General features: G+C 44.8%; 1 protein-coding gene across 1 annotated transcript; it reads left to right on the top strand.

The window, feature by feature from the left end:
* Nucleotides 1-16,796: 16,796 nt before the first annotated feature.
* Nucleotides 16,797-47,629, top strand: LOC308044774 (adhesion G-protein coupled receptor V1-like; the record flags this gene model as incomplete). The annotated part of the gene is given in 26 exon segments (XM_080351640.1): nucleotides 16,797-16,801; nucleotides 20,212-20,261; nucleotides 22,634-22,757; nucleotides 23,895-24,033; nucleotides 24,153-24,338; nucleotides 24,653-24,885; nucleotides 25,378-25,526; nucleotides 25,617-25,815; nucleotides 26,322-26,439; nucleotides 26,443-26,541; nucleotides 27,698-27,937; nucleotides 28,601-28,750; nucleotides 29,597-30,070; nucleotides 30,844-30,987; nucleotides 32,232-32,375; nucleotides 32,379-32,403; nucleotides 32,791-32,926; nucleotides 34,538-35,385; nucleotides 36,345-36,462; nucleotides 37,358-37,529; nucleotides 39,719-39,961; nucleotides 42,038-42,445; nucleotides 44,172-44,356; nucleotides 45,527-45,777; nucleotides 45,948-46,086; nucleotides 47,419-47,629. Coding segments are annotated over 26 exon segments (5,190 nt in total).
* Between the last annotated feature and the right edge of the window lie 24,460 nt (nucleotides 47,630-72,089).

Genomic DNA, 72,089 nt, shown 5'->3' with positions numbered 1-72,089 from the left:
ACTCTGTCCAATGGGGTTTGTGACACACACACTCTCCAATGGAGTTTGTGACACACACGCTGTCCAGGGGCGTTTCTGACACAAACGGCGTCCAGGGGTGTTTATTACACACCCCCTGTCCAATGGGGTTTGTGACACACAGGCTGTCCAATGGCGTTTGTGACACACACCCTGTCCAGGGGTGTTTGTGACACACCCAGTTTCCAGGTGGATTGTGACACACACGCTGTCCAAAGGGGTTTGTGACACACATGCAGTGCAATGGGATTTTTACACACACCCTGTCCAGGGGTGTTTGTGACACGCACAGTTTCCAGGGGGATTGTGACACACACGCTGTCCAATTGGGTTTGTGACACTCATGCTGTGCAATGGGATTTCTTACACACACGCTTTCTAATGGGAATTGTGACACAGACAGTGTTCAATGGGGTTGTGACACACACACTGTTCAATGTGGTTTGTGACACACACCCTGTCCAAGGGGGTTTGTGACACACACAATGTCCAACGGGGTTTGTAACATGCACGCTGTCCAATGGGGTTTATGTCACACACACTGTCCAATGGCGGTTGTGACACACACCCTGTCCAGGGATGTTTGTGACACACTCAGTTTCCAGGTGGATTGTGACACACGTTGTCCAATTGGGTTTGTGACACACACGCTGTGCAATGGGATTTCTTACACACGCGCTGTCTAATGCGAATTGTGACACAGACAGTGTTCAATGGGGTTGTGACACACAAACTGTCCAATGTGGTTTCTGACACACACCCTGTCCAAGGGGGTTTGTGACACACACCCTGTCCAGGAGCATTTGTGAAACATACGGTGTCCAGGGGTGTTTGTGACACACACAGTTTCCACGGGGGGTTGTGACACACACGCTGTCCAATGGGTTTTCTTACACACACGCTGTCCAATAGAGTTTTTGACACACACAGTGTTCAATGGGGTTTGTGACACACAAACTGTCCAAAGGGGTTTGTGACACAAAAGCTATCCAGAGGTGTTTGTGACACAAACACTATCCAAGGGGGATTGTGACACACATGCTGTCCCATGGGGTTTGTGACACACAGGCTGTCCAGGGGGGGTTGTGACACACGCTGTCCAATGGGGTTTGTGACACACACGCTCTCCAATGGGGTTTCTGACACATACTCTGTCCAAGGGTGTGTGTGACAAACACACTGTCCAGGGGGTTTTGTGACACACACTGTCCAATGGGGTTCGTGACACACACGCTGTCCAATGGGTTTTGTGACACACACTCTGTCCAGGGATATTCTGGACACACACAGTTTCCAGCGGGGCTTGTGACACATGTTGTCCAATGGGGTTTGTGACACACACGCTGTCCCAGGGTATTTTGTACACACACAGTTTCCAGGGGGTTTGTGACACACACGCTGTCCAATGGGGTTTGTGACACACGCGCTGTCCAATGGGATTTGTGACACACATCCTGTCCAGAAACGTTTGTGACACAAACGGTGGCCAGGGATGTTTGTGACACACACCCTGTCCAATGGCGTTTGTGACACACACAAAGTGCAATGGGGTTTATGACGCACTCTATCCAGGGGTGTTTGTGATACACACCCTGTACAGGGGCGTTTGTGACACACACGTTGTCTGGGGGTGTTTCTGACACACACCCTGTCCAATGGGGTTTGTGACACAGACGCTGTCCAATGGGGTTTGTGACACACACTCTGTCCAGGGATATTTTGGACATACACAGTTTCCAGGGGGGCTTGTGACACATGCTGTCCAATGGGGTTTTTGAGACACACGTTGTCCAATGGGGTTTGTGACACATACACTGTCCAATAGGGTTTGTGACACACACCCTATCTAGGGGCGTTTGTGACATACACGTTGTCCAGGGGCGTTTGTGACACACACAGTTTCCAGGGGGTTTGTGACACACTCTGTCCAATGGGGTTTGTGACATACACACTCTCCAATGGAGTTTGTGACACACACGCTGTCCAGGGGCGTTTCTGACACAAACGGCGTCCAGGGGTGTTTATTACACACCCCATGTCCAATAGGGCTTGTGACACACAGGCTGTCCAATGGCGTTTGTGACACACACCCTGTCCAGGGGTGTTTGTGACACACCCAGTTTCCAGGTGGATTGTGACACACACGCTGTCCAATTGGGTTTGTGACACTCATGCTGTGCAATGGGATTTCTTACACACACGCTGTCTAATGGGAATTGTGACACAGACAGTGTTCAATGGGGTTGTGACACACACACTGTTCAATGTGGTTTGTGACACACACCCTGTCCAAGGAGGTTTGTGACACACACAATGTCCAACGGGCTTTGTAACATGCACGCTGTCCAATGGGGTTTATGTCACATACACTGTCCAATGGCGGTTGTGACACACACCCTGTCCAGGAGCGTTTGTGACACAAACGGTGTCCAGGGGTGTTTGTGACACACAGGCTGTCCAATGGGGATTGTGACACACAGGCTGTCCAATGGGGTATGTGACACACACGCTGTCCCGGGGTATTTTGTACACACACAGTTTCCAGGGGGTTTGTGACACACACGCTGTCCAATGGGGTTTGTGACACACGCACTGTCCAATGAGGTTTGTCACAAACATCCTGTCCAGAAACGTTTGTGACACAAACGGTGTCCAGGGGTGTTTGTGACACACAACTCGTCCAATGGGGTTTGTGACACACACGCTGTCCAATGTCGTTTTTGAAACACACAAAGTGAAATGGGGTTTATGACACGCACTCTATCCAGGGGTGTTTGTGATACACACCCTGTCCAATGGGGTTCGTGACACACACGCTGTCCAGGGGTGTTTGTGACACACACCCTGTCCAATGGGTTTTGTGACACAGACACTGTCCAATGGGGTTTGTGACACACACACTGTTTAGGGAGGTTTGTGAAACACACACTGTCCAAGAGCTGTTCTGACACACAGGCTGTCCAATGGGGTTTGTGAGACACACGCTGTCCAATGGGGTTTGTGACACAGAGACTGTCCAATGGCATTTCTGACACACACCCTGTCCAGGGGTGTTTGTGACACACCCAGTTTCCAGGTGGATTGTGACACACGCTGTCCAATTGGGTTTGTGACACACACGCTGTGCAATGGGATTTCTTGCACACGCGCTGTCTAATGGGAATTGTGACACAGACAGTGTTCAATGGGGTTGTGACACACAAACTGTCCAATGTGGTTTGTGACACACACCCTGTCCAAGGGGGTTTGTGACACACACCCTGTCCAGGAGCGTTTGTGACACATACGGTGTCCAGGGGTGTTTGCGACACACAGGCTGTCCAATGGGGTTTGTGACACACACGATGTCCAGGGGCGTTTGTGACACACACGTTGTGCAATAGATTTTGTGACACACACACTCTCCAATGGGGTTTGTAACACAAACGCTGTCCAGGGGTCTTTGTGACACACACAGTTTCCACGGGGGGTTGTGACACACACGCTGTCCAATGGGTTTTCTTACACACACGCTGTCCAATAGAGTTTTTGACACACACAGTGTTCAATGGGGTTTGTGACACACTAACTGTCCAAAGGGGTTTGTGACACAAAAGCTATCCAGAGGTGTTTGTGACACAAACACTGTCCAAGGGGGATTGTGACACACATGCTGTCCCATAGGGTTTGTGACACACACGCTGCCCAGGGGGGGTTGTGACACACAGGCTGTCCAATGCGGTTTGTGACAAACATGCTGTGCAATGGGGTTTGTGACACACAGGGTGTCCAATGGGGTTTGTGAGACACATGCTGTCCCACAGGGTTTGTGACACAAACAATGTCCAATGTGGTTTGTGGCATGCACGCTGTCCAGTGGGGTTTTTGTCACACATGCTGTACAATGGGGTTTGTGACACACACCCTGTCCAGGGGCATTTGTGACACACAGGGTGTCCAGGGGTGTTTGTGACAGACACCTTGTGCAATGGGGTTTGTGACACACACAGTGTCCAATGGAGTTTGTCACACACACTCTGTCCAGGAGTGTTTGTGACAGAAACGGCGTTCACAGGTGTTTGCAACACACACACTGTCCAGAGGGGCTTGTGACGCACACACTGTCCAATAGGCTTTGTGAATGACACGGTGTCCAGGGGTGTTTGTGACACACACCCTGTCCAATGGGGTTTGTGACACACACACTCTCCAAAGGGGTATGTGACACACTCCCTCTTTAGGGGCGATTGTAACACAAACGGTGTCCAGGGGTGTTTGTGAAAAACACACTGTACAGGGGTGGTTGCGAAACACGCTGTCCACTGGGGTTTGTGACACACACCCTGTCCAGGGACGTTACTGACACAAATGTTGTACAATGGGGTGTTTGTGACACACACCCTGTCCAATGGGGTTTGTGACACACAGGCTGTCCAATGGGGTTTGTGACACACACAATGTGCAATGGGGTTTGTGACACACACAAACTCCACCACGGTTTGTAACATACACCTTGTCCAGGGACGTTTGTTACACACACACTGTCCAAGGGGGTTTGTGACATAAATACTGTCCAATGAGGTTTGTGACACACACAATTTGCAATGGGGTTTGTGAACACGCATTCTGTCCAGGGGTGTTTGTGACACACACCCTGTCCAATGGTGTTTATGACACACACGCTGTCAAATGGAGTTTGTGACACACGCAGTATACAATGGGCTTTGTGACTCACACGTTGTTCAATGGGGTTTGTGACATGCACACTGTCCAATGGGGTATGTGACAAATACCCTGTCCAGGGGCGTTTGTGACACACACCCTTTCCAATGGGGTTTGTGACACACACGCTGTCCAATGGGGTTTGTGACACATACGCTGTCCAGGCGGGGTTGTGACACACGCTGTCCAATGGGGTTTGTGACACACGCTCTCCAATGGGGTTTGTGACACACACACTGTCTAAGGGTGTTTGTAACACACACACTGTCCAGGGGGTGTTGTGACACACACTGTCCAATGGGATTCGTGACACACACGCTGTCCAATGGGGTTTGTGACACACACGTTGTCCAATGGGGTTTGTGACACACACCTTATCTAGGGGCGTTTGTGACATACACGATGTCCAGTGGTGTTTCTGACACACACAGTTTCCGGGGGGGGTGTGACACACACACTTACAAATGGAGTTTGTTACACACACGCTGTCCAGGGGCATTTGTGACAAAACGGTGTCCAGGGGCGTTTCCGACATAAACGGCGTCCAGGGGTGATTGTTACACACACCCTGTGCAATGGGGTTTGTGAAACAACGGCTGTCCAATGGGTTTGTGACACACACGCTGTCCAATGGCATTTTTACCAAACACGCTGTCCAATGGGTTTTGCGACACACACACACTGTTTAGGGGGGTTTGTAACACACACACTGTCCAAGAGGGGTTGTGACACACAGGCTGTCCAATGCGGTTTGTGACACACACACTGTGCAATGGGGTTTGTGCCACACAGGGTGTCCAATGGGGTTTGTGAGACACACGCTGTCCAATGGCGTTTGTGACACACACCCTGTCCAGGGGTGTTTGTGACACACCCAGTTTCCAGGTGGATTGTGACACACACCCTGTCCAAGGGGGGTTGTGACACACGCAGTGTCCAATGGGCTTTGTGACTCACACGTTGTTCAATGGGGTTTGTGACACACACACTGTCCAGGGGTGTTTGTGACACACACCCTGTCCAATGGGGTTTGTGACACACACAAAGTGCAATGGGGTTTATGACACGCACTCTATCCAGGGGTGTTTGTGATACACACCCTGTACAGGGGCGTTTGTGACACACACGCTGTCCAATGGGGTTTGTGACACACGCACTGTCCAATGGGGTTTGTCACACACATCCTGTCCAGAAACGTTTGTGACACAAACGGTGTCCAGGAGTGTTTGTGACACACAACCCGTCCAATGGGGTTTGTGACACACACGCTGTCCAATGGCGTTCTTGAAATACACAAAGTGAAAAGGGGTTTATGACACGCACTCTGTCCAGGGGTGTTTGTGATACACACCCTGTACAGGGGCGTTTGTGACACACACGCTGTCCAGGGGTGTTTGTGACACACACCCTGTCCAATGGGGTTTGTGACACAGACGCTGTCCAATGGGGTTTGTGACACACACACTGTTTAGGGGGGTTTGTGACATACACACTGTACAAGAGCGGTTCTGACACACACGCTGTGCAATGAGGTTTGTGACACACAGGGCGTCCAGTGGGGTTTGTGAGACACACGCTGTCCAATGGGGTTTGTGACACACAGGCTGCCCAATGGCATTTCTGACACACACCCTGTCCAGGGGCGTTTGTGACACAAACAGTGTCCAGGAGGGGTTGTGACGCATACCTGTAGGTAGTTAGGGTCTGGACGCCGGAAGATCTCGCGCTGTACAGAAAGATAGTAGCCCCTCCCTAGGTAGGTAGGAGTATGTGAGGCAAGCAGATGGACGTGACGTTGCAAACCTAAGGTATATAACGCTGTGTTCCTTGTTAAGAAACGCCATTTGCTTTCCACCACAGTGGCGTCTGTGTGCTGATGGACCGAGCGACCTGGGATGTGGTCGCCGTGCTGTCTCTGAACCAGGTCGTCACTGCCCACTGAGAGGCAACAGGAAGGGAAGAGAACAAAGGGACTGAGAAACAAAGCAAAGTTTAGATCAAAATGAAGAGACTGGAAAGGGAAAACATGCAGCAATGAGCTGGAGGAAGAGGAAAAGAGGGCTGAGGAGCAGGAAAGAGGATGAGAAGACAAAGAAAAGGCAGAGCCAGCTGGACAGGGAAGATACAGCGAGAGGGGATGGGGCTGGGAACAGGCAAGGAAGACAGAAAGACAAACAGGACAGAAAGACATCAAGAAGGAAAAGGGGCAGTAATCTGGACAGAGATGGAGAAAGAAGCAGCAGGGAAAGGGCAGACAGGCAGAAAGACAGAGAGGAAGCAGGAGAGAGAAAGAACAATAAGGGTTGGGGCAGGATAGAGATTGGGAAAAAATCCTGGGGTGGGCAGCAAGAAGAAGAGGGACTAAAAAAGAAGAGGGGCAGGAATAGGCGCAGGGAGCAGGACAGAGGGATACAGTGAGAAATGATGGGGCACGGAGCGGGACAGAGCAACAGACAAGAATGACGACAAAGAGAAACTGCGGATGATGAGAACACAGAGGGGTGGAGACGGAGAGGGAGATACGAGAAACCCTGCACAGAGATTCAGAAGGGTGGGGGAATAGGTGAGGAAGCAGCAGAGGGCCAGAGGGAGAAGAGATGAAGAGGAAGAAGGGCACAGCAGGAAAGAGGAGGGAGCAGGGAGGGACTGGGACACAAAACAGGGTGAAATGTCCCCAAGGGCCCAGGACTCACCGCACTTCCTGCTCTCTGCACTGCCAGGCAAGCTGTGGAGATCAGGCACTTCTGTCTGTGAGAAATGCAGTTGTGATTTGTGCTGAGACGTTTGATGTTTACAGATACAACCAAATGAGGCTCGGGCTCTGAACCTGCAAAAAGGAAAAGGTGGGTAAGTTCTACATAAAAATTTTGAAACTTGTTTATGAGCTTATATTGATAGAGGGAGCTAACATTTTCAGGGTTAACCAACCACATAATAAGGGCCTACTAACGAACTAACACCCAGCGCTGTTTTGCTTATGGTCTAACGAACAAGTGTTTAAGGAATACAATTAAGGAATTGAATTAAACGTTGTTTATCCATAGAAAAAGCCTAAGTTATTTATTTCATTGCTTTACAACAAGTGATTGAATCTGCTATAGAAAAGTTCAACCCCCTCCTCTATAGCAAAGGACAAAAGAAAGTATGGATTTTTGTTGCATCTAATCCATAATGCAAGTACCAATTAAAACGTGTCTGCTGGAGTGGATATCCTGGACACGAACAGGCAGGTTCCTGGTGTTGTGCCCATGGTGATTCATCCACTGTGGCCGTGGGTGTCAGGCCTTGATACAACAGACACAAAACCTTGGGAGAGAGGTGATCACAGTAAAACGCTTAAAGATAATGAGCTAGCACACTTGATTTAGTCTTTATTTAAAAATACACACGGCTGCTGTCTTTTTCCAGTTTAGCTACGATGAGCTCCAATATCTCTATTAATTCTAACTACAACACGTGACAAAAATTAAGGGGGGAAAGCTTTGTTTTTACAACGGTAAATACAGTCTAAATCGTAATTTGGGAAACAGATAAAGGGGTGTAGCAGATGAGGCACAGACTCTCTTTAAGATGCAGAGAGACATTTAATACAAACTCAGGTTTGCATTTGAAACATCGCGGACCTCTGTCCTTGATGTACCGATCCTGTATCAATCCCTCTGTCCCTGATGTACCCACCGCGTATCAATCCCTCTGTCCCTGATGTACCCACCGCGTATCAATCCCTCTGTCCCTCATGTACCAATCCCTCTGTCCCTGATGATTCATGTCCCACACAGTCCTTGCTGCTTGTGTTGTTCCACCAGCGCTTGTTCTCACACTGTGACTCTTGCAATTTCTCACGGGCCTGATGTCACAACCCTGCCACATCTCCCCTTCTTTGTTTAACAATTCCAGCCACAGCAGCGTGTAACTGCACAGCCATTGCACCATTAAAGCTTTTTTCAACCATTCGTTGTGCACAAGAGAAGACACATGGTACACAATCAATAAGTACAGACTCCACATACAAACATTCTAAGCAGCGGGTTAAAGGGCCGTGCTTTGCAATTTTTTTGGCACCCATAACTGTTACAGAATCGCTACTTAATATTCCCTGCATAGTGTTTAACACAGAATAATGAGCTCCCAGTCAACTAAGAATTCTATTTCTCTGTTCTCCAAGTCAGGATCTATATTAATATATTTCTGAGCTGTCGGTTTAAGACGGTGTAAAAACTCAGTGGGAGACTCCTCACAATCCTGTTTAATCTCAGAAGGTTTTGGCATATTTACAGCTTTAGGCGCAGCGTGTCTAATCCCGTATAAAATGCACTGGCGATACCAATGCAGCCTGTGCCCCGATATAAGGATATCAGGATCCCACCCTGGGCTGACCGAGGGACAATTTTGATCTCATGTTCTCTGTGTATTCTACACCAATAGCTGTTCTTCAACAAACCTTTTACTGGTTTGCATTTCTTTCCCTGATTATCCTTTTTCAAAACAAATGGATCTGAAGGGGACAAAGACAATGCATATGTAACATTATGTATTGTGTAATATGCCTTATGTAATAGGCAATATATGATTTAAAATAGATATCTTACTACATATTACATGCAGCACATTACTATACTACAGATCTCAAAGTATACCCACCTAGACCTGTGAAGCATATTAATATTATTTACAGTGGCCACCATTAATTACAATACTCAATCAGATTCTCCCTGGTTGACGCCCTGTTGAACAGCAAACGATCCTTTTCCAATGTCAGAAAACACAGCCTGGGGGGGATTTCTCCCGAATCCTCCTGCCGATTGTCCACTACCTACTTCACAATCACAATAACAGACAATTGGTGAACCCTAAGTACTGGACTATAAAATCCCCCAAGACACAAGTAACAACAATAACAAACCACTAAAGCCAGAAACAATTATACAATTGCTAAGGCACAAACAGCAAAATCATTAAAGGTACCTTTATCAAATTGCTGTTCCCTCGTTTTTCTCTTTAATTTATTGTTTTCTCATTTTCCCCTTTAATTTTTTATTTCTTTCTTTTTTTAAGTTACCCAGTTTACCAAAATGCGCAGACGCGAATGCGCAGACCCAACGCGCTGGTGTCGCCCACGTCTCGCGCAGGCAGCGTGCCAACGCAACCAGACAATGAAAGTGCCTTATCTCATTGATGGGGTTTTACACGCGTCCCGAGCTGGTCCGAGGAGCTGTGGTCCCTTCCAGGAATTCCCCGGTGCCGGCACAAGGTCCCAGAGATTCTGGGATCCACGGGAGGTCAGGCAGATTATCCCATCCTCGTCGCCAGAAATGATACCGAAAAGTCATCAAACAGACTCTTTAACACTGTTTTGAAAGTGTTAAAAAGCAGGCACTTCTATTACAGCGCGCTGGGGGATCGCTCCTCTAATCGAGTGTGCGTTCCGCTTTCCTCTGGTTTTACAGATCGTGGAACTCCTCAAACAGCAAAACATGCCAACCAATGTTACAGACGTCTCGTGCTCTTTCACCAGCGCGTGCAGCAGCAACGAGAAATCTGGAATGAGCGTCTACAGAAACACGTACGTATTTACCCAATTCAGAACAATGCGTTACATCCGCTGGCCGTACTTCATTGGCAGTAACCCCTCCTGGATTAACACCCTCTGTGGATGGCGCGGGTGCCAACTGTTGGCAATCAGGGCAGGACATAAAAACGCTCCTGGCCTGATCCACTGTCATTTGAAGTTGTCGTTTTAACGCCTTTGCACTCTGGTGAAAGAATTTATGTGATCATTTAGCTTGCTCCAAGGCTTTAGGCACAGTGAGCGGCACAGCTCGTGCATCGGCCCTCCTACTGCCTTCCGCAAGTGGTCCTGGAAGGGCCACTGCGAGAGCGGGTGTGCATTGCATAATACCTATGATGTCTATGATTTATTAGAAACCATAGCATTCTCAATTCAGCCATCAAAAGAGGATTATCCTCTTCCTTAAGAAAAGAAGCTTCCAGGCGGTTAAGTATGCCAGCCACATAATATGAGCCAGTTACAACATTCACAGGCTTGTTACAGAACACCTCAAAGCGATCCTAACAGCTGTCAGCTCAAGAACTTGTTTGACTCTTGGTCTCTTTTTCTACCTTGTGTTTGCAGCACTGGGTATCTGAGTTTAGCCATGTATTTACAACTTTATGTGAGCGACCAAAGGCATCAGTAAATAGAGTCTTGTCGCTTACTGGTCGTTGCTGACAGCAGCATGTATCGCGAATTCTCCTTCGTTGTAGGAAGAAATATACCTTCAGGTCTACCCCATACATAGCATATAAACATTCTCTGCCTTTAATTATTGGTTTTGCATACATTTCTTTTATTATCCAAACTGTTTTCATTGGTGTGTGAGCTAGAAAAACCCATACGGCCACAGTCACCTTTCTCCCTCCTTGAGCTCTCCTGACCTGCGGTTCCACCACCGGTGTCTTCTTTCTCGATCCCTCTTGACTGGCAGGTGCGCTCCAACCCTCTTTATCCATCACTCTTCCTCATGGGTTCACCTCCTTCCTTGCTTTTCCTTTGCATGCTGCTACCCCTGAAGAGAAACACACAGAGGACTGAGCTACACCAGCCCAAGGGCACTACAGTCAGACAGGGGCTGAGTCCGGGGCTGACACCTCCCCACACCCCACAGCGCGCCCACCTTGCCTTGGCACCAGCCCCTGGCACAGCCCTTCCCTTCAGCTCTGCCCTCCCTGCAGCACAGCTTCCGCACGTGCCCTGCTCAGGCTGGACCCCAATGTCACGGGTTAGAAATGTCACAGCTCAGTACAAATGCCCACGGTCCTCACCTGCTCTTTGGTACTTGCGGAGGGTCACGTCGCTGTGCCCCAGGGCACTGGCCTGCACGGCCCTGCCCGGCAGCGGGAGCGTCTGGAGCTGCCGGCTGGTTCTCCAGCTTTAGGGTCACCCGCAGCAGCCCGCTCTCCTCAGCTCTGCACACCCAGCCAGTTGCGCCGCCCAGGCAAAGTCAGCTTCACCCTCTGCCCTACACCTCACCTGCAAACAGCCAACTCTTCAGCTGACAACTGCCCAAAACCCACCGACAAACCCTCCAAATCTCAGCCTTTCTCTTTCAGCTGCTGCCTCTAGTGCATCTCACAGACAAGCCTCCAAAATCCCCTCATCCTGCAACAATGCTCCAGCACTCATCGCCTGCGGGAACAACCGCCACAATACCATGCAAACACCAACCAGTTCTGGCACGGAAATATCGCTTTCTCCTCCAGATCCCACCTACACCAACTGCTGACAAACACACGCTGTCCTCACCAAAGCCAAACGCTGCAACAACCAGCGACAACTCAAATGTGCGTGTGCGGCGCAAAACCGCAGGTGTGAGCTAACGCAGAGCTGGGCTTGACAGCTGCACAGTGTGCACCCTGTGGCTTAACGTGGCCAGTCACTGCCATTCCGCCTTCTCCCTGGGAGAAGCGCATGAGCATAGGCTGCTTCAAGGCACGATGCGAACGGTTTGGATCTCCGGGTCTCTGAGGGCGAGAGCGATAAATGTGATCTGTGTGTGGCGCAGGAACTTCCCGTCCACTTGCTCCTCCATTCAGTCAGGTGCTGCAAGAGAGGGACAGAGAAAGAAACAGTTAGGACCGGATTAACAACCTCGTCATCCCTGTCCCCAAACCTGCAGGCGTCCTAGGAGGCCTGATCTAAGTTTGGCTCTTCTCCCGCTCTTTGCTGGAATACTTCACTGCACAAATTTCTGTCATGAACACTCTCTTAACCAGTCTGATGTGTTCATAGGTCCCAGCCCAGCGTCCATTCCTCAACGTACCTCAGCATTTCCCTTTGAAACCAGACCTGAGTGCCATCCCGTCCTGAGCTACCTCAGCATTGCCCCCTGCAGCCTCCCCGACGCCATCTCCTTCCCGAGCTCCCTCAGCCTTTCCCGCCAAAGCCTGCCCGATGTCACCCCCTCCCTGAGGTCCCTCAGCCTTTCCCGCCAAAGCCCCCCCAATGTCACCCCCTCCCTGAGGTCCCTCAGCCTTTCCCGCCAAAGCCCCCTCGATGTCACCCCCTCCCTGAGGTCCCTCAGCCTTTCCCGCCAAAGCCCCCCCGATGTCACCCCCTCCCTGAGGTCCCTCAGCCTTTCCCACCAAAGCCTCCCCGATGTCACCCCCTCCCTGAGGTCCCTCAGCCTTTCCCGCCCAAGCTCCTTCCGCGCCGTCCCGCCCTCAGGCTCCTCCGCCCCTCCCCCCGTTCCCGGCCCCTCCCCGCGGCAGCGCCGCCCCCGCCCCTCGCGCCCCCTGGCACCGCCCCGGCACCGCCCCCTCCCGCTTGCCTTCCTCCCTCTGCCCTGTGGCAACACGGGCTCCCCCCTCCGCCCCACGGCCCCGCCCGAGCCCCGCGCAGCGCTCAGCCCGGGGCTCCCTTCCCTCCCAGCCGCCCGCGTGTTTCCCCCTCGCCCCTTGCTCGGCCCGGGGCCGCGCTGTTGCGGCTGCCTGCCCCTCGCCTTCCTCCTGCCCAAACCAGCCCGTCCCTCCCCCTCCAGCCTCCCCCCTCAGCCGGGACCGGGGCGGCCCCGGCCGGTCTCCCCGGTGTCCGCCCGCCCCTCGCTCACCGCCGGCCTCGCCGCTCCTCGCGCGCTCCTCCCCCCGCCGCACCGGCGGCACGCGTTCCTCCGCCCCCGCACTTACGCAGCGTGGCCCCGCCCATCCGGCGCAGGAGCCAATCCCGTCCGCGCCCGCCACCGGGCCCCGCCCCCCCTCCCGGCCCGGAGCCGCCGGCGGCCGCAGAGCGGCGCTGTCCGCCCGCAGCGCGGCCCCGGCCCCGGCGGGGCAGCGGCAGCGGGGCCGGGAGCGCTCGGGCTGCGCCTGCCCGGGACGGCCCGGGACCGAGGGCTCCGCCGCTGCAGCCCGTTTCGTGCCGCTTGCACCCCCGGCTTACACGGCTGCAGCCTTCCTGCTGCTTTAGCTCACACATCTTTCTTCCTTCTACCTGCACAGCAGTTCACACTCACAAACGTTGCAGAAGAATCTACAAACATTACAAAGATAGACCACGGACCACAGCTTCCTGAGCTTTCGGGTTAAAGTTCCTGTAGATCCCCATGTCTCAATAAAACAGACACCACCAGGAGAGCTGCTGCCTCTGCCGTCTTTGGTCAGAAAGAAGTGACAACACCAGAAAACACATTGGTAGCCGGTGCTTTGACCAGTGAAGGTGGGATCTACAAAAGTCTGATTAAACCAAACAGCCTGAGGTCTTTATCAAGCTGCAGATCTGCCAGGCATGTTGAAATGCCTGAAATTTACTCCTGCAATATTCCACAATGGAACAGCCCTTCATCTCCAATCTCATCTCAAAGTTCCAAACCAGTACATTAAAAGCTGTCACTAGCTATTAGAAGACCACTGCAAGATCGTATTGCTTTTTGAGTTCAATACGAATTTTTCAATAAACCAAAACGCAAGCAGTTTCTGCAGTCTGTTGCTCATCCTCCTGTTCATTCCTTAGCACTGCAGCAATCGGTTTTTATACGACGTGTCAGCAGAGGCGTTTGAAAAACCCCAAACAAAACTTATTCCAGTCCACGGACCCCCTCGCTGCCCCCCCTCACTCTGAGCCCCACGATCAGCACTTGGTGTGGGAGAGGAGCACAGCTCGACATGTTGTATCTGGGATGCTGTATCTATTACGCTGTACCTAGGATGCTGTATCTGGGATGCTGTATATGGGATGCTATATCTGGGATGCTGTACCTGGGATGCTGTACCTGGGATGCTGTATCTGGGATGGCGTATCTAGGATACTGTATCTAGGATGCTGTATTTGGGATGCTGTATCCGGGAAGCTGTATCGGGGATGCTGAATCTGGGATGCTGTATCTGGGAGGCACCCGACCAGGTGCCTTTGTGTGAACATGAAGGAGCCGTCTATACAGAGCTCCCTTGAATCTGTCCGCGTGAGAAATGCAGGACTGGGCAACGTCGTGCAACACGTGGAACCTGGCCAACAAACGGCGCAGCTGTGCACTCACTCCAGCTTAAGCACGAATGGAGCCTGCAAAAAGGCACACTCATGTGGACAGACAATCGTTTGTAGACACACAAGCTTTCACGCACACGGTCGTCCAAGTACAGGGACGTATCTGCACGTACCCTCCAAAAGAATATTCTCTTGCAGCCACGTATGCGTGATGCAGTACGCCAACCATCAACGCACACCTGTTTACTCTCAAGCATGTCATCACGTTTCGCGTACGTCTTTCAGTCCATAGATGGAAGTGGGCGCGCTTGCGGATGTGTGCACGTGTGTGGCCAAGCGTTTGCTTAGTCATCAGTGTGTGAAAAGGTAGGTGCTTTTCTCTAGCTGCGTTCGCTGGCACGAGGTAGTGGGTGCACCTAGCTGGGAGCTTGTGGAATGGTTTCTGCTTGGTTTTCAGTGGGGAATCGTGTGTGTTCACGTGGACAACCAGAAGGCGTAGCAATCAGGTTCCAGCGCAGAAATCGCAAGTTTTCCGATGCACTCTCTTTCTCTCCCTATACCGAGTCGTGTATAGAAACCGCTAAGACTGCGATCGGCAAGTAAGCTACCACGAAGCATGCCGTACGGAGAAAACACCGACAGATCCTCGGTCCACACATTGTTTCTGATACGTGCTTGAACGCAAATACCTTCGTGCTGCTGTGACATAAAAGACAGCCGTCAGAATATGTGATTGCGTGCATAGGTGCAATTGCTTGGTTCCACATTCAGTCCTGGTGTGCGGGGCTTTCAGAACTGGTTCTGTGGAGTCGTCTGCGGAAATGCCGCTGACGCAACACGCACCCTCGATTGTTAACCAAAATATAGGCAGACGCGTTTTACCACGTCGTTCAACGTGCAGAGAGCTACGTCTGTTCCGAAGAGACAAGGGAAACGCGTGTGCACGCACAGAAGAAAAACTCGACCAGGTGCCTTTGTGTGAACGTGAAACAGCCGTCTGTACACTCGCAGACACGGGAATGTGCATCAATGCAGTCACACAGCCACCAGCTTTTGAGCACAGGCTCTGCTGGTTTTCGCACTTTTCAGCCACAATCCCGAAAGCCGCACACAATGCAGTTCATTCGCTAAATGTCGTCTAGGGAAGCATTTCTCCGGTCGATCTACCGCTCAGCTTTCTTTTGGCGTTACTGAGAAATGTCAGCGCAGGGAATCCGTCTCTGTCGAGCACACATCAATCCCTCTTCGGTTTTCCTTTGTTGACTCTGCCTAGATGATTTCCCTGGTCTCTCTTCACCGAGGCAGTCGTGGCTGTGCTGTGTTACACACAGGGACAGGCAACGCACACCAAGTGTCAAGAGACACACTCCGCTGAGCTCAACACTAGCGCAGATGCACATGTGCGACGAAATCAGCACACATGCTTGTGGAGAGAAAGACATGGACTCTCACGCGTGTGGAGCAACGGATAGATACAACAGGAGCCAGGAACACAAACTGACTTCCAGGCACACTGTCCTCACACCAACAGGGACGGCTCTGCAGCTATCCTAGACGTTGATTATCGAACTAGCCACACTGACCTGCCCGAAACTCCCAGACACTTACAGGCAAGACACAATCTCTCCGACAAGCACACAAGTGTTCGCTCTCAGCTGTAGATCAGGGACAAGCTTGCGCAGTGATGCCCTGTTGTTCTTTCGCGTTAAGGCATGATCTGTTTCGTTTCTCTTGTCCATCGGCTGCTGAGCGCCTTTTCTCGGGCCACTGTGAAGCATTTGCCATAGGTGAGAAGTAGCTCGGAGCAGATTCAGTTCTGCCTACGACTGTCTTTGCTCCTTTACTAGTAGAGCTCCCGTGCATCTGTCCGCGTGAGAATTGCAGGACTGGGTAACGTCGTGCAACAAGCAGAACCTTGCCAACAAACGGCGCAGCTGTGCCCTCACTCGCGCTTAAGCACGAATGGAGCCTGCATCAAGGCACACGCATGTGGGCAGACAATTGTTTGTAGACACACATGCTTTCACGCACACGGTCGTCCAAGTACAGGGACGTTTCTGCACGTACCCTCCAAAAGAATATCCTCGTGCAGCCAATATGCGTGATGCAGTAGGCCAACCATCAATGCACACCTGTTTACCCTGAAGCATGTCAGCACGTTTCGCTTACTTCTCTTTGTGCATAGATGGGAGTGGGCGCACTTGCGGATATGTGCATGTGTGTGGCCAGGCGATTGCTTAAGCATCAGTGTGTGAAAATGTAGGTGCTTTTCTCTAGCTGCGTTCGTACACGCGAGGTGGTGGGTGCACATACCTGGGAGCTTGTGGAAAGGTTTCTGCTTGGTTTTCAGTGGGGAATCGTGTGTGTCCACGTGGACAAAAACAATGCGTAGGAACTAGGTTCCAGCGCAGAAAACGCATGTTTTCCGATGCGCTCTCTTTCTCTCCCTATACTGAGTCGTGTATAGAAACCGCTAAGCCTGCGATCGGCAAGTAAACTACCACGAAGCGTGCCGTACGGAGAAAATACCAACACATCCTCGGTCCACACATTGTTTCGGATATGTGCTTGAACTCAAATACCTTCGTGCTGCTGTGACATAAAAGACAGCCGTCAGAATATGTGATTGCGCGCACCTGTGCAATTGCTTGGTTATACATTCAGTCCTGGTGTGCGGAGCTTTCAGAACTGGCTCTGCGGAGTCGTCTGCGGAAATGCCGCTGACGGAACACGCACCCTCGATTGTTAACCAAAATATAGGCAGACGCGTTTTACCACGTCGTTCAGCATGCAGAGAGCTACGTCTGTTCCGAAGAGACAAGGGAAACGTGTGTGCACGCACAGAAGAAAAACCCGACTAGATGCATTTGTGTGAACGTGAAACAGCCGTCTGTACACTCGTAGACACGGGAACGTGCATCAATGCAATCACACAGCCACCAGCTTTTGAGCACAGGCTCTGCTGGTTTTCGCACTTTTCAGGCACAATCCCGAAAGCCGCGCACAAAGCAGTTCATTCGTTAAATGTCGTCTAGGGAAGTATTTCTCCATTCGATCTACCACTCAGCATTCTTTTGGCGTTACTGAGAAATGTCAGCGCAGGGAATCCGTCTCTGTCGTGCACACGTTAATCCCTCTTCGGTTTTCCTTTGTTGACTCTGCCTAGATGATTTCCCTGGTTTCTCTTTGTCGGAACAGCCATGGCTGTGATGCGTTACACACAGGCATAACGAACGCACGTCAATGTCGAGAGACACACTCTGCTGAGGTCAAAAGTAGCACAGATGCACATGTTCGATGAAATGAGCACACATGCTTGTGGAGAGAAAGACATGGACTCACACACGTCTGGAGTGACGAATAGATACAGCAGGCGCCAGGAAAACAGACTGACCTACAGGCACACTGTCCCCACACCAACAGGGACCTCTCTGCAGCTATCCTAGACGTTGATTATCGAACTAGCCACACTGACCTGCGCCAGACTCCCAGACACTTATAGGCAAGACACAATCTCTCCGACAAGCACACAAGTGTTCGCTCTCAGCTGTAGATCAGGAAGAAGCTTGCGCAGTGACCCACTGTTGCTATTTCGCATTAAGGCATGATCTGTTTCGTTTCTCTTGTCCATCGGCTGTGGAAAGCTATTCCTCGCGCACTGTGAAGCATTTGTCAAGGGTGAGAAGTAGCTCGGAGCAGCATTCAGTTCTGCCTACGACTGTCTTTGCTCCTTTACTAGCAGAGCTCCCTTGCATCTGTCTGCGTGAGAAATGCAGGACTGGGCAACGTCTTGCGACACGCGGAGCTTTGCCAAAAGACGGCGCAGCTGTGCACTCACTCCAGCTTAAGCACGAAATGAGACTGCAAAAAGGCACACTCATGTGGCCAGACAATTGTTTGTAGACACACATGCTTTCACGCACACGGTCGTCCAAGTACAGGGACGTATCTGCACGTACCCTCCAAAAGAATAGTCTCGTGCAGCCACGTATGCGTGATGCAGTACGCCAACCATCAACGCACACCTGTTTACTCTCAAGCATGTCATCACGTTTCGCGTACGTCTTTCTGTGCATAGATGGGAGTGGGCGCGATTGCGAATGTGTGCTTGTGTGTGGCCAAGCGTTTGCTTAGTCATCAGTGTGTGAAAAGGTAGGTGCTTTTCTCTAGCTGCGTTCGCGGGCACGAGGTGGTGGGTGCACCTAGCTGGGAGCTTGTGGAATGGTTTCTGCTTGGTTTTCAGTGGGGAATCGTGTGTGTTCACGTGGACAACCAGAAGGCGTAGCAGTCAGGTTCCAGCGCAGAAAAGGCAAGTTTTCCGATGCGCTCTCTTTCTCTCCCTATACCGAGTCGTATATAGAAACCGCTAAGACTGCGATCGGCAAGTAAGCTACCACGAAGCATGCCGTACGGAGAAAATACCAACACATTCTCGTCCACACATTGTTTCTGATACATGCTTGAACGCAAATACCTTCGTGCTGCTGTGGCATAAAAGACGGCCGTCAGAATATGTGATTGCGTGCATAGGTGCAATTGCTTGGTTCTACATTCAGTCCTGGTGTGCGGAGCTTTCAGAACTGGCTCTGCGGAGTCATCTGCGGAAATGCCGCTGACGGAACACGCACCCGCGATTGTTAACCAAAATATAGGCAGACGCGTTTTACCACGTCGTTCAGCATGCAGAGAGCTACGTCTCTTCCGAAGAGACAATGGAAACGCGTGTGCACGCACAGAAGAAAAACCCGACTAGATGCATTTGTGTGAACGTGAAACAGCCGTCTATACACTCTCAGACACGGGAACGTGCATCAATGCAGTCACACAGCCACCAGCTTTTGAGCACAGGCTCTGCTGGTTTTCGCACTTTTCAGGCACAATCCCGAAAGCCGCGCACACTGCAGTTCATTCGCTAAATGTCGTCTAGGGAAGCATTTCTCCGGTCGATCTACCGCTCAGCTTTCTTCTCGTGTTACTGAGAAATGTCAGCGCAGGGAATCCATCTCTGTCGAGCATACGTCAATCCTTCTTCGGTTTTCCTTTGTCTCTGCCTAGATGATTTCCCTGGTCTCTCTTCACCGAGGCAGTCGTGGCTGTGCTGCGTTACACACAGGCACAGCAAACGCACACCAAGTGTCCAGAGACACATTCCGCTGAGCTCAACACTAGCACAGCTGCACATGTGGGACGAAATCATCACACATCCTTGTGGAGAGAAAGACATGGGCTCACACGCGTGTGGAGCGACGGATCGATACAGCAGGTGCTAGGAACACAGACTGACCTACAGGCACACTGTCCCCACACCAACAGGGACCACTCTGCAGCTATCCTAGACGTTGATTATCGAACCAGCCACACTGACCTGCCCGAAACTCCCAGACACTTACAGGCAAGACACAATCTCTCCGACAAGCACACAAGTGTTCGCTCTCAGCTGTAGATCAGGGACAAGCTTGCGCAGTGATGCCCTGTTGCTCTTTCGCGTTAAGGCATGATCTGTTTCGTTTCTCTTGTAGATCGGCTGCTGAGCGCCTCTCCTCGGGTCACTGTGAAGCATTTGCCATAAGTGAGAAGTAGCTCGGAGCAGCATTCAGTTCTACCTACGACTGTCTTTGCTCCTTTACTACCAGAGTTTCCGTGTATCTGTCTGCATGAGAAATGCAGGACTGGGCATCGTCGTGCAACACGCGGAGCTTTGCCAACAAACGGCGCAGCTGTGTACTCACTCCAGCTTAAGCACGAAAGGAACCTGCATCAAGGCACACGCATGTGGACAGACAATCGTTTGTAGATACACCTGCTTTCATGCACACGGTCGTCCAAGTACAGCTGCGGGTTGCGCGGCCCCTCGGGCAGGGTGCTCCCGGTCTCTTGGCCGCAGGCTGGGGCTGGCAGACGGGTTTAGGTGCTTTAGCCTGCTTTTTTGCCAGCGCCGCCTTCTCGGTGCCGTGAAGAAAATCCCGCGCGGTTGTTTCCGCTCACTGCTCAGGAGATTCCGCGTCTGGGGCCATGGACTGAGGAAGAACATTTGCAAGTTGGAGGACGCTACAAGATATTCCCCGTGGAAGCCGGAGAAAAGGCAAATGGGCTGCCAGTGGAGCTGTGTTCCGTGCAGTCTTCAGTTTAGGACGTTCAGTTTGTCCTTCCAGAAAAGGAGCAGTCATTGGTAGGCCTGGGAGAGGCCATTAAGTGCGTGATCAGCATTGAAGCCAGATTGCACTCCACGTTGCTGCTGTCGGTCTTGGCTTTCGGTGGTTTCCCCACGGCTGCCTAGTGTTTGGGAGCGCGGAGGGGGCGTTTTTTCTTCCCCAAGGAGAGGCTGTGCTTAAAAAAGAATTTGTTTCCTCAGAGAAGTGCAAGTCCGTGTGTGTAAGCCAGCCAAAATCGCCAGCCTAGTCAAGTTCCGAGTGTGCGTCTGTCAGACGGCCGCTTGACGTTGCCGAGTTCCCAGCTGTGCAGTTGTACTGGCGAAGGGCAATGCAGGACGGAAGGGTTTTTTCTGCTGCGGGGACCCAGCCGCCCCCCTTTTCAGCGGAAAGCAGGGGAGCGCGGTTTATTGTTCCCTTTGCAACACGGCTGCTGGCGCGGGAGGGCTGGTTGGGGCTGGAGGGGCGGAGCGCTGGTTGGCTGCCTAGGCACGTCAGTCGCCACTCTGTCCGCCTATCAGGTTGCCAGAGGGGCGGGCGTTGAGGTCTCCGTACTGCGCATGCCCGACTCGCGAGCGCTGCTAGGCGGCGAGAGAGGTGATTGACGTGTCCTAGGCAGCCAACCGGGACGCGGCAAGGGGCGGGTGCTGCGGTCTCGCTACCGCGCATGCCCAAAGCACGAGCGCCTGGCGGGAGCGGAGCGGCGAAAGAGGCGGCAGGTGAGTGCGGCCGCGGCGGGGGTGACCGTGCCGGTGGAACGGGGGGGGCGGGATTTGCCGGCGCGGCGCGGCGCGGAGCGGAGGCGTTCGTCTCCGGTTCCCCCCCGCCGAGCTGGCGAAGCTGGCGGGAGGCGTGTGACCCTGCGGGCAGGTGCGCTGAAGGCTGGCGGTCTGGAGCCGTGTCTCCCTCCGGCGCAGCGCCCGTGCCCGCTCCGGCGGTCCCTCCGAGAGCGGCGCAGCCCCCGTTAGTCGGGGGGACGTTGAAAAGCAGAGCTGGTGGCGTGGCGAGTGGGGCGCCGCTTCGGCGGGAGCTCGGGGCGAGGCGCGGCGGGTTCTGTGTCCTGTGGGCGCGGCTCTCGCGCCGCGACTGTCTGTGTGCTAGACGCCCTGAGTCCTAAGGAGATGTATCTTTTAGGATTCGTTCTACAAGTCAAAGAGAGGAGCCGAATATGTGCTGAATGTTATAGTTAGAACTGATATTCTGTGAAGAAGTGAAGTGGTCTGAAAAAAAGACACATTTCTTAAAAGCTAGTGCAGCATTGTGTATCTTCATATGAATCGACTCAAACGTCCCCCCCGTAAATAAAACCCAACTCCCCCCAGAAACAACAGAGAAGAAACGAGCTAGCAGAGCTCCTGTGACAAAAGGAGGTCAGTATTTTTCCCTCAGTTTTTTCCTTATCTGAAGAAATCAAAGAGAATTTTAGATCGTATTTTTTCCGTCTAAATCAAATGTTGACGTAGACTTTTGTGTTCAGATAATCAACATTGTCTGTAAAGAATTGTTTAACAAAAACAAGCAGAAACCAAAACCAGGTTCAGCCCTGTAAGAAGCATAGAATAATTTCGTTTGTAAGAGACCATCTAGGGGGGTCATCTTGTTGAATTGCCTTCACAATGAGATCAGGTCACTGAATGCCTTGTCTACTGAAATTCTGAATATCTCCAAGGTTGGGGATTCCATGGGCTCCCCGGGAAGCTGGTGCTTAACCATTTGTGTCACCAAACATGCTAAAAAAATACCTCACTAGTTAGCTTTGTTTTACCATGAGAAGCTTTTTTTCTCTTCATAGGTGTTGCACCCATCATTATTGTGGGTGATGAAGGAGCTTCTGGGGTGGTTGGGATAGCACATTCATCCCAGCATGTTCTGATTGGAGAACCTTCAGGAAATTATAATGGGACTGCTCTTATTAGGCGAGTACATCACTCATTTATCCAAAACAGCTCTGTTTCAAAAGCTATGAGGCTCCACATTTGGCAAGAATTAATTGAATGCTGCATTTCATTATCACTTCTAAAATCATAAGTATTTTTAAAATTAGATGCTTGTTTTTTAAGAAGGGCAGAACATACTACGTAGGTGTCTTTTCAGTATTGCTGAGGAGCTTTAGATATGTCTTCCAATTATTTACAACATAGATTCATTAAAGGAAAGAGGATTCTAATCAAAGGAATAGGGGAAGGCAGTCAATTATATTTGAAGATGCTTTGTGCTTTTCAGGATTCAGTTCAGGATTGGTGCTTGAACTGAAATTCGGTACATTGTTACGATGATCAGCATAACCAAAGCAGCACTGGGTCTTAGTTGAAACAAGATGCAATTCTTTCACTGCATTCAGTCAGCTGAAAACAAGATGAAGAAATCACAATGTTACCATACCTTCTAACAGAATTGGAGAAAAAGTATTACAACACTTTCCCTTAGTGAAACAGCAAATGTAAGCAAGAAAACAGATTCTCATGCTGCCCTGAGAATCCCAACAGACAAAGGGATGCTTTGTGCAGCACCAGTTTAGAACATGTACTAGATCATGGTATAGACAATTTCTTGCCATGCTTCAGTTCACCGAGAATGTCATGAGTAGGATTAGCCTCTAGGTTTTTAGACAAGCAGCACACAGAACATTTCTCAAGTGATCTCATAGTACTATTCTCGTATCTTTCTGCCTTCAAAACCAAATTACCTCTGGGTGCTACCCGTAAGTCCCATTTCCCTTCTGTTTTGCATGTCTATTTCCTGAAAAGCAGAAAGACAGCTCAGTTTTCAGCTGCCAACTTTGGGCTGTATGCACAAAGAAACTATAAAGTGCTCTGGGTAAAAATACAGCTCAAGATGCCTCCCAACACGGGGAAGTAAATCAGAACTGCAGACACGTTATTGCTCTGAAGAGGTTATGGTAAAGATCTTAATAGTGACTTAATAGATTAAAATTCAAGCTTCACAGTGCTGGTAACATTTCTTCCGTGCACAACAATATCTATGCTTTATATCTTTGGATTTGGTTTCAAATATTAAAGGTAGAAGATTAAATCTGCGTTTGCATTCTGCAGCCTGACATGTGGCCCAGGGATTTTTGGTGAAATCATAATATATTGGAATATAACACCCCGTCATCACACAGAATTTATTGAGACGTCGGGGACCTTGACAATGCGAGACAGGCAGTGTGCAGCAGTGGTTCTAATACAGGTACAAGAGATTTTACACCAGTAGCTATTTCAGGTTCTTCCTTTTATCTAGCCAGCATCTTGATTAGAAACTAGTTATACCTCTCTACCTGGAAATGGTTAATTGGTTCTTCTCACTAGGCTGTCGATGATAACCGTCCTGAGGAGAAGCATTACTACACATTTGAATTAACTGGGATCAGTGATGGAGGACTCATAAATGAATCTAGCAGCACAGCAAATATTACCATGGCCGACAGTGATTTTCCATACGGAGAGTTTACATTTTCACGAGAAATATTGCTGACAACAGAAGAAGAAAAATGGGTATATGGTTAAAATTACTTCTTACGTAAAATATCGATAGATATCAATATTGTCGGTAGATTTATACTTAACTTTAGGAAAAAAAAAAAAAGGCAGAGATTTATTCTGCATTTATCATAGCATAGTCCATCTGAGGCTTTTGGTGTTTTTAATACTCTGAGAAAGATGCCTGTCTGTTAAATTATGTGTATTCTGCACTTACTGCAGCAAATCGTTACCTGGCAGAACCGTTGAGAAGGTGCCTATAGAACAGTCTCAGAATGGTAACAGAAAAGCAAAGCCATTTTTTAAAGCAAATGTCCTCTCTCCCTCAGGTTAACATCACTGTTTTGCGTTCAAGGGGATCCTATGGCAAAGTGCGTCTTTGCTTCCAGAGAATAAATGGGACTGCAGAGGAGGGAGCTGATTTCACCCCCACAGTAAGGGAACTGTTATTTGAACCACATGAGGAGAGTAGAATGATTTCGGTTGAAATTCATGATGATGACTTTCCTGAAGGTCCTGAAGACTTTTCAGTGATGATTACCAAAGTGGAACTCCAAGGAAGGTCAAGATAAAATTAATTATAAGATAAAATTAATTAAAAGCAGGAGATCAAACTGTATTTGGAATCTGATCTACCTGCATAAAGGCACCGCTGGATTTCAGGTGTTTTACTGTAAAATTTCATATGGCAGCTATAATAGTAATAATAATACAAATTGGATGTATGGCAATCCAAATTCTTTCAACATTAATTTTAAGATTTTGCTGATTAAGATTTATTAAAGCTGAAAGTCCATCCATTACATAGAAGTTGTCAAATCACATGAAACTCAAAGAAGAAGATAAAATGTGAAAGAAAAAGCGAAAGATCCACATTTCTGTGAAAAAACTGCCAGTTTTGCAGATATAGTTTGAAAAAGTGTGACCAAAAATCTTCAGTGGTAACTGTCAGAAAATAAAAGTATTTGTGGTAATTGAAAATTGTCATACTTGCATTACAATACTTTTGCAAGATTTTTTTTTTATGTAATATTCCTTTTTATGTTCTTGCAAGTGGATTTGATTTCACCGTAAAGGAAAATGATCTACAGATAGATCAACCCCCAGTAATAGGAAATATCTCCACAGTACGAGTCACTATAGCAAAAAGTGATAATGCAGAAGGCATCATAGAATTTGATCCACAGTATATCCTTCTACAGGGTAAGTTTTCACTATGGTTTAGAGGATAAGCCTGTGGCTCTCTCACAAATTTTGAAATAAAATAACTTTTTTTCCCAATTTTTCTTGAAGTGCAAGAGGATGCTGGATTACTCATGATTCCTGTTGTGAGAAAGCGTGGAATGTATGGCGATGTAACAGCCGATTTCCTTTCTCGAAGTATTTCTGCACTTCCGAACGTTGACTACATCATCCATAATGATTCTGTCATTTTTTATCGTGGCCAGAACCAGACTTTTATCTATATCTCTATCACAGATGATGAAGAAAGGTAATTATTTTTTTCAGATATTTATTCACTAATCTACTTCTGAGAAACCATTTTTTAGCGCGTGCAGTATGCCTATCAGCAGAGTTTGAATTGAAAAGCAAATTTCTGCAGCCCTGAAATATTTAAAGGGAGGGAAAAGAAGCTATTATTGGAGTTTCATAGTGCCTGTTAAATTTTATGCAAACAACTACATTCTTTTTACCTAGATTATCAGAAAGTTTGGGTGTTAATAGTACTGCTGTGAATAATAAAATGTTTTGCTGATTTTTTTTTTTTTTTTTTAAATTTAGCACATGTGGAAAATAAAACAATATTTTTATTTCAGATATCACCATTCTCTGCAAATGGGGGGAATCTTCTGCTGTATGCTTACAGAGATGACTTCTGTATATCTTTAAACAGATCCAGCTGGACGCATGGTTGAATGACAAATCATAATTTTAATTTTTTGTTCTTGTGTGTCTCAGAAGGTCTTTTTTTCTGGTTTTTTTTTTTTTTCCATGCAGCGAATTTGCAGAGCAATTTGAAATCCAGCTGATGGGGGCCACTGGTGGAGCAGCCCTTGGGCTCCATCTACTGAGCCAGGTCACCATTGCCAAAAGCGACTCCCCCCAGGGCATCATCTGATTTCTCAGCCAAAGTCGAATTACTCTTCCCAGCCCCGATACACCGACAACAGTGTCGCTGGTGCTGGAAAGGACAGGAAAATTGTTTGGGGAGACACAGGTGGGCCCTGGTTCTCAAAAACGGAGTGTTTTCCAGTGACAAGGCCAAAAATCTTCTTTTTTTGCCGTCAGGGGCTTCCTTGTGACTGATTTCTAATGGGATAGTTGCAGCTTTTCATTAAGCGTGAATTCTCTATAGTTGCAGAAGAACAGAAAATATTGTTACTTTTTGGATCTTCTCTTTGTCCTCCTGCTTTTCTGCTTTTATTATGGTCTGGTGTACTTTATTTTGAACTATCTCCCAATCCCATTGAAAATATAGTTAATTTCATGCACCACCGCTAATTTAATTTAACTCAGTTGAATTACTTCCTGAAGCTGGTCAATTTATTTTTATTTTCAGTAAATTGTTTACTATGAGGCCTCTAGACTTTTTTTTAGTCTGTACGTATCACTGCCAAAGTGAAAGTATAAATATGAACCAAGATAAGGCTTCCACAGTCTGGGCAAATGATTGGAAAATTGGCATTAAAGGCCATGAGCTACTGCTCTCCTCATGTGAAAATTGCCGTGGTCTTCTTTGACTTTTCCTAGAAGTCATTGAAGAAAACTGAAAAACAATTAAGTGTCAAAATAATAATTTTAAGATGCTGAATAGGACCCCTTCAAAACCAATCTAATTTGTGGGAAATTTTGAAAATATTCTAGCTTTTAATCAGCCTGAGGAAGTGTGAATCGTGATTTGAGGCATTAAAAACTTCGATTGCAGAAAATATTTGTCGTTTTCAGTCTTGATAACACACTTGCCAGGGAATGTTTCTGGTCAGGATACTTATTTGGTGAGCTTTTCAAAACAAATTGTGAAAGGAAGAGAAAAGTAAACTGGCCTGTGCATTTCCTGTTACGTGCTACAGAAACCTCAGTTGATTTTCTTTTCTGTAACTAATATCTAGAATTTAATAAAATGGCATTGTGGCTAACTAGCACTTCAGAATTTCTATTTTTAATGTTTATTTTTCTCCAAAGGATTATATATTTTCCCACATGTAATCAATTATTAATATGTTGTGTTCTGTAAAAAGAGCACATATTTAAATGTAGCTTGTTAGCAGATGCAAGAATTTTTATGTCGCTTGTGTTACTCTGTCACTTCCCCCGACCCGGGAGACAGTTATAATATGTCACTACTGTAAATCTGAAACTGGTATCTTCCACAGATTAATTGGGACATCTTGGGACCCAATTCAGAAGAGCTTTTATCTCCCCTGAATAGTGACATGGGTGACCCTGTGAACGGATCATTCTATTTTGGAGAAGGGGAAGGAGGGCTGAGAACTATTAATCTACAAATCCATCCTCGTGAAGAAGTTGAAGTTCAGGAGATCTTCATTATTAGGCTGAGCCTTATGAAAGGTGAAGCAGAACTAGATCCTAAGGCAAACAGCATTACACTAATAGTAAGTCACTATTGCTTTTCTTTCTCTTGAGATCTCTGTTATTGGTATTTATCCTGCAAAGCTTTGAAGGGTTATCATAATGACTGAATAGCTTGTCATTTGCCTCTTTTTTTTTTGCCTCCCCTACTACATGGGTTTGATGGTCATGGTCAATGGGTCAGAGTCCAGTTGAGGCCTGTATCTAGTGCAGTCCCTCAAGGGTCAGTACTGGGGCCTGTATTATTCAATATATTCATCAATGACTTGGATGAGGGAACAGAGTGACTGTCAGCAAGTTTGCTGATGACACCAAGCTGAGAGGAGTGGCTGACACTGGAAGCTGTGCTGCCATTGGGAGACCTGGACAGGCTGGAGAGTTGGGCAGGGAGAAATTTAATGAAATAGAACAAGGGCAAGTGTAGAGTCTTGTGTCTGGGCAGGAACAACCCCAGGTTCCAGTATAAGTTGGGAAATGACCTATTAGAGAGCAGACTCTCTCAGACTCTCTTCTAAATACTGATGTACTCTTGAGTCTTCTTAAGAGGAGAAAACTCAAGAGGAAGAACTAATTGATACATTCCCTATAGCATCTAGCAATGAAAATCTCAATGTTTCAAACAAGAATACTATTCACTTTACATTTCTGATTGTTTAATTTTTTTTTATTCAATTACTTCCTTAAAGATACAGAAGTTTGGTGATCCCAACGGAATGGTACAGTTTGCTCCTGAATCGTTAACTGAGAAAAACTTCACAGAACCCTCTACAGTGGAAGGGCCACAAAGTATTACACTGTTTGTCAGACGAATCCAGGGCACCATGGGAAACATAACGGTATTCTCACTCTCTTCCTAATCAACATTATAATCTGAAATAATCCTCTGTATCAATGCATGGAGGGAGATCTTATTCTGTGCCTTTCAATTGCGTATTTCTCAAATTTTGAAATGTCGCCTTTTAGACTGAGTTTAGCAAGGGCTCAGCTCTAGTAGTTGTGGTTTGTAGAGTCAGATTCAGTCTCCCCTGGTCAGTGAAAAAACCAGAAAACCAGCACTGGAGTGCTTGTCTTGCTTTCTCTCTCCCTCTGCTCCTGTGCTTTTGATGGGAGAACAGGAGAGACCAGACTTTCATAGTGAGCTTTCTTTGGGATCCTCACAATTTACTCTTTTTCAGCCATATGTAAAGGTAAGAATCAGACATTTTAGAATCATCACTTACATTGTCTTTACCTAAAGTTGTTTACAAGTCAGCATTTTCACAAGTACTCATTTATTAAAAAAAAAAAAAAAAATTAATAAAAGCATCTAATGTGTTTAATGAGAACTCTTCACACCTTTCTGTTGTGAGGAATTCTGGAAACTGGAAAAACAGCAAGGATATCTTGGTGTAAAAATAGAAATAATGTCAAGCAATTGTTCAGAGATTCCGTATAGTTTTACGTAGGTGTCCAGAAGATATACAAAGGTAATCTTTGCATTCACAGTACTGCTGGAAGAACAACACACCACTTTGTAAGATAGTCTATGTGCTTCTTTCTATGCATACTTAAACAAATTTGTATTTTACCCATTTAAACCCAACCTATTCCGTATGCAATCTATACTGAACCAGGAATGTGAAAGTTTCCGACTCTGTGGGTGATATTGCCTTCATTTTGTGAATTTTCTAAATAAATTTCAGGTTTACTGGGAAATACGTCGTGAATCTGACATCACGGGTGACTTTCTTAGGACAGAGGGATCTGTTGTCATTGCTGACCAGGAGAGCACAGCTGAGATAATCATCTACCTGTTACCTGACGATGTTCCAGCACTGGATGAGAACTATGTGGTGCAGCTGATTTCAGTAGAAGGTGGAGCAGATTTAGACCAAGAGAAAAGAATTTTGGAAATCAATGTGTTTGCAAATGATGACCCCTATGGAGTGTTCGCCCTGTACTCTGACCAGCAGTCAGTACTCGTAGAGAGGAACCTGGATCGGTGTGTTCAGATCAATGTAACTCGGCATGCTGGGGCATTTGGAGAAGCAATTGTTGAGTACCATATCACATCTCATTGTGAAGAAGCACTAATTGAGCCTGAGAATGAGGTGGGATACCTCACAATAAAAGACGGTGCCAGCTTTGGAGTGCAAAGAGTGCCAATAAGCAACCAGGTCTGTATTATCCTTTTAAGTCATGTGGTATCTATTGTTTCCATTTGTGTTCATCACAATACAAATGTGCTGGAATAAGGTACTAAACTCTCAATACTGTCCACTGTCAAGAAGCAGAAAAGAGAGTTTTGGTATAATGAATTTCCTATTTATGGACTAGAAGTGGGTTCAAATATCACATTTTCAGGTAATAACTGCAAAATCACTCTATGCATGTGTTCAAATATCCAGTGTTTCCTTCCATCATTGCTTTGTGTTACTATCAGTTCAATATTTTGTTATTTTATGTATTCCAATATTCTTTCAATTTCTCTTTTGCATTGTAAATAGTGATGTGTTAGTGCTGACTCGTGAAGCAGCAGATAAATTTACCTGCATTTCCCAGTGTTCCCTGGTTGTTTACTATTATCATTATTACAGTCTTCCATCCACGCTTACATCCTTTTACATTTGTCTTGCATCTTATTAACCCTAAGAGTTAAAATCAAGCTGAGACCCACTATGTTAGGTACAATTCATTAAAATGGCAATACACGCTCTATAAACTCATCTTTCAATTAACTGCTGGTAAATTACAATCACAATATTGCTGTTTTAACTGTGTTTCTTTATAGAAAGATAATCAACAAAACGCTTGACTTGAAAACACTGCTTTTTCATGCAAACAACAAAATCTGCTGATTTTTCTGCCACTTAACTCTTTGAACCGGTGGTTATCGTGTTTTCAGTGGAATTACATTGCCACCATTTTAATTGCATTCTTCCTCTCAAAGGCGTTTATTGTACTGGGCTTGAATTTTACCCTGGAACTGACTAACGTAAGCCTGGTTGGGACAAGTGCCAAGGATGTGCCTAAAATATTAGGAAAGGCGAAGTCAGCCATTCTGCTTGTTCCTGAGGAAGCTGCCAATTCACAGGTCAGTAGACTGACTGCAGTGTAATTTTCTACCGCAGAAGGAAGGTACGCTTCATTACAAAAGGCAGCCGCTATAAGAATTCAGTTTGCTCCTTAAAGTTTTCATCATTGCAACCAATTTAATGACCGACAAGACTGTTCCAGTTATTACTTGTACTGTATATTGTCTTTTCTCTGATACAAATTCATACAGAGATGTGTAAATGCAGTTTGAAAAGGTCTCTTCATCTATAAAATGTAAATAGCATAAATATGATGATTTACTTATACTTTTGTTTACATGAAGTGGAAGTTCTGAGACTTAGAGGAAAATAGCGAGTTCTGGACGATGTTATTCCTTTAAGTACAGCAGCCCCAAAGTAGATAAGAGCATGCATGCAGTATCACGTGCAAAAAGAAGTGGAGGTCATGCTGGGTTTTAATGCAGTTGACAGTACCTTTGACTAATCACTGAGTGGGGAATTTTCCATTTGTCTGCTTTGTATGAGACAGAAAAAATATAATATACCTGTTCCAATATGGTATATGTGCTACAGTTCCCTTTTTATGTGGCAAGCAAAGACAAAAGCATGCTGAGTTTTTGTCTCCTAAATTTTACTGAAGTTTTTATGTAACGATTTTAATTCTCTTGACACACTGTTTTGTCTTTCAGTTTGTAATTGAACTTAATTCCAATGGTATTTCTGTAAACATTGTTTACTACCATACATCCACTTATAATTTTAGAATGTGTGAATTATCTTTTCATTCCCATTTTTTGGTCAAAGAAAGAAAAGTACATCATACTATCAAGAATGTTTTTGTGAACAATGTAATGTGACAACAACTTACTTTCACTGGATAGACAAATAATACTTTATTTTAGACCTATGTGTATCTGTATGACACCACAGCCATTGCATGTGAGCATTAAGGGCAGGTTGGTTTGTTTTCCTTTTGAAAGACAGACACAAAATGCTATATTCAGTGTTCTCAGTACCAAAATGTCATTCATACTGGTTCCTTTTTTTCCCTGATATCTAATTCTCAGAAGTCTTAAGATTTAGAAATGTTGAAGAGTTGTGAAGAAGGCATTTATATATATAGATATATATACAAACATATATAGACATGTACATACATATATTTATATGCACGTGTAACTACTGTTAAGATGCCTACCTTACAAAATATAGTACTCTTTCATATATGTTATTGTCCACTTTTATTCCATTTTCTATAACAAAAGCCACTGTGTTTCCACAGGTTGGCTTTGAATCTGTGATTTTACGACTTACAGACATTATAGCAGGGACAGGCCAGGCTGTCATCACCAGAAAAGGAGCTTATGGCTCTGTCATCTTGAGCTGGATCTCAGAATACCCAGCAGACCTGATCACCGACTTTGCCTAGTCAGACAATATTACTCCTCTGTTTGGTGAGTAACAGTCTGAGGAAACAGCTACGAAAGTTGCATAAGTGATGATACCACCTTTTAGTTATATATACCTCTGTATGCTTTCTCTATTAATAAGGAGTCATTAGATTGAAATGGTATGGTCTAATTTTTAGCTATAAGGGATGTGTTAATTTTATAAGCAAAAAAACCCTTCAACTTCATAGACATTACATGTCTGGGAGGCAGGCACGATGCTGTGGCCATGAAGGACAGCTTCATATAGGAAAGACCCTTATCCAGTTTTCTTCTTCTTAAATGGAGTGGAATTGTGATTAAAGTCTGTACTTTAGCGCATTCCCAGATAAAAAGAGGATTCCTATTGGATTATTTTGACTTTTGCTCTCTCTCACTCTCTCTTTCCTTCAGGTACTGTTGCATTTTCCTCTGGTGAGCAAAGTAAAGTGATTTCATTTCAGGCCACTCCAAGCCGAAATAAATGTGAGTCATTTGCCATCACTTTAACAGCAGCGCACAGCAATGTGTCTGGTGGGGCTCGCCTGAGGTAAGGATGCTACTTGTATTTTTGAGTCACACCAATGCCATAAGAATTGTGACCTGTGTACAGATACAAAACTTATACAAATCCCTGTTGTTATTATTATAGGCAGCTAGTAACTTGTAGTCCATTCTTTGATAAATTTGTATAGCTTGTCTCAGGTGAGAACAAAGTGATCTAGATCTGACCTGTTCAGAACTGAGGCTTTTATCCAACTCCAGTCTATTTCATAGGTGCCTAGAATAACGGAGACAGTCAAGACAATGAAGATCAACAGTTTTAGCCGGGAAGCTGAAGACTGAAAACAACTCTTAACAGTTTTCATTCGTGTCCCTAAAAATCCATATTTAGAAGGTCTTACATAACAAATTATTTATAATAAGAAAAATAAAACAAGAAATGTTCTGAAAATACCTAATTTATATAAAACCTCCTTTTTATTTTTTAAAAAAAACAAAACCATTATGTTTAATGTAGTTTTCCATCTCAGATAAGTTATCTATTCTTCAAGCTATTTTATTTTCATTCATCCTTAGCCATTGATAGCTAGAAGTGGTATAAAAAGAATGGACATGGAGTAACACCACGTATGGAGAAAGGTTTTGGCTTCGCCATGTTACAATTACAGTGGCAAATCTGAAGGAAGTCAGGAGTGAAATGGATGGATAAATCCTGAGATTGAGCCCTTCTCCTGGGCTTGTCTGTCCTGTGGACTAGTGTCCTCAGAGCCCCTATTTACCCTGTGAATCAAATACATTAAATATGTGAGGATGACCTTTCCTAGAAAACTGAAGATGACATCCCATGGAGGGTAAAGGTGACTTTGAGGAGCTTTGGGCTCCCTTAGTGGTGGAAATGGTCTAGTTTTTTGACCAAAATCACTGTAATTTTAGTGCCATTTGATAGCCTCTAGCACTGAATAATAGATCAGTTCTGTAGACAGGTATAAGACACAAGATTTAACGAAGAGTTTTGCCTCTATGCTTATTTTCTAATAAGAAAGGGATATATTTAATATGAATGAAGTAGAGCTTAAGTTTATATTGATCATAGGGCTCAGATCTGGAAAAAAAATTCCTGTGAGGGGGCAGTTAGTATTTCAAAGCCTCACTGTAAGTTTTAAAATAACTTCCTCTCATTCTCTAGCTTCCTGGCTCTAACTGTAGATCTGTTAAGATCTGTCTATCCCTCAGTTTTCCTTTGAAATGGGAAGTTTGTTCTATAGATACAACTGGTATTACTCGGGGTGGCTGTATTGTAATATATCTTCTTTCATTGTGTCCACAACAGAAAAACATCATACTTTCCTTTGCTTCTCCATTTTCTCAGGAAGACTTTATTTTATTTAAACTTTACTCTGTATCCTGTGCTGATTTGGGTGCATTGCATCTGAGGAGGGCTGTTCGATCCTATTATTACCAAATCATTTTTCAGGCAATCATGTTACATCTTGCTTTGGTATGGTTGCTATTTCTTCCCTCTGCTATTAGACATTTGTTTAATCCGCTTTCTTAGAGCCATCATTGATTGTTCACTGGCAATTATTCTGCTTTAATGTTTTACTTTTCTTCATGCGTCATATTTCCTCTGTCAACTTTGGTGTCCTTTCTGTTTCAGATCGGGTTTTACAACAGCTGAAATTGAGCCAATGGGGATCTTCCAGTTTGCTCTTAACTCAAGGTCTCTTTCAGTTGAAGAAGGTGTTCGGACAGTCACACTACATGTCCAAAGATTGTTTGGTTTTCAAAGTAATCTCACTAAATTGACATATCAGACCATTCCAGGAAGTGCCAAACCACTAGAGGACTTGGTACCCATCTACAATGGAGAGCTTATGTTTTTACATTTTCAGACAAATGCTGTGATAGAAATATCAATAATTGATGACTCTGTCTGTGAAATTGAGGAATTTTTTTTTGTAAATTTGACTTGTGTGGAAATTTTGGATGTTCAACCTGTGAATCTTGCCTGGAGTCCACGTCTGAATCCAGCTTTCAGTGTTGCAACAGTTAATATCCTCGCTAATGATATTCTTCATGGAATACTAAGTTTGGGGCCAGAGTTTATTTATGTTGAAGAAGATGTGAACAACAGTACCCCCAACACAGCGATACTTCGTATCAGAAGGACCAAGGGTTTTACTGGTGATGTTGAAGTAACCATTAAAACCTTTGGGGGAGTGAGTGCACAAAATGGAGCAGATTCATATCCTTTTGGAAGCGTTTATGGAAGATCCAACTTCACTTGGGCAATGGAAGGGGAAGATTTTGAGGAACAGTCAGTCTCTTTGACTTTGCTGGATGGACAAAGAGAAAGCAGGGTGTCCATAAAGATTTTTGACGATGATGAGCCTGAAGGACAGGAATTGTTTTATGTTTTCCTCTCAAATCCTGAATATGGAGCTCAGATTGTAGAAGGAAAGGATGAATATGGATTTGCTGCTTTTGCAACAGTAATTATTGCAGGTAATATTATTTCCCCGGGAAAATTAATAACAGTAAATAACTATGTTTTCATAGCAATTTTCATGTAAAGATTGGCAATCTATTTGACGATAAGCAGGGTATTCTATTGTGAAATCTTGAGTTTTCCAGAGCAGAGGAAGCATCTAATGTACAAAGCTACTACGCGTCCCTTAGCAACGTAGCTCAAAATACATTTAGAGATTATGCTTATCTCTGTTCTTGCCCTGTTTTACTCGTTAAGGGAAAAGGCTAATCTTGAGTAGTTTTTATGTAGATCCAGTAGCATTGCAGGCATTTTAGATTTTTACTTTTGCCATTTTGTCACTTTTACATACAATGGGGTTTGTGCAAAGTATCAGTCTCTATATTGACATTCAGCATGCACTGGTAAGTAAAGCCATTGCTACCTGTAAAGGAGAAATCCTTTAGTAACAAGATTTAACGGGACACTGTGAAGACATTAGCTTCCCCTCATTAAACCTGGATTCTTTTTCCATACACTGCTGTTTTGCCAAAGATGTTTACATTCCCATGAGAACAGTGAAGTATTGTGCAGCTCCATACTTGCACACACTGAATTAAAGATGCAGAAGAAAAGCTGATGTGACGATTTGGAAAAATTAATGGGTTCAACAAGAATATGAGTGGGACGAATAAGAAAGCTGTCCTTGGAAGCCCATCTTCATCCCGTACCCTACTATATCTGCTTTCAAAAATACTTATTCTACTGGTTAAAATAAAATTTAGAAATGCCAACATTTAAAGTTCTGGATAACTATGTAGTGTAAATTAAACCCAGAAATATTATAATAAATTTTCTCAAGGTGTCCCCAGATGATACTTTGTAGCATTGTTTTGATACCTATTTTAAACTTTTTTTAGTGGTTATTCAGATGAAGGTTATAATTTAGTCTCAGCTTAACTTTCTTGCTTACTTTCATGGACTGTTTCCTATATAGGAAGTGATCTCCAGAATGGCATTTTGGGATTTGTTCCAGAAGTACAAAGCGGTCTCGTACTTGATGAAGACTCGGAGAACAGAGAGGTGCTGCTGATTGTCACAAGGCAACCAAACAGGTGCAGGCAACAGCCGATTCGAATGTGCTTCCCACATGTTGTAACATGCTGTGTTGTTAACCACAGGAGCTGCTGTTAGTGGAAGAGTTTATCAAAGAGTTTTAAAATAAATCTGCCTTTCAGCTGCTTTAGTAACTTCTCAGAAGTTGATGAACTGGCTTTAAGTTGTGAATGTGATTAGGTCTGTCTCTCTACTGTGATAAAGCAGAGACAGGAAAAACAAGTATTTTCCAACTTACACTATAAGGCTACAAGTGTGAAAGATTTGCTTGAGTTAAAATATTTGCCCTGCTCGAGGTGTAATTCAAGTTCTCAACTCCCCGTGTAGTACAATGTAGGTATGAATACTAAAATGAGCAATTAAGAACGCACCTGAGTGTCAGCACTATGATAATGTTTTCAGTCACACAGACACTATATTTTACTAATTAGCACATATATATATATATATATATGTATATGTTGCACATTTATGTGTACTTTTAATCAAATATGCTCAAGTACTTCACGTTCCTTAAACTTAGAGGAAAGACAAATCCTACCTGGTTTTCCAGGCGAATGATTACTGTAGTATTAAGGAAGGTACACGGGCAACTCCCTTCCAAGAACCAGTGTCTCTTATGCAGCTAATGTCATGTTTTCTGAAATAAAAATTGAGAATAATCTAGCTCCGTGTAATTGCTTTATTTTCTTCCTGTGTGATGTTTTTGTGATCTAAACACATGTCAGGTGAAGGAATTTAAATTGAAAAAGAGAAGTTTTCATCCTATAGCAGTTTGTTCCCTGGTGATAAGCTTTGAATCATAACAGAAAACGTGTGTTACCTCCGTGGTTTATGTTTCCTAAAACAATAGTGATCTCCTTCAGTACATATATACTCTCGATTTGCTTATAGGGCTTTTGAAGAGGTGAAGATCTTTTGGCGTGTGACCTTTAATAAAACAGGTGTTGTCCTTCTGAAGGATGGCGTGAACTTGGAGAATGAACTTGTATCCGTGGTGGGATCCACTACCTGCATGGCAGGTCAAACGTTGTGCAACATTTCCATTGAACTAAAGCCTGATAACGTAAGTAATTATTACTCATTTGTGTATAGCCCTGTGGTGTTGAATTGCAGCTTATCAAGACTGAAAAAAACCCTCTGATCTGGAGGAAGTGATGTGTGGGACACAGTCTGGAGATGGTAACTTGACATCTGCTCAGCTCTTCTGCAAATACATGTTAATTTACAGGCTTGTGCTGCGTCCATGGTGACTGCTAAAAACTTGGGAAGATGAGTATTTAATTTGAAGAGTAAAATGCAGATCTTTTATAGAACCATAAGAAAAAAGAATGGAGTTATCCCAGTGAGATGTGTATTCATTTGCTGCATTCTTATCCTCCACACAGTAAATTTTTAATCAGCTAAAGGACTTCTTAGGGTGTTTTATAGAAAGCATATCCTGCAACTAATAACACCTCATTCTACAAAAAAAGAAACAAAACGCTTTTATTGCAACAATTTTTACTGGAAACAAAAGGAAAAAATAATTTTGTTTGAACACCTGGTGCTTAGAACAGTCCCTTAAGAAAGGAAAGATTAATGTTTGTCATTCTTTCAGAGTGAAGAGTTTGAAATTTTCCGATAAACTATCTGAACCGTCAGGCTAGTGGCAAAGCTGAGGTCTGGGGAATGGAAAAAAAGACAATATGAGAAGGTTTCTACAGTTTTTCTGACTACACTTTAGAAAACAACGCAAGATGTAGGATGTGGGAAACAATTATTTCCCACTAGGGAACTGTGTGCATTCCCTTAGCTCAGAGGACTATTTTCCTTCTGCATCTTCAGATGTAATTTTTAAATTACAGAGCCAAGGAATAAAATATATGCATGAGTGGATCACAGGTGGCCTCGCTGAGCAAACTGGGATTTTGAACCTGTTTATTCCAGAGGAGTGTTATCATTATTTAATGACAGCGGACTGGCAGCGTTAGAAACATGCATTTATACCACATGAAGCACAAGCGTGTGCCACTCAAACAGGTGCTAATGGAAGATTAGTTCCCTGTGGCGCTACAGTGAATTTGTGCCTGTCATCCATTAGTCAAGATCATTCCATGTAAATAATTACTTGATGACTACTCGATTAAAAATATATGCTGTTTAGCCCCCCCAAATATTCTTTAATTCTTCTTCCAGTTCTTCTTCCATAAAATAGCTTATAAATTAGCAACCAATACATTATGAAATGATGAAGTAATAAATGCATTCAATAAATATTTTACGTTTTTATGGCGTACGGTGTGACATCTAGCTTTTAGAAAGTTTTTGCTTGGTCAGTTGCACTGACTTCATTTGCTAAGAGCTGGATCCTGCTTTCCTAGAATTACAGTAGAATTTCCAAAAATCCAGACCCAGAACAAAAATCTATACTTGAAATCGTCTTCAGTTACCAACTTTTTTTTATAATGCTGTTGTCTTGTAAAGAACTATGGAGGTTTTTTTTGCTGGTTTGCTGCTTCCTCAGTGCATCTAATAGGTTCAGATGCCATATTTCCAATTATTTATGGAATCTCAGGAATCGAATATCTATTTCTAAACATGTTATATCTGTAGTGTAGATAGAGAATCAAAGGGAGGGCAACACGTCATAGTGTAATTTAATATTGCTACCTTATTTTCAATAAACAGGCATTCAGTTTGTAGAAATTCCTAGACTAATCCTTTGGCATGTGAACGCTGAAATTCAATAGCCTGTATTTCCAGACTATTCAAAACTGTGGTTAGCAGAGTTCAATCTTAAAATACAGTCAATATTAACTGAAGATTCAAAACTGCATACTCACTCTTCTATGGAATTTTTTACACAGGTAAGAAGGTGGGTACATGCCTTTTCATAAGGCAAAAATTAAGTGAAAGAGCAAATTCCTTACAAAATGTACAGCTGTGTAACTCCATAATCTGGAAAATTGAGCTCTTAAAGCATTTACCATCTTGTCTTATGGCAAATTTACAGTAACAATACGTGTAGTATACAAATAGCTGTTTTATTGCGGTAGAGTCCCAAGCAAAAATTCACCATGTCATTATTGCACGTGGCATTGCTGCAACATTATTATTTTTATGATATATTAATACTTCCTTGCACTTACTGCACATTTCAAGAGGCATGCTTATGGTGTTAGTATCCATTGTGCATACAAAATAACGCAAACTTTTTAAAAACAATTAATTAGTGGGTCTTATAATGACATGAAAATCATCCCTCCTTTACAGGTACCTGAATTTGAGACATATATTTTTGTTGTGCTTTATGCTGTAAGCACAGGAGCTGCATTGAACAGCAGTGCCAGATTTGCTTTTATAACCGTCCTTGAAAGCGACGCTCCTCGTGGTTTAGTGTATTTTGCTGTGGGATCTCGTTTTGCTGTGGCTCACAAGAAGACAACTTTAATCAGCCTGCAAGTGCATAGAGATTCTAGTACATCGGTAACCACAGTGGTCAGCTCCAGCATGAAGGTAAAGCTTCTATTGCTGTTTTTATAATTTAACTTATTTTTTTGCTAGTAAAGCGTTCATTCTGTAAAGTGAATCTGGCTGTAATTAGCATTTTTTTCAGGAAGCAGTCAAGCATTTGCTGGGCCCATATATTATAATTTTGTTTGTTTTCCACTAGTAAAAAGGCCTTGTTCACTCTTGTATTATCAAGAGTGATTTGTTTCATAGTACCTTTCAGTTACCTCAAAGACAACGGGCAGGCAGGCATTAAATACATTTCTTCCTTTGTCCTTAAGTTCTTGAAATACTCAAATTTTTGAGGCTTTTTTCTCTCAAATTAAGTTTTTATTATGTGTATGCCTGTCAAGATTCAGATGCCAACACACTTGCTGTTTTAGGTGAAAAATGTATTAATACATAGAGCACACTTAGGAAAAGAGAAGGAGCGCTTTCATCAGATTTTATTCCATTTTCTTGAAGTTCTAAACTAAAATTATCTGATTAAAAAATCTCACGTGCTTAAGTCTATTTTACCATCCCCTTTCATTTTTTTGGTTATGTTTACAGCTGTAACATCAGACACTTCTAACTTTGGACCCTTTTATCTCTAAATGACTACCTCATTATTAACTGACAGATTATGAAGATTCTCCTTTAGCAGAAGTAACACAACTGCAAAACCATGATTCCTTCCTTGATTTCAACGTCAAGGAACAGGCTGCAAGAGGGGTGTAATTCCATCAACCTTTACAATAAAATGCTTTGCATTCTGTTGCTGTATTGGATGCATATTTATTTCAACTGCATGGGATTACGTGATATTTCCATCCATTTCTTATAGCTGACCAGTGCTTTTGTTCAATTGCGTGATAACAAATTTTCACATTCTTTCCAGCCAAAAGTTCATTATAATTTAGATGTTAAATGGAGAAGAAATTGCTACTGTCCAGTGTATATTTAGGCTGAAATATAGGGAGCATTTCTTTACCTGTTTATAATTTTTATATAGCAACCGGATATTTTTAGGTTATGAGTGTGCATGAGCACACACCAAATTATTGGTGCTCTTGGTACCTGTAAAAATAAGAAGCCGTGGCAGACAGGAAACAGATGTTTATCTCATTTCTACAAAGGTTTCTTAAACAATGCTCTTGCCACTGGTGCTTTTATTACCACTTATTGCTCCATTTCCTAGTTCTCGATTGGAAGGGGTAAACAAAAGGAAACTTCTTACTGAAATTTGCACAGATTATGTGATTTTGTTCTAGAGCAATTTTGAAAGAGATACACACTGCATCGATTTACTAAGTTCTCTGAACTCAAAAAAACCTCTGATTTATTCCATAAGTAAACTCTACTAATTAAAGCAAAATGTTTTCAAAAGCGGTCTAGTATTTCACAAATAAACATCTTTGCTTAATAGTCAGTTTCCACTTAAGGAAAGTTGGTTATATTACGAGATATAATACCAGGGTTATGGCAACTGACAAAACCAGTAAGGTCATGAAGAATCTGCAGACCTCATGGAAGGTGAAAAGAGTGCTACTTCACAGAAGAAATGAGGCCCTATAGCATTCCTAGGTATCTTTACTGGGACTAAAAATATCATGAACTGATATTAATTTGGGCACAGGTTTCCAGAGTGGTTTATTTTTTTCCTTTTGTTTAGTTTTTATGTATCTGTAATGCCTGTCTGTACCCTGAACCGAGGGAATTTCATGCTACAGACCTAAACTTACATTGTGCCCTCTGGAATTCACCTTACAGATGTGCTAACATTTCTGTAACATCTGTTCACCCAGAAAAAGCTTTGTGATTTTTGTTTTGCAAAAGAATGAGAGGGATCCTGTACACTATTGACAATATATATATAATTCTTTCCCTGGGTAGTCAGTGATTACAGGTGACAGATTGCTACTTCAGGGAGATATTTCATTTAAGGTAATTGTTATATAATTCTTGACTGCATTTTGAAAGAGGGTTTCTTTTTTTACACACTTAAATTTTACCCATTTACAACAGGAGTTCTACAGCAGCTGTTTTTGAACGATTGTATCTATCATAATGTTACCCAAAACTCTTTTGATTTGTTTTAAGGAGCTACAGAAACCTGAACCTATTGGCCGGACCTTCATCTCTCCAGCTGTGGCAGGACAAGATTTTGCCAGATCTGAGGGTTTATTGACTTTTGAACCTGGACAGAGAAATATGTTCCTGGATGTGACCCTAACTCCAAAGACAGGATCTTTAAACCCATTTCCAAAGCGTTTCCAGGTTGTACTTTCTAATCCCACAGGCGGTGCCAGGGTAGATGACGTGTATGGCATTGCTAACATCACCATTGTGTCAGATTTGGACTCCTTGCCAGTTTGGGGGCTCATTGATCAACTCCGTCAGCCTCTTGATGATACCATCTTACACAGAGTCCTCCAGAATCTGAATGTCAAAGTGGCTACAGAAACCACAGAAGAGCAGCTTACTGCTGTGATGCATATAATAGATAAGGTAAACCTTTCCTGCTCTTTCTTGAATGACCAATGACTTTAATAAGAGTAAAATGACACACAGGCCTGTGATAAGATCAAGGACAGCATCCACAGCAGGGACCCAGGGATCCAGGGACACAGACAAAGGTAAAAATAGAAGCTGTGAAGTCCTAGTCATGGAAGACGTTTGCCTGCTACAAGTTAGGATGGTGGCCGGCAATCAACAATCAAATAGGTTGAAAAGAACAACTGGTATTGATTTTGTGTATGTACCTATAGCACGATGTTCTGTGCTGTGCCACATTTTCCCTTTGGTGCCACGCTTTCACAGAGCTTGTTACGATTTCTTGATTCTCAGGGCATATCTTTGTTGGTTTTAGCCTTGGCACAAGACAGTGAGGCTCAGGGTTCACAGAATCACAGATTCACAGAATGTCAGGGGTTGGAGGGCCCTGGAAAGCTCATCCAGTGCAATCTCCCCATGGAGCAGGAACACCCAGATGAGGTTACACAGGAAGGTGTCCAGGCGGGTTGGAATGTCTGCACAGAAGGAGACTCCACAAGCTCCCTGGGCAGCCTGGGCCAGGCTCTGCCACCCTCACCGGGAACAAGTTTCTTCTCAAATTTAAGCAGAACCTCCAAAACTCCTGTGTTCCAGTTTGTACCCATTACTCCTTGTCCTACCATTGGTTGTCACCGAGAAGAGCCTGGCTCCATCCTCCTGACGCTCCCCCTTTCCATATTGATCCCCATGAATGAGTCACCCCTCAGTGTCCTCTTGTCCAGCTCCAGAGCCCCAGCTCCCTCAGCCTTTCCTCACACGGGAGATGCTCCACTCCCTTCAGCATCTTGGTGGCTGTGCTGGACTCCCTCCAGCAGTTCCCTGTCCTGCTGGAACTGAGGGGCCACAGCTGGACACAAGATTCCAGGTGTGGTCTCCCCAGGGCAGAGTAGAGGGGCAGGAGAACCTCTCTGACCTACTGACCACCCCCTTCTAACCCACCCCAGGTACCATTGGCCTTCCTGGCCGCAATGGCCCAGCGCTGGCTCATGGTCATGCTGCTGTCCCCAGGACCCCCAGGTCCCTTTCCCCTACACTGCTCTCTGATAGGTTGTTCTTATCTTCACATTTGAATACAGTCAACACACCAGCAAGTCCTAGCAGGACCAGCTGGAGTCTTCTGCTGTTGTCTTAACCAGGCCTGCATATTCTTTTCCTTTTTTTTCCCTCTGCATTATCTCTGGCAATCGGGCTGGCAAGTACCTGAGCACTTCAGCATTGCCCTGAGTTCTGTGAAAACCCTGGGACTAGTTTTGTGGCTTCCTGGCTCTTCTGGACTTGTGGAGCAATGCAAAATGGATCTGGAAAGTGTTTAAATGTGGAGCTGGAAAATGTTTAAATACCTAGACACAAACCAGTATAAAAATATTAATGAAGAATAATTCATTTGTGACAGTTGCCATTTTGACACAGAAATCATATCAAGACTCCTCAGGGCGCAACGATCTTTGAGTTGTGAAGGAATGAAAAGTCCCACATGGTTTCTTTAGTAAATCCATATTAGTAAGGATATCTTTGTGTAGTTTTGACATAGACTGCACCTGATGCCTTGGCCGCAGTGATCAAGAAATGAAGAATATGCTGAACTTTCAGAATGAACACTGGGATAAATGTTCGTTTTATGAGGAAATGTTACAAGCAGACTTGTGTGCATAAAATGTTCGATTTCTTCTCCTCCCTTTAGGTGACAGATGTTGGTGAGAAACAGTTACTCACTGATAAAAGTAGAAGCCTATTCTATGAGATACTCTGCACCCTGGCTAGCCCAAAGCGCGAGGACACACGAGGATATAGCCTGCTTGCTGCGGTGACCGAGAAATTTGCCTTTTCCCTGTTCACAGGGGTAATGTGTGGGTCACCGGGAGAAAGGTAAGTAACCTTGAATTCAAAATACGTTTTGAAAATACCGGAAAGCTAATACAGTAAAAATGTAAATGATATTTTTTAGAAAAGGGACTTGTTACCTGTATGAAAACGTGTTGCACTCTGTCAGAATCTTACAAAGCTCTAAGAGCTGGTGTCACAAATGCGGGGTAGCTCTGAGAGTAGAAGTCAGGATATCTGGGATGTATTAAGTCACCATTAGCTTAAATATTGCTTAGAAAAGGATTAATTAATCTTGCTAAGAAAATAACGTAATTATATGATGGAGAGCTATGCTTTAAGATGTAGGTGACAGTAAGTAACCCAAAATTTCTACTGGCATTCTCTAATTTCTGTGTACATGCTTTTGCTCACTTGAACATTATTTAGAATTGCCTGAAAGCAACTCATAGTTTTTACATGTAGTTTCAAATTCCTAGTTTTTTCTGCAAGTGCATCATAACCTATGGCCAGGCTAATGGGCAGGGAAAATAGATGACTGCAGAAACAAATGACAGTTTTATGACACAAACACTTTTCAACAGTGGGTTTCTCCCACTGTGAACCTATTAAAAAACTGGTAATTGAATCTAGAATAAAAAAAAACCTTTTTTCTTTTTTCCCGTCCGGTGAAAATCAGCATGCTTTAGATTTCTTTCTCAGTTTCTTTTGGAGATGTAACTTTCTGTGACATTGCATAAGTTATAGGGGTTAAGATGCCCATCTCAGCCAAAAGACAGTAAATGGCATAAATAACAGTGCTATCTGGAACAGTGTCCAGAACTTGAAAGTTCAAATTCATTATTGCAAGTTTTTTGTGTCATCTCTTGGGAATAAGAGCTAGATCATCCATTTTAATGCTTCTCCTTGTTATTGACTCTTCTCTACATCAAGTTATAAAGATGACTATTATGATAACCTGTTTTACCATGGGGTGGTTTTTCTTACAGATCATAGTGAGCAAAATCCAGAGGAGAAATGGAGAAGCCAAGATACATAATAATTCCGCCCCTCCTTTTTTCACAGAACCGGAAGCTGTCTTTTTATTAAATGTAATAAAGCCTAAAATGATGAAGGAATAAAATATTAATTACGCATACATTTTAGAGTAATTATGTGAAGAATAGTGAAAGTTCGGTTCCACTTACCAGCCCTGTTGCTTTTCCTCTTCAACAGAGGTAAAAATAGCCTTGACAGCTGCCCGTACATTGCAATAATGGCTCACAACTGGTTTCCTCAGCAAATCAACGGACACAGATTTGATGGAAAAGATGGAGATTTTATTCAAGTACCTGAACATTTGTTAAAGGTCTCTGTTGTGTTATCCCCTCTTCAAGAAGAGAGCTGTGAATCTGTACAGTTCACAGAATATAGCAGTCAGCAGTGGTTCCTTACTGGAGACAAAGAGCTTGCCTTGAAGAACAGGGTTTGAAGATAATGCAATTTATTTTTTCAATAAATTAATTTATATATTACTCGAACCATCTTAAATGTCTTTAAAATGATGTGAGCGTTTTAGTGTGTTTGTGATTAAAATGAGCACTGACTGTTGAATTTTAATATGAAGTTTGTGTTTATGTTGTGTGTATTGTTTCAGGTTTTTCTATGAGTTTGAAGGGTCGGAGTTCATACCCTTTGAAAGATAACAATGTAGTTGTTTATCGGATTTATGCTACAGGAAGTCGGATTGTTCCACAAAAGTCTCTATGTCTCCTCTGGAACCAAGCTGCTGAAAGGTTGTTTTATTAATCTGTTTAGTTTTCCAGTTTCTACCATGTGTATTTGTATAAAATCCCATTAAGTCCAATCAGATCGTCTGCAAGTATGAAATTGATCTATTTCTTATCCATCTTTTTCCCTTAACTTTTCTGGCCTTTGTACCAGCACGTCAAACATTCTGTATAATAAAATGTGTAGTTATTCTAACTTAGAGATTTCTCAGACTTCTACTATTGATTTTTTTTCATTACAGTACTGTTTAGTTTATGTAATGATGTGTTGGGCAATGCTGAGAGGCCATAAATTCCAGAATTGCATCGCTTCATTAATATTAGCGTCTTTTGCACTCTTTACAGTTGTTATCAGACAACATTTTGAGTCCATTCTTACAAAGAATTAAACCTGCGTGTCTCTGGTATTGCTTCAAGTCACTGAAACAGAATATTCCTTATTTGCTAATATCCAGAATTTTGGCATAACTTTTGACGATGATCTCTGTAGGGCTCTTACTTTTTGACAGAAAAGCCATCTCCTGGTAGTTTTTAATATTGCTGCTGCTAGCTTGACTTGATGTATCCTGGTTTCCATTCTTATTGCTACTCACACCATTGCAAACGATGTGCTAGTTTTCTGTGTATTCCCTTCAATGCCCTATTATTTGATTTGCCTATTTCTTTCCTGTTCACACAGTATAAATGAAATTAGAGAGCGTTACGTTCTATATCCTGCGGACAACTAGTTAGTTTAGATATGATTTCATTAGATGGTCTGGATTCTATCAGTCTGTCACTGATATAAACTATTCAGGAAGGAGATGCAGCAGAATTTACCTGCATACTCTCCTTTTATCTAGACATTGTATCACAGAACAAGGTGGTTTCCACTAGAAATGGCTTAGGATGTCACCTGTAGTATCCTTTTCCAAAATGTTCAGCAATACTGAAGGAGAACATGTATTTTAGTTTCAAAACAGCAAATAGCAAGTGTTCTTCAGAATGGGCTAAAGCACTGTGCAAGTTTAAGCAACACACTATTTAAAAATTCAGATGGGACTGTGAATCTTGTGTAAGTTTTAAAACATGGCCACAAAAAAAATTTCTAGCAGAAAAACAAAGTTCATGACTACATACTTATATTTTTTTAATAATATAATTTTTTAAAAGCTGTTTTAATTTCATGTAAATATGCTATTCTAAAAACTGCACATGAAAGATGTGCAATAGATGAAGATAAACTTATGCAGTAGTTTAGAAAACCCGGTGTTTTCAGAGATACAACAATTTTCAAGCCTGTTTACCGTGTGAATTAGACAAGTCGATTTCCAACTTTGTGAACATTTTGTTTTGCAGCTGGCTGTCCGATAGCGGGTTCTGCAAAGTGGTTGATGACACATCAGACTATGTGGAATGCTCTTCTTCTCATACGTCCATTTATGCAGTTTATGCCCAAACAGATAACTTGTCTTCATACAACGAGGCTTTTTTTTCTTCTGGATTCATCTGCATTTCAGGTCAGTTATGTAAAACAGTTTTCTCATTAATAACAACTGACGAGCAGTAAGACTGATTTTTAACCATTTTAGTAACTGATAACAATCTGTTTCTATAGATGGGTATTGGAGGAACGTCAACTAACTTCATGATATTTTAGTTGCCATCTGATCCAATATTTGTACAGTGACAAATTTTGCCACTGAAAAGAAACAAAAGTCCAGCAAAGAAATGTGGTTTTTTTGTGAACCTTTACTTAACCATATAAGAGAGAAATACATCATTCATTTCAGGAAAGAAACTTAAAAATCCAAAATTCACCTGCGTGCGGGATTAAAGTAAATTTTCCTTCTGGCGTTGATAGTCACTGTGCAAGGAGGAACCTCAGAGCAGGGGGGTCACTGAGAAAACCAGCTAAATGATGACTTCTTAATTTGACCTTAAATGAGGTTCTAGGTCTGCTCCTTGTGAGGTTTGTAGCTTCTATACTAGATCATCAGTGTGTGAGTAACAAAAACAGCGCAAGCAGCTAAATCTCTTATTGATCCCCTCTCAGCAAACTGCCCTAAAAGGCTGAAGGTAAGCTCCTTAATTGTTTTAGAAGCTCAGCCATAAAAAAAAAAGAAGACAAGGAGAGAGAAGAAAACCCTCTGGTTTCCACCTACTTCATAAAAACTGGTTGATTTATTTAACAATTATGAAATAAAAATTTTTTAGCAGACAAAAAAAGAGCAGATTTTAAAATACAGTTAAGCTTCGAACTCATGTTGTCTAACTGAAAGTAAAAATAAACAGACAAACTATAATAAACAATATACAATAAAAATAAATAGAGAGCTTATACAAAAAAAAGACAAACTATAATAAACAATATACAGTAAACAAATGTAATTACTGGTATACAGAAAAATTTAATGGATGAGACAAATATGCCACGGAATGCGAAATTTTATAGAAAATGAAGAAAAAAAATACAATGTAAACCAGTGTGCTGCAGAAACTGAAGCTAAGCGAAACATTTTGCTGAACCAGAAGAAATAAAGACCTGCATATCTTCAGTGTTGGTTTTTTACTGTAGTCATCTGTGTGTCCAATGGGGTTTGTGACACACACACTGTCCAGGAGAGTTTGTGACACACACAGAGTCCAATGCTGTTTGTGACACACATGCTGTCCAATGGGGTTTGTGAACACACATGCTGTCCAATGCGGTTTGTGACACACACACTGTCCAGGGGTGTTTGTGATACACACAATGTCCAAGGGGGGTTGTGACACAAACTGTCCAATGGAGTTGGTGACACACACCCTGTCCAATGGGGTTGGTGACACACCCAGTGTCCAATGGGGTTTGTGACACACACGCTGTCCAATGGGGTTTGTGACACACACCTTGTTTAATGGGGTATGTAACACACACACTTTCAAATGGGGTTTGTGACACACCCGCTGTCGAAAGGGGTTTGTGACACACACGCTGTCCAAGGGGGTTTTTGACACACACACTGTCCAAGGGGGTTTGTGACACACACCAGGTCCAATGGGGTTTTTGACACACACACTGTCCAAGGGGGTTTGTGACACACACCAGGTCCAATGGGGTTTTTGACACACACACTGTCCAAGGGGGTTTGTGACACACACCATGTCCAACCAGTTTTTCGACACACACACTGTCCAATGGGACTTGTGACACACACCGTGTCCAGGGACGTTACTGACACAGACGTTGTACAATGGGGTGTTTGTGACACACACCCTGTCCAATGGGGTTTGTGACACACAGGCTGTCCAATGGGGTTTGTGACACACACAGTGTGCAATGAGGTTTGTGACACACACACTTTGCAATGGGGTTTGTGACACGCATTCTGTTCAGGGGTGTTTGTGACACACACCCTGTCCAATGGTGTTTATGACACACACGCTGTCCACTGGGGTTTGTGACACACGCCATGTGAAATGGGCTTTGTGACTCACACGTTGTTCAATGGGGTTTGTGACATGTACACTGTCCAATGGGGTATGTGACAAACACCCTGTCCAGGGGCGTTTGTGACACACACACTGTCCAGGGGTGTTTGTGACACACACCCTTTCCAATGGAGTTTGTGACACACACGCTGTCCAGGGCGGGTTGTGACACACGCTGTCCAATGGGGATTGTGAGAGACACAGTCTCCAATGGGGTTTGTGACACACACCCTGTCTAAGGGTGTTTGTGACACACACACTGTCCAGGAGGGTTCGTGACACACACACTGTCCAGGGGGGTTCGTGACACACACACTGTCCAGGGATATTTTGGACACACACAGTTTCCAGGGGGGCTTGTGACACATGCTGTCCAATGGGGTTTGTGACACACATGCTGTCCAATGGGGTTTGTGACACATACACTCTCCAATGGGGTTTGTGACACACACCCTCTCCAATGGGGTTTGTGACACACACCCTCTCCAATGGGGTTTGTGACACACACCCTATCTAGGGGCGTTTGTGACATACACGTTGTCCAATGGTGTTTGTGACACACACAGTTTCCAGGGGGGGTTGTGACACATGCTGTCCAATGGGGTTTGTGAGACACACCCTGTCCAGGGGCGTTTGTGACACAAACGGTGTCCAGGGGGGGTTGTGACGCATACCTGTAGGTAGTTAGGGTCTGGAGGCCGGAAGATATCGCGCTGTACAGAAAGATAGTAGCCCCTCCCTAGGTAGGTAGGAGTATGTGAGGCAAGCAGATGGACGTGACGTTGCAAACCTAAGGTATATAACGCTGTGTTCCTTGTTAAGAAACGCCATTTGCTTTCCACCACAGTGGCGTCTGTGCGCTGATGGACCGAGCGACCTGGGATGTGGTCGCCGTGCTGTCTCTGAACCAGGTCGTCACTGCCCACTGAGAGGCAACAGGAAGGGAAGAGAACAAAGGGACTGAGAAACAAAGCAAAGTTTAGATCAAAATGAAGAGACTGGAAAGGGAAAACATGCAGCAATGAGCTGGAGGAAGAGGAAAAGAGGGCTGAGGAGCAGGAAAGAGGATGAGAAGACAAAGAAAAGGCAGAGCCAGCTGGACAGGGAAGATACAGCGAGAGGGGATGGGGCTGGGAACAGGCAAGGAAGACAGAAAGACAAACAGGACAGAAAGACATCAAGAAGGAAAAGGGGCAGTAATCTGGACAGAGATGGAGAAAGAAGCAGCAGGGAAAGGGCAGACAGGCAGAAAGACAGAGAGGAAGCAGGAGAGAGAAAGAACAATAAGGGTTGGGGCAGGATAGAGATTGGGAAAAAATCCTGGGGTGGGCAGCAAGAAGAAGAGGGACTGAAAAAGAAGAGAGGCAGGAATAGGCGCAGGGAGCAGGACAGAGGGATACAGTGAGAAATGATGGGGCACGGAGCGGGACAGAGCAACAGACAAGAATGACGACAAAGAGAAACCGCGGATGATGAGAACACAGAGGGGTGGAGACGGAGAGGGAGATACGAGAAACCCTGCAGAGAGATTCAGAAGGGTGGGGGAATAGGTGAGGAAGCAGCAGAGGGCCAGAGGGAGAAGAGATGAAGAGGAAGAAGGGCACAGCAGGAAAGAGGAGGGAGCAGGGAGGGACTGGGACACAAAACAGGGTGAAATGTCCCCAAAGGCCCAGGACTCACCGCACTTCCTGCTCTCTGCACTGCCAGGCAAGCTGTGGAGATCAGGCACTTCTGTCTGTGAGAAATGCAGTTGTGATTTGTGCTGAGACGTTTGATGTTTACAGATACAACCAAATGAGGCTCGGGCTCTGAACCTGCAAAAAGGAAAAGGTGGGTAAGTTCTACATAAAAATTTTGAAACTTGTTTATGAGCTTATATTGATAGAGGGAGCTAACATTTTCAGGGTTAACCAACCACATAATAAGGGCCTACTAACGAACTAACACCCAGCGCTGTTTTGCTTATGGTCTAACGAACAAGTGTTTAAGGAATACAATTAAGGAATTGAATTAAATGTTGTTTATCCATAGAAAAAGCCTAAGTTATTTATTTCATTGCTTTACAACAAGTGATTGAATCTGCTATAGAAAAGTTCAACCCCCTCCTCTATAGCAAAGGACAAAAGAAAGTATGGATTTTTGTTGCATCTAATCCATAATGCAAGTACCAATTAAAACGTGTCTGCTGGAGTGGATATCCTGGACACGAACAGGCAGGTTCCTGGTGTTGTGCCCATGGTGATTCATCCACTGTGGCCGTGGGTGTCAGGCCTTGATACAACTGACACAAAACCTTGGGAGAGAGGTGATCACAGTAAAACGCTTAAAGATAATGAGCTAGCACACTTGATTTAGTCTTTATTTAAAAATACACACGGCTGCTGTCTTTTTCCAGTTTAGCTACGATGGGCTCCAATATCTCTATTAATTCTAACTACAACACGTGACAAAAATTAAGGGGGGGAAAGCTTTGTTTTTACAACAGTAAATACAGTCTAAATCGTAATTTGGGAAACAGATAAAGGGGTGTAGCAGATGAGGCACAGACTCTCTTTAAGATGCAGAGAGACATTTAATACAAACTCAGGTTTGCATTTGAAACATCGCGGACCTCTGTCCTTGATGTACCGATCCTGTATCAATCCCTCTGTCCCTGATGTACCCACCGCGTATCAATCCCTCTGTCCCTCATGTACCAACCCCGTATCAATCCCTCTGTCCCTCATGTACCAATCCCTCTGTCCCTGATGGTTCATGTCCCACACAGTCCTTGCTGCTTGTGTTGTTCCACCAGCGCTTGTTCTCACACTGTGACTCTTGCAATTTCTCACGGGCCTGATGTCACAACCCTGCCACATCTCCCCTTCTTTGTTTAACAATTGCAGCCACAGCAGCGTGTAACTGCACAGCCATTGCACCATTAAAGCTTTTTTCAACCATTCATTGTGCACAAGAGAAGACATATGGTACACAATCAATAAGTACAGACTCCACATACAAACATTCTAAGCAGCGGCTTAAAGGGCCGTGTTTTGCAATTTTTGTGGCACCCATAACTGTTACAGAATCGCTACTTAATATTCCCTGCATAGTGTTTAACACAGAATAATGAGCTCCCAGTCAACTAAGAATTCTATTTCTCTGTTCTCCAAGTCAGGATCTATATTAATATATTTCTGAGCTGTCGGTTTAAGACGGTGTAAAAAACTCAGTGGGAGACTCCTCACAATCCTGTTTAATCTCAGAAGGTTTTGGCATATTTACAGCTTTAGGCGCAGCGTGTCTAATCCCGTATAAAATGCACTGGCGATACCAATGCAGCCTGTGCCCCAATATAAGGATATCAGGATCCCACCCTGGACTGACCGAGGGACAATTTTGATCTCATGTTCTCTGTGTATTCTACACCAATAGCTGTTCTTCAACAAACCTTTTACTGGTTTGCATTTCTTTCCCTGATTATCCTTTTTCAAAACAAATGGATCTGAAGAGGATAAAGACAATGCATATGTAACATTATATATTGTGTAATATGCCTTATGTAATAGGCAATATATGATTTAAAATAGATATCTTACTACATATTACATGCAGCACATTACTATACTACAGATCTCAAAGTATACCCACCTAGACCTGTGAAGCGTATTAATATTATTTACAGTGGCCACCATTAATTACAATACTCAATCAGATTCTCCCTGGTTGACGCCCTGTTGAACAGCAAACGATCCTTTTCCAATGTCAGAAAACACAGCCTGGGGGGGATTTCTCACGAATCCTCCTGCCGATTGTCCACTACCTACTTCACAATCACAATAACAGACAATTGGTGAACCCTAAGTACTGGACTATAAAATCCCCCAAGACACAAGTAACAACAACAACAAACCACTAAAGCCAGAAACAATTATACAATTGCTAAGGCACAAACAGCAAAATCATTAAAGGTACCTTTATCAAATTGCTGTTCCCTCGTTTTTCTCTTTAATTTATTGTTTTCTCATTTTCCCCTTTAATTTTTTATTTCTTTCTTTTTTTAAGTTACCCAGTTTACCAAAATGCGCAGACGCGAATGCGCAGACCCAACGCGCTGGTGTCACCCACGTCTCGCGCAGGCAGCGTGCCAACGCAACCAGACAATGAAAGTGCCTTATCTCATTGATGGGGTTTTACCCGCGTCCCGAGCTGGTCCGAGGAGCTGTGGTCCCTTCCAGGAATTCCCCGGTGCCGGCACAAGGTCCCAGAGATCCTGGGATCCACGGCAGGTCAGGCAGATTATCCCATCCTCGTCGCCAGAAATGATACCGAAAAGTCGTCAAACAGACTCTTTAACACTGGTTTGAAAGTGTTAAAAAGCAGGCACTTCTATTACAGCGCGCTGGGGGATCGCTCCTCTAATCGAGTGTGCGTTCCGCTTTCCTCTGGTTTTACAGATCGTGGAACTCCTCAAACAGCAAAACATGCCAACCAATGTTACAGACGTCTCGTGCTCTTTCACCAGCGCGTGCAGCAGCAACGAGAAATCTGGAATGAGCGTCTACAGAAACACGTACGTATTTACCCAATTCAGAACAATGCGTTACATCCGCTGGCCGTACTTCATTGGCAGTAACCCCTCCTGGATTAACAACCTCTGTGGATGGCGTGGGTGCCAACTGTTGGCAATCAGGGCAGGACATGAGAACGCTCCTGGCCTGATCCACTGTCATTTGAAGTTGTCGTTTTAACGCCTTTGCACTCTGGTGAAAGAATTTATGTGATCATTTAGCTTGCTCCAAGGCTTTAGGCACAGTGAGCGGCACAGCTCGTGCATCGGCCCTCCTACTGCCTTCCGCAAGTGGTCCTGGAAGGGCCACTGCGAGAGCGGGTGTGCATTGCATAATACCTATGATGTCTATGATTTATTAGAAACCATAGCATTCTCAATTCAGCCATCAAAAGAGGATTATCCTCTTCCTTAAGAAAAGAAGCTTCCAGGCGGTTAAGTATGCCAGCCGCATAATATGAGCCACTTACAACATTCAAAGGCTTGTTACAGAACACCTCAAAGCGATCCTAACAGCTGTCAGCTCAAGAACTTGTTTGACTCTTGGTCTCTTTTTCTACCTTGTGTTTGCAGCACTGGGTATCTGAGTTTAGCCATGTAATTACAACTTTATGTGAGCGACCAGAGGCATCAGTAAATAGAGTCTTGTCGCTTACTGGTCGTTGCTGACAGCAGCATGTATTGCGAATTCTCCTTCGTTGTAGGAAGAAATATACCTTCAGGTCTACCCCATACATAGCATATAAACATTCTCTGCCTTTAATTATTGGTTTTGCATACATTTCTTTTATTATCCAAACTGTTTTCATTGGTGTGTGAGCTAGAAAAACCCATACGGCCACAGTCACCTTTCTCCCTCCTTGAGCTCTCCTGACCTGCGGTTCCACCACCGGTGTCTTCTTTCTTGATCCCTCTTGACTGGCAGGTGCACTCCAACCCTCTTTATCCATCACTCTTCCTCATGGGTTCACCTCCTTCCTTGCTTTTCCTTTGCATGCTGCTCCCCCTGAAGAGAAACACACAGAGGACTGAGCTACACCAGCCCAAGGGCACTACAGTCAGACAGGGGCTGAGTCCGGGGCTGACACCTCCCCACACCCCACAGCGCGCCCACCTTGCCTTGGCACCAGCCCCTGGCACAGCCCTTCCCCTCAGCTCTGCCCTCCCTGCAGCACAGCTTCCGCACGTGCCCTGCTCAGGCTGGACCCCAGTGTCACGGGTTAGAGATGTCACAGCTCAGTACAAATGCCCACGGTCCTCACCTGCTCTTTGGTACTTGCGGAGGGTCACGTCGCTGTGCCCCAGGGCACTGGCCTGCACGGCCCTGCCCGGCAGCGGGAGCGTCTGGAGCTGCCGGCTGGTTCTCCAGCTTTAGGGTCACCCGCAGCAGCCCGCTCTCCTCAGCTCTGCACACCCAGCCAGTTGCGCCGCCCAGGCAAAGTCAGCTTCACCCTCTGCCCTACACCTCACCTGCAAACAGCCAACTCTTCAGCTGACAACTGCCCAAAACCCACCGACAAACCCTCCAAATCTCAGCCTTTCGCTTTCAGCTGCTGCCTCTAGTGCATCTCACAGACAAGCCTCCAAAATCCCCTCATCCTGCAACAATGCTCCAGCACTCATCGCCTGCGGGAACAACCGCCACAATACCATGCAAACACCAACCAGTTCTGGCACGGAAATATCGCTTTCTCCTCCAGATCCCACCTACACCAACTGCTGACAAACACACGCTGTCCTCACCAAAGCCAAACGCTGCAACAACCAGCGACAACTCAAATGTGCGTGTGCGGCGCAAAACCGCAGGTGTGAGCTAACGCAGAGCTGGGCTTGACAGCTGCACAGTGTGCACCCTGTGGCTTAACGTGGCCAGTCACTGCCATTCCACCTTCTCCCTGGGAGAAGCGCATGAGCATAGGCTGCTTCAAGGCACGATGCGAACGGTTTGGATCTCCAGGTCTCTGAGGGCGAGAGCGATAAATGTGATCTGTGTGTGGCGCAGGAACTTCCCGTCCACTTGCTTCTCCATTCAGTCAGGTGCTGCAAGAGAGGGACAGACAAAGAAACAGTTAGGACCGGATTAACAACCTCGTCATCCCTGTCCCCAAACCTGCAGGCGTCCTAGGAGGCCTGATCTAAGTTTGGCTCTTCTCCCGCTCTTTGCTGGAATACTTCACTGCACAAATTTCTGTCATGAACACTCTCTTAACCAGTCTGATGTGTTCATAGGTCCCAGCCCAGCGTCCATTCCTCAACGTACCTCAGCATTTCCCTTTGAAACCAGACCTGAGTGCCATCCCGTCCTGAGCTCCCTCAGCATTGCCCCCTGCAGCCTCCCCGACGCCATCTCCTCCCCGAGCTCCCTCAGCCTTTCCCGCCAAAGCCTCCCCGATGTCACCCCCTCCCCGAGCTCCCTCAGCCTTTCCCGCCAAAGCCTCCCCGATGTCACCCCCTCCCTGAGGTCCCTCAGCCTTTCCCGCCAAAGCCCCCCCGATGTCACCCCCTCCCTGAGGTCCCTCAGTCTTTCCCGCCAAAGCCCCCTCGATGTCACCCCCTCCCTGAGGTCCCTCAGCCTTTCCCACCAAAGCCCCCTCCGATGTCACCCCCTCCCTGAGGTCCCTCAGCCTTTCCCGCCAAAGCTCCCCCGATGTCACCCTCTCCCTGAGGTCCCTCAGCTGTTCTCGCCAAAGCCCCCCCCGATGTCACCCCCTCCCTGAGGTCCCTCAGCCTTTCCCGCCAAAGCCCCCTCGATGTCACCCCCTCCCTGAGGTCCCTCAGCCTTTCCCGCCAAAGCCTCCCCGATGTCACCCCCTCCCTGAGGTCCCTCAGCCTTTCCCGCCCAAGCTCCTTCTGCGTCGTCCCGCCCTCAGGCTCCTCCGCCGCTCCCCCCGTTCCCGGCCCCTCCCCGCGGCAGCACCGCCCCCGCCCCTCGCGCCCCCTGGCACCGCCCCGGCGCCGCCCCCTCCCGCTCGCCTTCCTCCCTCTGCCCTGTGGCACCACGGGCTCCCCCCTCCGCCCCACGGCCCCGCCCGAGCCCCGCGCAGCGCTCAGCCCGGGGCTCCCTTCCCTCACAGCCGCCCGCGTGTTTCCCCCTCGCCCCTTGCTCGGCCCGGCCCGGGGCCGCGCTGTTGCGGCTGCCTGCCCCTCGCCTTGCTCCTGCCCAAACCAGCCCGTCCCTCCCCCTCCAGCCTCCCCCCTCAGCCGGGACCGGGGCGGCCCCGGCCGGTCTCCCCGGTGTTCGCCCGCCCCTCGCTCACCGCCGGCCTCGCCGCTCCTCGCGCGCTTCTCCCGCCACCGCACCGGCGGCACGCGCTCCTCCGCCCCCGCACTTACGCAGCGTGGCCCCGCCCATCCGGCGCAGGAGCCAATCCCGTCCGCGCCCGCCACCGGGCCCCGCCCCCCCTCCCGGCTCTGAGCCGCCGGCGGCCGCAGAGCGGCGCTGTCCGCCCGCAGCGCGGCCCCGGCCCCGGCGGGGCAGCGGCAGCGGGGCCGGGAGCGCTCGGGCTGCGCCTGCCCGGGACGGCCCGGGGCCGAGGGCTCCGCCGCCTGCCCGGGACGGCCCGGGACCGAGAGCTCCGCCGCTGCAGCCCGTTTCGTGCCGCTTGCACCCCCGGCTTACACGGCTGCAGCCTTCCTGCTGCTTTAGCTCACACATCTTTCTTCCTTCTACCTGCACAGCAGTTCACACTCACAAACGTTGCAGAAGAATCTACAAACATTACAAAGATAGACCACGGACCACAGCTTCCTGAGCTTTCGGGTTAAAGTTCCTGTAGATCCCCATGTTTCAATAAAACAGACACCACCAGGAGAGCTGCTGCCTCTGCCGTCTTTGGTCAGAAAGAAGTGACAACACCAGAAAACACATTGGCAGCCGGTGCTTTGACCAGTGAAGGTGGGATCTACAAAAGTCTGATTAAACCAAACAGCCTGAGGTCTTTATCAAGCTGCAGATCTGCCAGGCATGCTGAAATGCCTGAAATTTACTCCTGCAATATTCCACAATGGAACAGCCCTTCATCTCAAATCTCATCTCAAAGTTCCAAACCAGTACATTAAAAGCTGTCACTAGCTATTAGAAGACCACTGCAAGATCGTATTGCTTTTTGAGTTCAATACGAATTTTTCAATAAACCAAAACGCAAGCAGTTTCTGCAGTCTGTTGCTCATCCTCCTGTTCATTCCTTAGCACTGCAGCAATCGGTTTTTATACGACGTGTCAGCAGAGGCGTTTGAAAAACCCCAAACAAAACTTATTCCAGTCCACGGACCCCCCTCGCTGCCCCCCCTCACCCTGAGCCCCACGATCAGCACTTGGTGTGGGAGAGGAGCACAGCTCGACATGTTGTATCTGGGATGCTGTATCTATTACGCTGTACCTAGGATGCTGTATCTGGGATGCTGTATATGGGATGCTATATCTGGGATGCTGTATCTGGGATGCTGTACCTGGGATGCTGTATCTGGGATGGCGTATCTGGGATGTTGTATCCGGGATACTGTATCTCTAATGCTGTATCTAGGATGCCGTATCTAGGATACTGTATCTAGGATGCTGTATTTGGGATGCTGTATCCGGGAAGCTGTATCGGGGATGCTGAATCTGGGATGCTGTATCTGGGATGCACCCGACCAGGTGCCTTTGTGTGAACATGAAACAGCCAACTATACAGAGCTCCCTTGAATCTGTCCGCGTGAGAAATGCAGGACTCGGCAACGTCGTGCAACACGTGAAACCTGGCCAACAAACGGCGCAGCTGTGCACTCACTGCAGTTTAAGCACGAATGGAGCCTGCATCAAGGCACACGCATGTGGACAGACAATCGTTTGTAGAGACACACGCTTTCACGCACACGGTCGTCCAAGTACAGGGACGTATCTGCACGTACCCTCCAAAAGAATATCCTCATGCAGCCACGTATGCGTGATGCAGTGCGCCAACCATCAACGCACACCTGTTTACTCTCAAGCATGTAGTCACGTTTCGCGTACGTCTTTCAGTCCATAGATGGGAGTGGGCGCGCTTGCGGATGTGTGCATGTGTATGGCCAAGCGTTTGTTTAAGCATCAGTGTGTCAAAATGTAGGTGCTTTTCTCTAGCTCCGTTCGTGCGCACGAGGTGGTGGGTGCACATACCTGGGAGCCTGTGGAAAGGTTTCTGCTTGGTTTTCAGTGGGGAATCGTGTGTGTTCACGTGGACAACCAGAAGGCGTAGCAATCAGGTTCCAGAGCAGAAAAGGCAAGTTTTCCGATGCGCTCTCTTTCTCTCCCTATACCGAGTCGTGTATAGAAACCCCTAAGACTGCGATCGGCAAGTAAGCTACCACGAAGCGTGCCGTACGGAGAAAATACCAACACATCCTCGGTGCACACATTGTTTCTGATACGTGTCTGAACGCAAATACCTTCGTGCTGCTGTGCCATAAAAGACGTCCGTCAGAATATGTGATTGCGTGCATAGGTGCAATAGCTTCGTTCTACAATCAGTCCTGGTGTGCGGAGCTTTCAGAACTGGCTCCTGGGAGTCGTCTGCGGAAATGCCGCTGACGGAACACGCACCCTCGATTGTTAAACAAAATATAGGCAGACGCGTTTTACCACGTCGTTCAGCATGCAGAGAGCTACGTCTGTTCCGAAGAGACAACGGAAACGCGTGTGCACGCACAGAAGAAAAACTCGACTAGATGCATTTGTGTGAACGTGAAACAGCCGTCTATACACTCGCAGACACGGGAACGTGCATCAATGCAGTCACACAGCCACCAGCTTTTGAGCACAGGCTCTGCTGGTTTTCGCACTTTTCAGGCACAATCCCGAAAGCCGCGCACAATGCAGTTCGTTCGCTAAATGTCGTCTAGGGAAGCATTTCTCCGGTCGATCTACCGCTGAGTTTTCTTCTGGCGTTACTGAGAAATGTCAGCGCAGGGAATTCGTCTCTGTCGAGCACACGTCAATCCCTCTTCGGTTTTCCTTTGTTGACTCTGCCTAGATGATTTCCCAGGTCTCGCTTCACCGGAGCAGTCGTGGCTGTGCTGTGTTACACACAGGCACAGCAAACGCACACCAAGTGTCCAGAAACACACTCCGCTGAGCTCAACACTAGCACAGATGCACATGTGCGACGAAATCAGCACACATGCTTGTGGAGAGAAAGACATGGACTCACACGCGTATGGAACGATAGATTGATACAGTAGGTGCTAGGAACACAGACTGACCTACAGGCACACTGTCCCCACATCAACAGGGACCGCTCTGCAGCTATCCTAGACGTTGATTATCGAACCAGTCACACTGACCTGCCCCAAACTTCCAGACACTTACAGGCAAGACACAATCTCTCCGACAAGCACACAAGTGTTCGCTCTCAGCTGTAGATCAGGGAGAAGCTTGCGCAGTGACGCCCTGTTGCTCTTTCGCGTTAAGGCATGATCTGTTTCGTTTCTCTTGTAGATCGGCTGCTGAGCACCTTTCCTCGTGCCCCTGTGAAGATTCCGCGTCTGGGGCCGTGGACTGAGGAAGAACGTTTGCGAGTTGGAGGACGCTACAAGATATTCCCCGTGGAAGCCGGAGAAGAGGCAAATGGGCTGCCAGTGGAGCTGTGTTCCGTGCAGTCTTCAGTTTAGGACGTTCAGTTTGTCCTTCCAGAAAAGGAGCAGTCATTGGTAGGCCTGGGAGAGGCCATTAAGTGCGTGATCAGCATTGAAGCCAGATGGCACTCCACGTTGCTGCTGTCGGTCTTGGCTTTCGGTGGTTTCCCCACGGCTGCCTAGTGTTTGGGAGCGCGGAGGGGGCGTTTTTTCTTCCCCAAGGAGAGGCTGTGCTTAAAAAAGAATTTGTTTCCTCAGAGAAGTGCAAGTCCGTGTGTGTAAGCCAGCCAAAATCGCCAGCCTAGTCAAGTTCCGAGTGTGCGTCTGTCAGACGGCCGCTTGACGTTGCCGAGTTCCCAGCTGTGCAGTTGTACTGGCGAAGGGCAATGCAGGACGGAAGGGTTTTTTCTGCTGCGGGGACCCAGCCGCCCCCCTTTTCAGCGGAAAGCAGGGGAGCGCGGTTTATTGTTCCCTTTGCAACACGGCTGCTGGCGCGGGAGGGCTGGTTGGGGCTGGAGGGGCGGAGCGCTGGTTGGCTGCCTAGGCACGTCAGTCGCCACTCTGTCCGCCTATCAGGTTGCCAGAGGGGCGGGCGTTGAGGTCTCCGTACTGCGCATGCCCGACTCACGAGCGCTGCTAGGCGGCGAGAGAGGTGATTGACGTGTCCTAGGCAGCCAACCGGGACGCGGCAAGGGGCGGGTGCTGCGGTCTCGCTACCGCGCATGCCCAAAGCACGAGCGCCTGGCGGGAGCGGAGCGGCGAAAGAGGCGGCAGGTGAGTGCGGCCGCGGCGGGGTTGACCGTGCGGGTGGAACGGGGGGGGCGGGATTTGCCCGCGCGGCGCGGAGCGGAGGCGTTCGTCTCCGGTTCCCCCCCGCCGAGCTGGCGAAGCTGGCGGGAGGCGTGTGACCCTGCGGGCAGGTGCGCTGAAGGCTGGCGGTCTGGAGCCGTGTCTCCCTCCGGCGCAGCGCCCGTGCCTGCTCCGGCGGTCCCTCCGGGAGCGGCGCAGCCCCCGTTAGTCGGGGGGACGTTGAAAAGCAGAGCTGGTGGCGTGGCGAGTGGGGCGCCGCTTCGGCGGGAGCTCGGGGCGAGGTGCGGCGGGTTCTGTGTCCTGTGGGCGCGGCTTTCGCGCCGCGGCTGTCTGTGTGCTAGACGCCCTAAGTCCTAAGAAGATGTATCTGTTAGGATTCGTTCTACAAGTCAAAGAGAGGAGCCGAATATGTGCTGAATGTTATAGTTAGAACTGATATTCTGTGAAGAAGTGAAGTGATCTGAAAAAAAGACACATTTCTTAAAAGCTAGTGCAGCATTGTGTATCTTCACATGAATCGACTCAAACGTCCCCCCCGTAAATAAAACCCAACTCCCCCCAGAAACAACATAGAAGAAATGAGCTAGCAGAGCTCCTGTGACAAAAGGAGGTCAGTATTTTTCCCTCAGTTTTTTCCTTATCTGAAGAAATCAAAGAGAATTTTAGATCGTATTTTTTCCGTCTAAATCAAGTGTTGGCGTAGACTTTTGTGTTCAGATAATCAACATTGTCTGTAAAGAATTGTTTAACAAAAACAAGCAGAAACCAAAACCAGGTTCAGCCCTGTAAGAAGCATAGAATAATTTCGTTTGTAAGAGACCATCTAGGGGGGTCATCTTGTTGAATTGCCTTCACAATGAGATCAGGTCACTGAATTCCTTGTCTACTGAAATTCTGAATATCTCCAAGGTTGGGGATTCCATGGGCTCCCCGGGAAGCTGGTGCTTAACCATTTGTGTCACCAAACATGCTAAAAAAATACCTCACTAGTTAGCTTTGTTTTACCATGAGAAGCTTTTTTTCTCTTCATAGGTGTTGCACCCATCATTATTGTGGGTGATGAAGGAGCTTCTGGGGTGGTTGGGATAGCACATTCATCCCAGCATGTTCTGATTGGAGAACCTTCAGGAAATTATAATGGGACTGCTCTTATTAGGCGAGTACATCACTCATTTATCCAAAACAGCTCTGTTTCAAAAGCTATGAGGCTCCACATTTGGCAAGAATTAATTGAATGCTGCATTTCATTATCACTTCTAAAATCATAAGTATTTTTAAAATTAGATGCTTGTTTTTTAAGAAGGGCAGAACATACTACGTAGGTGTCTTTTCAGTATTGCTGAGGAGCTTTAGATATGTCTTCCAATTATTTACAACATAGATTCATTAAAGGAAAGAGGATTCTAATCAAAGGAATAGGGGAAGGCAGTCAATTATATTTGAAGATGCTTTGTGCTTTTCAGGATTCAGTTCAGGGTTGGTGCTTGAACTGAAATTCGGTACATTGTTACGATGATCAGCATAACCAAAGCAGCACTGGGTCTTAGTTGAAACAAGATGCAATTCTTTCACTGCATTCAGTCAGCTGAAAACAAGATGAAGAAATCACAATGTTACCATACCTTCTAACAGAATTGGAGAAAAAGTATTACAACACTTTCCCTTAGTGAAACAGCAAATATAAGCAAGAAAACAGATTCTCATGCTGCCCTGAGAATCCCAACAGACAAAGGGATGCTTTGTGCAGCACCAGTTTAGAACATGTACTAGATCACGGTATAGACAATTTCTTGCCATGCTTCAGTTCACCGAGAATGTCATGAGTAGGATTAGCCTCTAGGTTTTTAGACAAGCAGCACACAGAACATTTCTCAAGTGATCTCATAGTACTATTCTCGTATCTTTCTGCCTTCAAAACCAAATTACCTCTGGGTGCTACCCGTAAGTCCCATTTCCCTTCTGTTTTGCATGTCTATTTCCTGAAAAGCAGAAAGACAGCTCAGTTTTCAGCTGCCAACTTTGGGCTGTATGCACAAAGAAACTATAAAGTGCTCTGGGTAAAAATACAGCTCAAGATGCCTCCCAACACGGGGAAGTAAATCAGAACTACAGACACGTTATTGCTCTGAAGAGGTTATGGTAAAGATCTTAATAGTGACTTAATAGATTAAAATTCAAGCTTCACAGTGCTGGTAACATTTCTTCCGTGCACAACAATATCTATGCTTTATATCTCTGGATTTGGTATCAAATATTAAAGGTAGAAGATTAAATCTGCGTTTGCATTCCGCAGCCTGACACGTGGCCCAGGGATTTTTGGTGAAATCATAATATATTGGAATATAACACCCCGTCATCACACAGAATTTATTGAGACGTCGGGGACCTTGACAATGCGAGACAGGCAGTGTGCAGCAGTGGTTCTAATACAGGTACAAGAGATTTTACACCAGTAGCTATTTCAGGTTCTTCCTTTTATCTAGCCAGCATCTTGATTAGAAATTAGTTATACCTCTCTACCTGGAAATGGTTAATTGGTTCTTCTCCCTAGGCTGTCGATGATAACCGTCCTGAGGAGAAGCATTACTACACATTTGAATTAACTGGGATCAGTGATGGAGGACTCATAAATGAATCTAGCAGCACAGCAAATATTACCATGGCCGACAGTGATTTTCCATACGGAGAGTTTACATTTTCACGAGAAGTATTGCTGACAACAGAAGAAGAAAAATGGGTATATGGTTAAAATTCCTTCTTACGTAAAATATCGATAGGTATCAATATTGTCGGTAGATTTATACTTAACTTTAGGGAAAAAAAAAAAAAGGCAGAGATTTATTCTGCATTTATCATAGCATAGTCCATCTGAGGCTTTTGGTGTTTTTAATACTCTGAGAAAGATGCCTGTCTGTTAAATTATGTGTATTCTGCACTTACTGCAGCAAATCGTTACCTGGCAGAACCGTTGAGAAGGTGCCTATAGAACAGTCTCAGAATGGTAACAGAAAAGCCAAGCCATTTTTTAAAGCAAATGTCCTCTCTCCCTCAGGTTAACATCACTGTTTTGCGTTCAAGGGGATCCTATGGCAAAGTGTGTCTTTGCTTCCAGAGAATAAATGGGGCTGCAGAGGAGGGAGTTGATTTCACCCCCCACAGTAAGGGAACTGTTATTTGAGCCACATGAGGAGAGTAGAATGATTTCGGTTGAAATTCATGATGATGACTTTCCTGAAGGTCCTGAAGACTTTTCAGTGATGATTACCAAAGTGGAACTCCAAGGAAGGTCAAGATAAAATTAATTATAAGATAAAATTAATTAAAAGCAGGAGATCAAACTGTATTTGGAATCTGATCTACCTGCATAAAGGCACCGCTGGATTTCAGGTGTTTTACTGTAAAATTTCATATGGCAGCTATAATAGTAATAATAATACAAATTGGATGTATGGCAATCCAAATTCTTTCAACATTAATTTTAAGATTTTGCTGATTAAGATTTATTAAAGCTGAAAGTCCATCCATTACATAGAAGTTGTCAAATCACATGAAACTCAAAGAAGAAGATAAAATGTGAAAGAAAAAGCGAAAGATCCACATTTCTGTGAAAAAACTGCCAGTTTTGCAGATATAGTTTGAAAAAGTGTGACCAAAAATCTTCAGTGGTAACTGTCAGAAAATAAAAGTATTTGTGGTAATTGAAAATTGTCATACTTGCATTACAATACTTTTGCAAGATTTTTTTTTTATGTAATATTCCTTTTTATGTTCTTGCAAGTGGATTTGATTTCACCGTAAAGGAAAATGATCTACAGATAGATCAACCCCCAGTAATAGGAAATATCTCCACAGTACGAGTCACTATAGCAAAAAGTGATAATGCAGAAGGCATCATAGAATTTGATCCACAGTATATCCTTCTACAGGGTAAGTTTACCAGAGGTTTTCACTATGGTTTAGAGGATAAGCCTGTGGCTCTCTCACAAATTTTGAAATAAAATAACTTTTTTTCCCAATTTTTCTTGAAGTGCAAGAGGATGCTGGATTACTCATGATTCCTGTTGTGAGAAAGCGTGGAATGTATGGCGATGTAACAGCCGATTTCCTTTCTCGAAGTATTTCTGCACTTCCGAACGTTGACTACATCATCCATAATGATTCTGTCATTTTTTATCGTGGCCAGAACCAGACTTTTATCTATATCTCTATCACAGATGATGAAGAAAGGTAATTATTTTTTTCAGATATTTATTCACTAATCTACTTCTGAGAAACCGTTTTTTAGCACGTGCAGTATGCCTGTCAGCAGAGTTTGAATTGAAAAGCAAATTTCTGCAGCCCTGAAATATTTAAAGGGAGGGAAAAGAAGCTATTATTGGAGTTTCATAGTGCCTGTTAAATTTTATGCAAACAACTACATTCTTTTTACCTAGATTATCAGAAAGTTTGGCTGTTAATAGTACTGCTGTGAACAATAAAATATTTTGCTGATTGTTTTTTTTTTTTGTTTAAATTTAGCACATGTGGAAAATAAAACAACATTTTTATTTCAGATATCACCATTCTCTGCAAATGGGGGGAATCTTCTGCTGTATGCTTACAGAGATGACTTCTGTATATCTTTAAACAGATCCAGTTGGACGCATGGTTGAATGACAAATCATAATTTTAATTTTTTGTTCTTGTGTGTCTCAGAAGGTCTTTTTTCTGTTGGTTTTTTTTTTTTTCCATGCAGCGAATTTGCAGAGCAATTTGAAATCCAGCTGATGGGGGCCACTGGTGGAGCAGCCCTTGGGCTCCATCTACTGAGCCAGGTCACCATTGCCAAAAGCGACTCCCCCCAGGGCATCACCTGATTTCTCAGCCAAAGTCGAATTACTCTTCCCAGCCCCGATACACCGACAACAGTGTCGCTGGTGCTGGAAAGGACAGGAAAATTGTTTGGGGAGACACAGGTGGGCCCTGGTTCTCAAAAACGGAATGTTTTCCAGTGACAAGGCCAAAAATCTTCTTTTTTTGCCGTCAGGGGCTTCCTTGTGACTGATTTCTAATGGGATAGTTGCAGCTTTTCATTAAGTGTGAATTCTCTATAGTTGCAGAAGAACAGAAAATATTGTTACTTTTTGGATCTTCTCTTTGTCCTCCTGCTTTTCTGCTTTTATTATGGTCTGGTGTACTTTATTTTGAACTATCTCCCTATATTGAAAATATAGTTAATTTCATGCACCACCGCTAATTTAATTTAACTCAGTTGAATTACTTCCTGAAGCTGGTCAATTTATTTTTATTTTCAGTAAATTGTTTACTATGAGGCCTCTAGACTTTTTTTTAGTCTGTACGTATCACTGCCAAAGTGAAAGTATAAATATGAACCAAGATAAGGCTTCCACAGTCTGGGCAAATGATTGGAAAATTGGCATTAAAGGCCATGAGCTACTGCTCTCCTCATGTGAAAATTGCCGTGGTCTTCTTTGACTTTTCCTAGAAGTCATTGAAGAAAACTGAAAAACAATTAAGTGTCAAAATAATAATTTTAAGATGCTGAATAGGACCCCTTCAAAACCAATCTAATTTGTGGGAAATTTTGAAAATATTCTAGCTTTTAATCAGCCTGAGGAAGTGTGAATCGTGATTTGAGGCATTAAAAACTTCGATTGCAGAAAATATTTGTCGTTTTCAGTCTTGATATCACACTTGCCAGGGAATGTTTCTGGTCAGGATACTTATTTGGTGAGCTTTTCAAAACAAATTGTGAAAGGAAGAGAAAAGTAAACTGGCCTGTGCATTTCCTGTTACGTGCTACAGAAACCTCAGTTGATTTTCTTTTCTGTAACTAATATCTAGAATTTAATAAAATGGCATTGTGGCTAACTAGCACTTCAGAATTTCTATTTTTAATGTTTATTTTTCTCCAAAGGATTATATATTTTCCCACATGTAATCAATTATTAATATGTTGTGTTCTGTAAAAAGAGCACATATTTAAATGTAGCTTGTTAGCAGATGCAAGAATTTTTATGTCGCTTGTGTTACTCTGTCACTTCCCCCGACCCGGGAGGCAGTTATAATATGTCACTACTGTAAATCTGAAACTGGTATCTTCCACAGATTAATTGGGACATCTTGGGACCCAATTCAGAAGAGCTTTTATCTCCCCTGAATAGTGACATGGGTGACCCTGTGAACGGATCATTCTATTTTGGAGAAGGGGAAGGAGGGCTGAGAACTATTAATCTACAAATCCATCCTCGTGAAGAAGTCGAAGTTCAGGAGATCTTCATTATTAGGCTGAGCCTTATGAAAGGTGAAGCAGAACTAGATCCTAAGGCAAACAGCATTACACTAATAGTAAGTCACTATTGCTTTTCTTTCTCTTGAGATCTCTGTTACTGGTATTTATCCTGCAAAGCTTTGAAGGGTAATCATAATGACTGAACAGCTTGTCATTTGCCTCTTTTTTTTTTGCCTCCCCTACTACATGGGTTTGATGGTCGTGGTCAATGGGTCAGAGTCCAGTTGAGGCCTGTATCTAGTGCAGTCCCTCAAGGGTCAGTACTGGGGCCTGTATTATTCAATATATTCATCAATGACTTGGATGAGGGAACAGAGTGACTGTCAGCAAGTTTGCTGATGACACCAAGCTGAGAGGAGTGGCTGACACTGGAAGCTGTGCTGCCATTGGGAGACCTGGACAGGCTGGAGAGTTGGGCAGGGAGAAATTTAATGAAATGGAACAAGGGCAAGTGTAGAGTCTTGTGTCTGGGCAGGAACAACCCCAGGTTCCAGTATAAGTTGGGAAATGACCTATTAGAGAGCAGACTCTCTCAGACTCTCTTCTAAATACTGATGTACTCTTGAGTCTTCTTAAGAGGAGAAAACTCAAGAGGAAGAACTAATTGATACATTCCCTATAGCATCTAGCAATGAAAATCTCAATGTTTCAAACAAGAATACTATTCACTTTACATTTCTGATTGTTTAATTTTTTTTTATTCAATTACTTCCTTAAAGATACAGAAGTTTGGTGATCCCAACGGAATGGTACAGTTTGCTCCTGAATCGTTAACTGAGAAAAACTTCACAGAACCCTCTGCAGTGGAAGGGCCACAAGGTATTACACTGTTTGTCAGACGAATCCAGGGCACCATGGGAAACATAACGGTATTCTCACTCTCTTCCTAATCAACATTATAATCTGAAATAATCCTCTGTATCAGTGCATGGAGGGAGATCTTATTCTGTGCCTTTCAATTGCGTATTTCTCAAATTTTGAAATGTCGCCTTTTAGACTGAGTTTAGCAAGGGCTCAGCTCTAGTAGTTGTGGTTTGTAGAGTCAGATTCAGTCTCCCCTGGTCAGTGAAAAAACCAGAAAACCAGCACTGGAGTGCTTGTCTTGCTTTCTCTCTCCCTCTGCTCCTGTGCTTTTGATGGGAGAACAGGAGAGACCAGACTTTCATAGTGAGCTTTCTTTGGGATCCTCACAATTTACTCTTTTTCAGCCATATGTAAAGGTAAGAATCAGACATTTTAGAATCATCACTTACATTGTCTTTACCTAAAGTTGTTTACAAGTCAGCATTTTCACAAGTACTCATTTATTAAAAAAAAAAAAAAAAATTAATAAAAGCATCTAATGTGTTTAATGAGAACTCTTCACACCTTTCTGTTGTGAGGAATTCTGGAAACTGGAAAAACAGCAAGGATATCTTGGTGTAAAAATAGAAATAATGTCAAGCAATTGTTCAGAGATTCCGTATAGTTTTACGTAGGTGTCCAGAAGATATACAAAGGTAATCTTTGCATTCACAGTACTGCTGGAAGAACAACACACCACTTTGTAAGATAGTCTATGTGCTTCTTTCTATGCATACTTAAACAAATTTTTATTTTACCCATTTAAACCCAACCTATTCCGTATGCAATCTATACTGAACCATGAATGTGAAAGTTTCCGACTCTGTGGGTGATATTGCCTTCATTTTGTGCATTTTCTAAATAAATTTCAGGTTTACTGGGAAATACGTCGTGAATCTGACATCACGGGTGACTTTCTTAGGACAGAGGGATCTGTTGTCATTGCTGACCAGGAGAGCACAGCTGAGATAATCATCTACCTGTTACCTGACGATGTTCCAGCACTGGATGAGAACTATGTGGTGCAGCTGATTTCAGTAGAAGGTGAAGCAGATTTAGACCAAGAGAAAAGAATTTTGGAAATCAATGTGTTTGCAAATGATGACCCCTATGGAGTGTTCGCCCTGTACTCTGACCAGCAGTCAGTACTCGTAGAGAGGAACCTGGATCGGTATGTTCAGATCAATGTAACTCGGCATGCTGAGGCATTTGGAGAAGCAATTGTTGAGTACCATATCACATCTCATTGTGAAGAAGCACTAATTGAGCCTGAGAATGAGGTGGGATACCTCACAATAAAAGACGGTGCCAGCTTTGGAGTGCAAAGAGTGCCAATAAGCAACCAGGTCTGTATTATCCTTTTAAGTCATGTGGTATCTATTGTTTCCATTTGTGTTCATCACAATACAAATGTGCTGGAATAAGGTACTAAACTCTCAATACTGTCCACTGTCAAGAAGCAGAAAAGAGAGTTTTGGTATAATGAATTTCCTATTTATGGACTAGAAGTGGGTTCAAATATCACATTTTCAGGTAATAACTGCAAAATCACTCTATGCATGTGTTCAAATATCCAGTGTTTCCTTCCATCATTGCTTTGTGTTACTATCAGTTCAATATTTTGTTATTTTATGTATTCCAATATTCTTTCAATTTCTCTTTTGCATTGTAAATAGTGATGTGTTAGTGCTGACTCGTGAAGCAGCAGATAAATTTACCTGCATTTCCCAGTGTTCCCTGGTTGTTTACTATTATCATTATTACAGTCTTCCATCCACGCTTACATCCTTTTACATTTGTCTTGCATCTTATTAACCCTAAGAGTTAAAATCAAGCTGAGACCCACTATGTTAGTTACAATTCATTAAAATGGCAATACACGCTCTATAAACTCATCTTTCAATTAACTGCTGGTAAATTACAATCACAATATTGCTGTTTTAACTGTGTTTCTTTATAGAAAGATAATCAACAAAACGCTTGACTTGAAAACACTGCTTTTTCATGCAAACAACAAAATCTGCTGATTTTTCTGCCACTTAACTCTTTGAACCGGTGGTTATCGTGTTTTCAGTGGAATTACATTGCCACCATTTTAATTGCATTCTTCCTCTCAAAGGCGTTTATTGTACTGGGCTTGAATTTTACCCTGGAACTGACTAACGTAAGCCTGGTTGGGACAAGTGCCAAGGATGTGCCTAAAATATTAGGAAAGGCGAAGTCAGCCATTCTGCTTGTTCCTGAGGAAGCTGCCAATTCACAGGTCAGTAGACTGACTGCAGTGTAATTTTCTACCGCAGAAGGAAGGTACGCTTCATTACAAAAGGCAGCCGCTATAAGAATTCAGTTTGCTCCTTAAAGTTTTCATCATTGCAACCAATTTAATGACCGACAAGACTGTTCCAGTTACTACTTGTACTGTATATTGTCTTTTCTCTGATACAAATTCATACAGAGATGTGTAAATGCAGTTTGAAAAGGTCTCTTCATCTATAAAATGTAAATAGCATAAATATGATGATTTACTTATACTTTTGTTTACATGAAGTGGAAGTTCTGAGACTTAGAGGAAAATAGCTAGTTCTGGACGATGTTATTCCTTTAAGTACAGCAGCCCCAAAGTAGATAAGAGCATGCATGCAGTATCATGTGCAAAAAGAAGTGGAGGTCATGCTGGGTTTTAATGCAGTTGACAGTACCTTTGACTAATCACAGAGTGGGGAATTTTCCATTTGTCTGCTTTGTATGAGACAGAAAAAATATAATATACCTGTTCCAATATGGCATATGTGCTACAGTTCCCTTTTTATGTGGCAAGCAAAGACAACAGCATGCTGAGTTTTTGTCTCTTAAATTTTATTGAAGTTTTTATGTAACGATTTTAATTCTCTTGACACACTGTTTTGTCTTTCAATTTGTAATTGAACTTAATTCCAATGGTATTTCTGTAAACATTGTTTACTACCATACATCCACTTATCATTTTAGAATGTGTGAATTATCTTTTCATTCCCATTTTTTGGTCAAAGAAAGAAAAGTACATCATACTATCAAGAATGTTTTTGTGAACAATGTAATGTGACAACAACTTACTTTCACTGGATAGACAAATAATACTTTGTTTTAGACCTGTGTGTATCTGTATGGTACCACAGCCATTGCATGTGAGCATTAAGGGCAGGTTGGTTTGTTTTCCTTTTGAAAGACAGACACAAAATGCTATATTCAGTGTTCTCAGTACCAAAATGTCATTCATACTGGTTCCTTTTTTTCCCTGATATCTAATTCTCAGAAGTCTTAAGATTTAGAAATGTTGAAGAGTTGTGAAGAAAGCATTTATATATATATATATAGATATATACACAAACATATATAGACATGTACATACATATATTTATATGCACGTGTAACTACTGTTAAGATGCCTACCTTACAAAATATAGTACTCTTTCATATATGTTATTGTCCACT

The sequence above is a fragment of the Nesoenas mayeri genome, assembly GCF_963082525.1.
Source record: "Nesoenas mayeri genome assembly, chromosome: 11".
Lineage (NCBI taxonomy): Eukaryota > Metazoa > Chordata > Aves > Columbiformes > Columbidae > Nesoenas > Nesoenas mayeri.
The sequence above is the reverse complement of the archived record's forward strand: the minus strand, read 5'-3'. Positions and strand labels throughout refer to the sequence as shown.